Raw genomic sequence first — 72089 nt, 5'->3', positions numbered from 1 at the left:
GCGACGGTGACAACAGACCTTCGATGAACCATTGCTATAGCTCTTGAACATTGAGTTTTAACTAAATCAAAGGTTGGTGTTTTCACAATGCTGTCATTTTAATGGTTTCAGAAAAGTGGTGAGAACAAGAATTGCTTAGGTGTTGTGAGTTTACAGACTCCAAAGGTTGCTCTTAGTGAAGCCTACAAGAACAAGAGGTATTTACTCCTTGATTTGCGTCCAAAGAAAACCAAATCCATTCGTAGGCGTTTGGCCAAGTGTCAGGTAACCCCGTCAACGGATTTCATTTTTATGTTGATTTATGGCCTTATACTATTATGCGGTACATTACCAACTTGATAGATAGTCTTTAGAATTTAAGTTTTCTATAGTACAACTTGAGCTTTGATTGTATTCCCAGTCATTATTGTGGTACTGAGTTTGCCTAAGGACATCAACAAATTGTGTCTATATGGATAGGTATGAATATCACTAAAAAGAAACTAATACATGCAGTCTTTTTACAAACAATCTGGAGAATTTGGTCAAACTGGAATGAAAAAGTCTTTGAAGGCAAAACAACACCAGCAAGCAAAATGATTGAAGATATTAAGGAGTCCACGCATGAATGGATCCTACATAGGTCAAAACTCACGGGTGTAGCTTGAAACGACTGGCGAAGTTTTAATTTACCATATGGATATTGTTAGCATTTTTGGGTGTAATGTAGCTTTTATTATCAGTTGTATTGTGTGCCTCTATAGAAACTTGCTATGGAGGTGGTTTTTTATTCTAATAATAAGATGGATCCGTTTGGTCGTTCGAAAAAAAATGTAAATGACACATGCTTAGGTTTGGTCACTGTTTAAAGGTTGACCTGTTTCGTTAAACAGGTTGTGTTAGACAACCCAAAGCCTGTATTTTTTTCGTGTTGTGTTTGGCTTCAAAGATGTTTCACCTAAAAGAGGGAGAAACATAAACTGTTATATCTACTATTTCATTTCAAAGTTTGTGTGAACACTAATAAATTATATAATTTACTTTGGGTAACCCTGTAACACACGAGTACTTAAAGTATGCTCAATGTACTTTGTAGGCATTAGCTGTTTACTAAGTCTACATGTTTGTTTTCTTCTTTAAGTGAATAAAAGCATGCTTTGGCTGGCAAAAAAAAAAAAAAAATACTAATTGCGTTGGTTTTGTAACTTCGTTTGATACATTACATACCCGCGGGTAGAGGGATGGATTTCGTTACTTGAACGTTTATTTCTTTCAAAGGATTATTTCAACAATTTTAAGTTATATATTTGTGTGTTAGTCCACCCGCGAAACTCGCGGGATCTTAGACTAGTTTTTGTATTAAAAGGTGACAAATTTGTCATTATTTAAGGAAATTTTTATTAAACTAGTATTAAGTCCCCCACATTGCGGCGGAGGCATAAAACCGTAACAAATAGCATTAATGCCACACCACCACTAGTGACTACCAATACCGAAGTTGCGGCGTGTTAATGCAAAGAATTAGACCAAAACGTAAGACATAGAAAATAATAATTAAGTCGATTTAGGACCCGCACGTTACGACAAACTTGGCAAACGGAAAAAATAGACAATGTAAAACCGTTGAATTACACATGCACCGTTACACCATGTTAACTTGCAAAAGTTAGAGTGTAGCGTAAAACAAAACGTATAAACGTCAAACTATACACGTACATTGCGTCGTGTTAACTCGTAAGGTTTAGAGTGAAACGTAAAATGAAAGTTTTGAGAAGTATATAAAGTATAGGTGACAAAAGTTGAAAGTAAAAAGGTTGGGAGGTTAAAATGAAAAAGATGAAAACGTTTGGGTTGAAAGTAAAAAATCAAAGAGTTTTGGGTTAAAAGTGTAAAATCATTTTTTTTTAAATTCCCCAAAACATAGGGTACAACATCTCTATGCACTTATATGTTGATAATTTATAATATGTTAATATTATAGAAAGTGGTATAAAAACAATGATCTCGATATAGTTGTTATACATAATTTTGTTGAAGCTATTTAAGTGACTTCCTAACCTTTACATTAGGCTAGAGGGTATGGTGCCCATCCTCCTTTGAAGGATGATCCGCCACGTAGGCGCCACATCATAGTCTTCCTAAGGATGGTCCATCCCACAAAGCTAGTGGAAATGGGAGGATGATCCTAGATGATCCTATCGCACCACTTTTTTATTTTTTATTTTTTTAATCTTTCACTTTTTTTAACATTTAACAAATAAATTAATAAAAAAAACATAAACTTAATAACTAGTAGCCTTAATAACTCATTTGATGAAATATTTTTTAATAATTAATATATATTCTGTATTTAATTGTTTAACGTAAGCCTTAATAACTCATCGGTAACCACTCCACAACTTGATCACTTTTACCATTCAAATCCACCAAAATCCCCTTTCAATTCACCACTTTTCGATCAAATTCACCCCATTTTGTTCACCAATTTCACAAATTCAGCTGCTTTTCCATCTGGGTATCGATAAAATGGACGACATGAAGGATAAAATGAAAGGATTCATTAAAAAGTTCAACACTTCTTCATCTTCCAGTAAATTCAAAGGACAGGGTAGGGTTTTGGGCTCATCTTCTTCTTCAATTCCATCTAATCAGGTTGATTGAATTTTATTTTTTTTATTTAACGGTCAAATATAGCCTTGGTCCCCACAATTCTTTGTCTTCACATGGACCGGCTCCAACGTCTTTTGCTCGACGTTGAAGACGGGGACGGAGGGGGCGACATGGTGTACTGGGCGGCGCCGTTCCTGAACGCTCCGAGGACGGTCCCCATACCCAGTAGCCTTAATTATATTAACCTGAAACTAGTATTCACAATGATGACCCTAAAAAGAGTAAACTGCAATTTTACCCCCTGAGGTTAGGGGTCATTGGCATGTCTACCCCCCTAAGGAAATAATTGCATTTTTACCCCCCCCCCCCACTATTTGGGGTTATGTCGCATGTTTACCCCCCGTGCCAAGTTTCCGTTAGATGTTAGCGTTTTCTGTTAATGGTCAAAGGGCAAATAGGTAAATTCGCTTTCCTGTTGACCTGCAACCTCATTTAATCACCCTTTCATCACTTTGAAACCCTGAACTTAACCTAACTCGAAATTGAAGAGCTCCGCACCGACGATCAGGCATTCTTCAATAATTACAGCAGATTAGAAGTCTGTTACGAGCATGGATCTTCGATTGTGGAAGGTACGAGCTGAAGATCAGTATTTCGAACAGGCTGAAATGTACTGTAAGTGACATGCAAGCTCACAGGGTCTGAATTAGGTAAAAATTTAACTTTTTCTGTGTTAATTTGTTGTTGATGTGTGTTTACAGGAGAAACCCAATCTCAATTTACCATTAAATTTCACCATGGAGGTAATTTTGTAGAAAACCCAAATAGGAAATACTTTGGTGGGAAGATGAACTACATTGATCATGTAGATTTTAGATTGTTGAATACTGATGTTTTAGAGGAGATGGTTAAGAAATTAGGATACAATGATGGTTTGTTTTTCTACATTCATTACAAGGAACCGTACTGTTCGTTGGATTTTGGTCTTAGGACATTAAAATGTGATGTTGACTTAGAGCCTATCTTTGATCATGTGCGTCAAGGAGTCCACATGATAGACATGTATGTTGAACACCAGAGGTCAACAATATTGGAAAATACAAGTGTAGGTCCTGTAGGGGCATGTAAAGCAATTGTTCCAGCATCATTTACAATAAATAATCAGAATCATAGTATGAATGAAGATGAGGAAGAGAGTGAAGGAAGTGATCCTGATTATGAGTATGTTGAGGAAGATAATTTGGTTTATGAAATAGAGGTGGATATGCAGAGGTTCAGGGCTAATGTTGATTTTACTAGGGAAGAACTGGATAGTTCAAGTGATGGGGATCATGATGATGACAGAAGCGAAGAAGGTCATGAGCCTGTTAACCTGGAGGATTTTGAAAGTGGGTCTGATGACAATTCAAGCCTTAGAGATAAGGTTGCAAGGAAGATAAGGAGGAGAAACATGAGTGCTTTAAAAGGTCCAAATGATCTGCCATTCTATGTTAGTCAGCTTATTGATGACAAGAAAAAGATGAATCAGACGGTGAAAGATTATGCTCTTAAGACAAGGAGGGATGTGTTTATTCTAAAAAATGAATTGTTAAGGTATAGGGTAGTATGTTTTGGAAGCAATCCACCACTACTTGGTCCTGTAAATAAAAAGGGAGAAGAGGGGCAAAATAGTAAATGCACCAAAGTAGGGCAAAAATACAAGCACCTTAAAAGGCATACCAAGCCCACCTGTCCTTGGGCAGTTCACATCTCAAGGAACACAGACAAGGATAAGTGGTGTGTGAAGACCATTCATAATCAACACAATTGTTTGACAACAAGGGCCGTTTCTTTGTACACAATGAGTACGATTGCCAGAGAGATCCAACCTATGATTGAAAGCAATCCAGACATGCCAATTCAAGCAATCCAAAGTCAACTGCTTCGGAAGCATCAACTTGAAATATCACTACATAAGGTCTTCAGAGCCAAGAGGATAGCAACTACGAAGATCTATGGTGATTACCAAGAACAGTATGGTCTGCTAAGGTCATACTGTGATGAACTTCTAAAAGCCAACCCAGGTAGTACAATTAAAATTGATGTGGAGCCATGTGGGAACTCAGCTAGTCCTACAAGGCAGTTTCGAAGGGTTTATTTTTGTTTTGCCACTATGATAAGAGGATTTAAGATGATTGGAAGAGCATTGCTGGGTGTGGATGGTTGTTTCATGAAAGGTCCATTTCCTGGACAGATCTTGAGTGCTGTTGGTATTGATGGGAACAATAGCATATATCCAGTTTGTTATGCCCTTGTTGAGGCAGAAACAACACAAACCTGGAAATGGTTTTTGCAACTGTTGAGAGATGACCTAGGGTGTACGGCTAACTCTTGTTTCACCTTCATCAGTGACAGACAAAAGGTAATAAGTTCTTAAGTGTTAATTAAAACATTGCAAAAAACTTTCGTAGCAAAATATTGTGATTAATTGCATTTTGTATCACAGGGTCTGATTCCTGCTATGCTAGCTGTTTTTCCTAATGGTGAGCACAGATTTTGTTTGAGGCACATTCATGAGAACATGAAATCCAAGTGGCGTGGAGATCTTTACAAGAATTTGCTTTGGTCAGCCGGAAGGAAGACGTCTATTCCATACTTTAGCAAAGCTATGGAAGAAATTAAGATAACAGAACGAGCTATGTATGACTGGCTGAATGAGATCCCATTCACCGCTTGGTCAAGAGCATATTTTTCTGGAAGAGCTAAATGTGATATGTTGTTGAACAACGTATGTGAGGTTTTTAACAGACAAATCGTAGGAGCAAGGGACAAGCCGATTATCACATGCCTAGAATTCATTCGGGAGTACATGACCAAGAGGATAGTGAATGTCAAGAAATTGCAAGCAAAGTGTATGGGGCCACTGACACCTCATGCCACTGAGGTCTTCGATGAGATCAAGAAACAGGCTGCTGAAATGTCTGTTTTAATGGTTGATTCAGACAAGTATCAAGTAACAGGTCCGAGATCACAGTGTGTTGTGAATGTTAAACATAAAACTTGTGCATGCAGGAAGTGAGATTTGACAGGGATGCCTTGCAAACATGCAGTTGCAGCCATATGGGATATGTCAAGGAATAGCATTGATGCTGGCATACCAGAAGAGTGGGTGGATGAAGTGTATTGGCTGTCAACATGGAAGAAAGTTTATCACAATGTGATAGAGCCAATCAACGGGCCGGAGATGTGGACTCCTTCAGAGTGTCCAACAACACTCATCCCACCAAAGCATCATACACAAGTTGGAAGGCCAAAGAAGAAAAGAAAGAAGGCATATGGTGAAAAAGAGCTTGAGCAGGAGTTCGACAAAGGAGGTAAAATGACCCGAAAGGGTAGTAGGATCAAGTGTGGTAAATGTGGGAATATGGGTCACAATGTCAGGAGCTGCAAAGGACAAGGAGCTGAACAATCCACTGCTTCACAGGAATCACACACTGCCACTCAAGGTGCACCAGTTTACAATCTTGATGAGTGATGGATGGTTTGTAAGTTTAGACTATGTTTGTTTGTTTGTCAACTTCGTTCAAGACAATGTTTGGTTTGTAACTTTAGACTATGTTTATTTGTTTGTTTGTTCAAGACAATGTTAGGTTTGTCAACTTTGTTCAAGACAATGTTTGGTTTGTACCTTTATGTTTGGTTTGTCAAGTTTGTATTTTGGTTTACAACTGTTTGTTCAAGACAATATGGCTGCATTTTGGTTTATAATCTTTATGTTTGGTTTGTATATGGCTGCTTTAGTACAAATAATGTGTTCAAATACAATTTAGGCGGAAAGTGATTCGATTACATTGCAACATTTAGTACAAATAAGAGGTCCAACATACAAACTTACAACCAAACAAATCTAGTCTATTTCCAGTGACAATCATCCAAACAAGACATATCCGAATCAGAACCATGCTCCCCTTCATATGGGTCAAAGTACCAATCATCCTCTTCATCCCAATATGTGTAATCCCATGCATGTTCCAGCACTTCAGGGTCATAATCCTTTGTCGGATCTCCGAATATCTTTTCATAATCAGTTTCTTGCTCCATGTAAGGTCTGAGTATCTCAGACTCTTGATCCTCAAAGTAGACATAACTGTCTGGTTCTTCGGCTGCAACGATGTCTTCATCCTTACCAACATCTTTCTCATTCTCAACTTTATCATTCTTTTTGTCAGGCATACCTACAGAATTACAAGAAGGCTACCAAAACAAACATATAAGAACTTGAAAAGGACCGTTGCATAAAAAAGTATAATTACAAGCAGTCAAAATACACAACCGAATCCAATTTGTCCACATTAAACTACTTAACCAAAAATAGTAGAACAATCAAGACCCAAGTAATCACAAAGTACATCTTCAGTTTCAACACATCTCCATTCTTGTACCGAGCCAACTGTTCTTTGCACTTAGCCAACTCATCAATTAAACCAGGCATTACCTCTCGGCAAACCAGACATCCCTGTTCTTCACCTTTGTCAGCCCATCTGAGGAATCCACATCCTCCAACCTATTATCGGACATCATAAGCAAGACTTTCCAACAAAGTTAAGTTTCAATAAGCATAAAACAGAAGAAACTTACACATCGAAGATACCAACGACCAGGATTAGCTGTCGATTCTGATTGTTTCACCACTGTTTTCGCACCACATGGACAGATGATGTCTGAATGTTGAGTTTTGCCCTTCAATCGAAGCACAGACGACGAAAATGAAGACATGTTCAGGGCAATGATTAGAGGGCAGTGAATTGAGGGATTGAAGCTTGGATTGGGGGTCGACTGAAGAAGAATTCAGAATAGCGTTTAGGGCAGGGTTCAAGCTTTTAATGGGGAAGATGAAGGGTAGTTTCGACTTTTCCATACAGACTAACGGTAACAATAACGTTGAAATGGTCAGGGGGTAAACATGCGACATAACCCCAAACAGTGGGGGGGTAAATATGCAATTATTTCCTGGGGGGGGGGGTAAACATGCCAATGACCCCTAACCTCAGGGGGTAAAATTGCAGTTTACTCCCCTAAAAAATATGTGAGTGGGTTTAGTTATATTATAAGGAATGGTTTTTAGTGTTTTTGAGTAGTTGTGATTGGATGAGAGAAAAAATATATGGGAAAGTTACTGTTCATCTATAAATAAATGGAGGAAAAAATATGGAGAGAGAAAACCTTATAAATTTTTTAATATTTTAGGAAATTGGCCTGTAATAATCCCACCTAGACCTTATTGGCCATTAATAATCCCACCTCAGAATATTCCCCCCACCAGTCCCACCTTTCACCTATTTTTCCTACAATGGTCCCCCGTTAAAAAAACTTAACGGAGTTAAGCTTTTTTCCAAATTACAAACAGAATTTTTAGGGCTTTTGATTAGAACGACGATACGAGTCCATTGATGTAAAACTTGCCTCGAAACGATGCTCCAAACGATGAAAACGACGCTTTAATTCGGGTGTTTAAATTTCCAATTAACCAAAATCAAGTCACTTGGAGCACCGTTTCGAGGCAAGTTTTACATCAATGGACTCGTATCGTCGTTCTGATCAAAAGCTCTAAAAAATCTGTTTGTAATTTGGAAAAAAACTTAACTATGTTAAGTTTTTTTAACGGGGGACCATTGTAGGAAAAATAGGTGAAAGGTGGGACTGGTGGGGGGAATATTCTGATGTGGGATTATTAATGGCCAATAAGGTCTAGGTGGGATTATTAGAGGCCAATTCCCCTAATATTTTTAGAAAATGGTTGTGAGTGCAGGAGGGAGAAAATGTAATGATAAATGTATACAAATATTATTTAATTAAAAATGAGAGGAAAAAACTAGTTGTTTTTAGTGTAAATATATGGATATAGATAATGGATTCATTGTGAATGCTCTGATTTATTTTATTGACTTCCCAATTTTTTACATTAATTATATAATATTAGCTTGTTTCTTTCTAACGATTTAGATTTGTGGATAGGTGTTTTGCGGTTTAAAACTTATGGAGTTTGTAAAGATGTGTGTTTATTGTAATCAGTAAAACTCTTTATCAACCAAATAACTTGTAGTTTAACGGTAGCACAATACTAAAAGGTGTTGCAAAAGTGTTTCTTTTAAAACGGTAGATGATGAATATTTATGTAGATCTAAAAGTAAGTTTAACCAATGTGTAAGTTTCTCATTTAAAAAAAAGGTTAGTATATATCAATTGTTTGATTATATCATCAATTCTTAAATTGCATTAGTAACATATTATTATGATCGAGAAAACAACATAATGTTATTGATATATTATGTACTCGCCCACAGTCGTGTGGGTCCTTTGGTGAGATATGAAACATTAGTAGTGTTCATTTTTGTCAAACAAATCTTCTATTTTGGTTTTTATCATATAAATGTATTGTTTTTTTTTTCATTCTGATATAAAATTATTAGAAATTTAATATTATTAATGATTTAACACAAGAACGTTGTTTGATTTTGTTTTTGTTTTGATATAAAATTATTAGAAATTTTATATTACTAATAATACAACACAAGAATGTTGTTTGATTAAGAGGTTTTAAATAAAAGTTGTTAAATTCACAACTAGAAAACCAAATTTTGTTGTACTCAAAACCAAGTATAAAATAGGCCTTTTTAGTATAATTGTCGAGTCTTCAAGTCACGGATGACGGTCAAAGGGTCTCGTCAATGTTGTAAGAACCCTGCCTTGCTGTCCTACAAAAAAGAAAACTGTTAGCCTCGTCACGGAGGACCCCGGAGGGGGAATCCTTAACCAAGCTCCGGCGTGATAGTAAGTAAACTTGCCGGAGACAACGAGAAGCTTATTCCGACGAGGAGAATCGCTGGAATATTCTCCTTGGTGTGAATTCGGGATAATGTGGGAGTAAATGTGGTACGAGATTGTCGAAATTAATGTGGCAACAGTGTATTAAATGAGAGGCGTTTTCTGTGTGTATTTCAAGTAGCTTTTACCTTCCTTATATAAAGGGAGTGGCTTATCTTCTCGGGAACCCTTGCAGAGATCATCTAACGGTTTTATAAAGTCGTTGGGGAACTCAGACACGTGTCTGAGCCCCAACGGTAAGATCGTCATCTTCATTTAATGCGGCCAGCTGCGTGTACTTCTTTCCGGCGATCTTTCACTCTCTCTCCGTCATGCATTAATTGCATCACAGAGCTTTGGATCCCTCTCTCTTTCCCGCCTTTTTCATAGCTCCTTTTGTAAGAAAGAATTAGACATGGGCTCACTTATCGGCCCAAATGATGGAAGCCCAAGATGAGTTCACTGGGCTACCAGTGGGGCCCGTCGTTTGATTACTAATGATTCAACACAAGAACGTTGTTTGATTTTGTTTTTGTTCTGATATAAAATTATTAGAAATTTTATATTACTAATGATACAACACAAGAACGTTGTTTGATTAAGAGGTTTTAAATAAAAGTTGTTAAATTCACAACTAGAAAACTAAATTTTGTTGTAGTCAAAACCAAGTATAAAATAGGCCTTTTTAGTATAATCAGCTTTATTTATCAACTACTGAAAAAATGCAAACATTTTTTTTTCTTTTTTCGGAACGTATATTTCATTTACACAAATACCGCCGCGCGAAAAAAGCGCAAGGACGGCTCAAAGGAGCTACAACAAAAACTCAAACAAAATCGAAGCGACACCAACTATTCCAAGATATAGATTTATAAATAAATCTATTCTTGAAACACAGATAACCAAAGGATCTAACACTACTCTTAATATCTTCAATATTACACTCTTTATCCGTAAAGACTTTGTCGTTTTTTGATCTCCAAATCCACCAACACGATGCAAACATCTAATAATTACACACCAAGATTTTAACATTGAAACAATACACCTTGATTATAAATATCAGATTATTCAATTGAACAAATTTACAAACCCAAACCTAATGAAATAGATTGGACATTTGGAGTTAAGGTAATAGATCCAGATGGTACACTGGCTTCCCAATTATTTTGGAGGTTTAAAACATTTAATTTTGAAGTTTTTCTATGAAAAAAATAATTACTGGTGTATCAACCTTAATCTCCTAAGCGGTACAACTAATTCCTAATAATTAAATTGAATTAAAAAAAGCAATTAACCAACAAAAATTCTTATTTCAATCATTTTATCAGATACATTTACAATTCTTATTTCAATCATTTTATCAGTTATATCCGTACAAACTTTTGACAATTATGTTTTGATGCAACCAAACTTTGACAAACATATGTGAAGTCATTGCAACAAAGGCGAATTCTTCTTATCTTTGAGCTCACTAGCCACTGATTATCCATATTACCACTTATAAGTAGTTGTTACGGATAATAAGTTTTCATTTATTATAAGTCACGTACATATTTCATATAACTTTTCATCAATCAATCAATTTATAGTGTATAATCAAGCAAATCAATTTCCATTGGCCACAAATTTTCATGCAATTTTTCACAGATATAGACTTATTTCTAATGGTGTTAATTTTTTTTTGAAAGGTGTAGATTGATTGGAAACCCACTATCGACTGCGCTTCAACCCTTTTATCTTTATCGGAAGCACAACCATCTGGGTTCGAATGAGGGGGAGTGCAGTGCAGAGCCCTTTCTCGCACCTTGTGGAAACTTAATCCCGACTGCCAGACTCGAACCCGTGACCCCGGTCAGTAACCCCACCAAGGTGAGTAAACCCACCGCCTCACTTGCAGTTAATGGGAATCGAACCTGAGCCTCATTTGAGAACTCAAGCACTTTCCACTACTGGACCACAAGATCATTGGTTCTAATGGTGTTAAATGAATTTGTACTCCACACATCTATATACGTTCCAAATTTTTAACACATAGGGTGGTCCAAATAAATACAATATAACTTCATTAATGAGCAAGCAAAGCACCACACATGGCCTAGCTGGACCAAAAGTAACACACCACAAGTGTTACTGTAGCAAATTTAAAACAGATTAGGATTACAACTACTCCATTTGTTTAAACATATCATAATTACACACACCATGTTGTTTACCAAGATTCTCTCAGTTCAAGAAAATAATAATGAGTAGGTTACCCCAAAAGGACCCCACCTTTATAGTGTTTAACAAAACAGAAATAAAGGTCTTTGGGTAGAGAGATATTTGATTGTGTGTTTTTGCAGTAACCTTCCAACCACGTGCACACCTCATTGACCCCTTGATTTTTGCAGGTATTTTAGGGTTCATTTTTGGAATCTTGTGGTGGGTTTAATGTCAAGTGGGTGGTTCTTCTTTGTGTTTGTGGAGGGGTTGACCTAAATTTCAAAAATTTTCAAGTGGGTTAGGATCTTTTTGTTCACTTCTTCATTCTGTAATGTGGGTTTTCTTTGATTGATTGAAAGATTAGGGTTTTGAGGGCCCAATTTGTGTTTCTTGATTCTTTAAAGTTGAACATTGTGGTTTGAGGGTTTGATTTTGTTTTGAAAGTAGCAAAAATGGCTTGTATGAAATTGGGATCCAAAGCAGATGCGTTTCAGAAAAAAGGCCAAGCTTGGTATGTGCTTTAATCTTTGTCAAACTTGTTATTCTTTCTGATCTGTTGAGTACATATTGATATAACTAATTGTATATGTGTATGTGTGTGTAATGTGTATATGCAACATGATGGAGTATGATGCTGTGACTTTTGTGGTTATGAGTTTCTTGATGATATGTGGATTTTAGGTGGTTATCTTTATCCAATATAGTTTTTTTTTTTTTTTTTTTTTTTTTTTTTTTTTTTTTTTTTAAATCAAAGTTTAGCATCAAAGTTTTGTTCCTAAAAAGTTTGAAATCATGTGTTTTTCTGATGTGACATAGAGGATCCAGATCAATGTTGAGGGAAAAAGCAACGTGTTTGACTTCAAAAGTCAAATTTGGATTTTTTAAGTCAAACTGTCAAAGGGGACCTTAGTTGCATTGAGTGATTGAGGGTTGCTTTTCAAGTTACCATCTTGTTTTTGAAAATGGAAAGAAGTTGTGTTTGTGTTAAAGCTTAGAAGTAATTTGTTTGACCTAATAAGTCAAAGGGTAGGTCTGTTATCTCAACAGGAACTTGATTGCATTGAGGGTTGTTTTCTAAAGTTTACACCATAATCTTTCAGCTCTATGATTGTGCTTCCCAGAATTTAAAGAACCCATTTTATCAGTAGAATTTTAAAAGTAACGATTTTGACCTCAAAAGTCAAAGGGCATCTCTGTTCTTGTCTTTCCTATCAACAGAAATTCCATTGCATTAAAGTTTTATTTTCCAAGTTTGCGCATGGGGTGCTATATCATGTTTAACACGATATCTGTTCACATAAGATATGGCTATCGCGATGTTAGCCAAGAATTTAAGAAGTCATATCGAAGTTGAAGTTAAAGGTCAACACTGGACCTCAAAATAAAAAAAATGCATGGATGTTTTGACTTTTTGTACACCAATGAGTCAATGACTATAAAATTCATGACTTTTTCTTGTTGTTGTGGGGTTTATATAATCAAGACGCGTTTGTGGTTTTATATGTATTTTGGATGAATATATGGCTTTATTTCTCATGCAGTTATTTGAATGTTTGAATATGATTGTAATTGCAGGTTTTGCACAACCGGTCTTCCAAGCGATATTGTTGTTGAAGTGGAGGACATGTCTTTCCATCTTCATAAGGTAAACTCGACTGTTTCTACTGTTCTTTATTAGTCGTAAATCGTAATACTTTGAGCTTGACTTTGACTTTGGATGTCAAACGACCATCAGAAAGTTGACTAAGTGTATAAATCATGAAAAGAGTTTTTTTTTTTTTTTTTAATTGTGAAATCAGTTTAGAGAAATTAAAATTCTAGCCAATGAAAGTTTGATTTTCAATGTCAACAGGCTAAGAATAAAAGAAGATGCAAAACAAGAGTGTTCAGTTTTTTATTTATTTATTTATCTTTTTATATTTTTTGTTTTCAGTTTCCTTTGCTTTCAAGAAGTGGGGTTATGGAAAAATTGATAGCAGATGCATCCGAGAAAGGAGACGCAAATTGTACCATAAACCTCAAAGACATTCCGGGCGGGGCCAAAACATTTGAACTTGTTGCAAAATTCTGTTACGGAGTAAAACACGAAATCACCGCCTCAAATGTAGTACACCTCCGTTGTGCCGCCGAGCATCTAGAAATGACTGAACAGTATGGCGAGGACAACTTAATTTCACAAACCGAAATCTTTTTTAATCAAGTCGTTCTTAAAAATTGGAAAGATTCATTAAAATGCCTCCAAACATGTGGCGATGAAAATATTATCCCTCATGCTGAAGAGCTTAACATTACAAAACGGTGTATAGAGTCGTTGGCGGTCAAGGCGAGCACCGACCCGAATTTGTTCGGTTGGCCCATGATTGACCATGGTGGGCCCATGCAGAGCCCGGGCGGTAGTTTGTTGTGGAATGGTATAAGCACCGGGGCCCGTCCTGTAAATCTGAGCTCGGATTGGTGGTTTGATGACGTTTCGTCTTTGACTTTACCTCTTTACAAAAAGTTGACTTTGGCAATGGAAGCTCGCGGAATTAAACAAGAAATCATAGCAGGCTCGCTTGAGTATTATGCAAAGAAGTATTTACCAGGGTTAAGTCGCCGGAAAAGTTCTCAGATGGGCCCGACCGCAATCGATCCGCCACCGGAAGAAGACCAAAAGATTTTACTCGAGGAAATTGACTGTTTACTTCCGATGCAAAAAGGGCTCGTCTCAACGAAGTTTTTATTCGGGCTTTTACGAACCGCTTTGATTCTTCGGGCTAGCCCGTCTTGCATATCAAATTTGGAAAAAAGAATTGGGATGCAGCTTGATCAGGCAACCCTTGAAGATTTATTAATGCCGAATTTTTCTTATTCGATGGAAACGTTGTATAATTTTGAATGCGTGCTGAGGATGGTTCAACATTTTATGGCTATTGATCAAGCAACAGGTGGTGCGTCTCCTTGTTCTATCGAGGATGAACACTTGTTGGGTTCACCATCTCTGACACCTGTCACCATGGTGGCTAAGCTAATTGACGGTTACTTGGCGGAAGTTGCACCTGATGTTAATTTAAAGCTTACAAAATTCATGTCTCTTGCTGAGGCTGTTCCCGAGTATGCTAGACCGATGGATGATGGCTTGTATCGTGCAATTGACATATATTTGAAGGTAACAAACCGATTAGTTCAAATTTTATTTTTTAAAATAGTTATTGTGTCAAATACGACTAGAAAAATATTTTGATCCAAAAATAATCTAAATTTTTCAATAAATGATTTATAGGAGGGAAGTATCGACACGTGAGAAAACGGGTTGGGTTGACATGAAACACATATGAATGGACTAATTACGATTTTACCCCTAGACTACTTTTACCATCCTAGTTACCGCTTAAGGGTAAAATGGTCCATTCACATAAATTTTTTGTGTACTGATATAATTATTACGTACGAATTGCGAAAAATTAACTTCAGTTAAAAAAATTCCATAAAAAAGTGAATTTTACAATTCTCATAAGGGAAAGGTAGTGTGTAAAAGACTGGATTACCCCTCCGTTAACATTGCGAGACAGGTATTCCGAAGGGTATAATGGTCAATTCTGATTCTCATTTTACAAATGCAGTCTCATCCAATGCTAGCCGATTCGGACAGAGAAGAACTCTGCAGGCTCATGGATTGCCAAAAACTATCATTAGAAGCGTGCACACACGCAGCACAGAACGAAAGATTACCCTTAAGAATCATAGTCCAAGTTCTTTTCTTTGAGCAGTTGCAGCTCCGGACTTCCATAGCCGGTTGTTTCTTGGTCTCAGACAATCTCGCAGACGGGTCACGACAATTCAGAAGCGGGTTGGGTGCAGCGTCACAGGAAGGCGGTTGGAACACGGCTGTGAGAGAGAATCAAGTTCTGAAAGTGGGTATGGATAGCATGAGAATGAGGGTATCCGAGCTTGAAAAAGAGTGTTCGGACATGAAACAGGAGATTGAAAAACTGGGTCGGGTTAAGGGCGGCACTGGCGGCGGCAGTACTTGGAGTAACGTGTCGAAGAAGTTTGGGTTCAGACTCAAGTCTCAAATGTGTAGTGCACAAGAGGGAAGTGTTAGCAAGCAAGATAATGCAAGTGGGAAGGTTGAAAAGGGTAGAGGGAAGCAACATAAGCACAAGAAAAATTTGTCTTGGGATGAGTAGAATTGGAAAATAAAATATTAAATTTGAAAAATATTTGTATGTTTATTAGCTATTTTGACTTTAATGTTGTGTGGTCAAAGTCTGTTCTAGGAAGAGGTAAAAAATATATTTGGTTAGTTTTTGTGTTACTTTCATTTTGTTTTTTTTAACGGCAAATTTCTTTAATTTCATGTCATCTGTGGGACTTGAACCCAAGACTCCCCCTCTCTCATCAATAAGGTCTCTGGAATTTTTGATGTTAAACTAGTTGAGAATTTTGTGTAAAACGAGAGAGTCCGTTAAATTAGTTGAGATCTCCTTGAGGTTTCTAATCCGTGGATGAATGAATAATTGATACTCCCAAAACTCTTCATTGAGCTGCTTCTTGTTCAATCGATTGTGTGTGAAATTATGATGATGGTGACGAAAAAAGAGGGTTGCGATGAAGAGAGCGATGTTGAGACGAAGGATGGTAAAAAACACATAGAAGAGGGTTATGATGAGAATCGCCTTGTGGGTAAAACGAAAAAACACATAGAAGAGGGGTACGATGAGAATCACCTTACGGGTAAAACGAGAGGGGGGATTTAGTGGTTTATTTTATTTTTGTTTTCCATAATTTTTTATGTACATTAATACAAGTTACCAATCATGTTAGTAGTTGGCAAAAAGTGATGATCAAGCACGTAATTTTCAAAAAGTTAGACAGAAACCGTAATTTGACCTTACATAGTGATTATTAGTGATTATTCGTGTAACTAATTCTAATAATTATTTGATATTTGAGTTAAATTTTTAGGTTCTATTTCCCTTTGCTCAACCTAGTGTTTTGAAGCTTACAATGTTAGACATCTAGAGAGAGGTTGTGCTTCTTTGTGACGGACACAAGCCACATGACACTCGTAAAGGAAAATGTTTGTTCTTATGGAAACACAAGCCACATGACACTCGTAAAGGAAAATGTTTGTTCTTATGGAAAGTCGAATATGAATGAACGCATGTCATGTGGGATTGTGGGCCCAACCATAATTTTTTCTTTTAGAATTATGAATTTCTTTAATCCACCCGACCACATTTGTTAACTATTTTTTTTTTTGGATAGCAATCAAATATCTTTTAACACAAAAACAAGATAAACATCTCCCGACAAAGGTCTAGAAGACCTCCAAAATTACATTAGGAGTACGTCAAATAAAAATAAAGACAAAACACCAATACCACACACCACCGTTAGCAAAAACTTAGCAGTCAACTCACATATGGTTGTATTATGTAGCGCTTTTTTAAACGTTAAGGTTGTAAATAGCAAAAGGGTTCTTAAAGGGGCCTAAATTGATTTTGCCCCCAAACCTCAGGGTTGTAAATTGAGGTTTACTTAATAAATTAGCCGTTCAAAAAAAAAAAAATTAAATTCGGATAGAATACTTCTTTTTGTTCTGGATAGTTGATTCGAGTTTAGTTGAGGGTGTTTTTCAAGCACCCCTCAAATCCCCAATTAGAACTTTTACACAAATTTTATTCAACATTTCCATTTATAATAATATAAAATAGGTAGTTTGTATGTGTTGAACTCACTGTATTTAACTTTTAGAAATTTACTTATGAGCATTCTTTGATCGACTGTGACACTTTTATCATGAAATGAATGTCACTACTCACTATCATGTGTATCATTTGCTCTTGACTTTAGTTCGAAGCTAGTTCAATATTGGGTAGTCGTCGTTCACTCGTTTTGTATGTTGTTTTGTGTTATTTAACTGGCCATTTCTAAAAAAAGAAAACTCCTGGTCTAAAACAAACTCGTCTAATACACGGGTCATAAGCTAGTTTCTAAAAAAAGAAAACTCCCTCAAAATGGAAGGATATCTATCCCAAGAAACAAAGTGTGACAACTGAGCAAATAGTACATGTAGTTTTTAAAAGTTAAAAACAAAAGGTGAAATTTTACAATACAAGAAAGACGATATGTGTAGTTTACGGCTTAACTCATTAGGTAGTATTTGGGATGAGGCTGAGCAATTTACGGTTCCAAACCGCCTGAGGAACCGAACTGGAATCGTCAGATCCGAACCGTATTGTTATATTTCGGGTCCGGTTCTTAAATTTGGGAGAAAACGTTTTTTGGTTCAGTTCCGGTTATAACCGACGAGTCCGTCTAAAGAACCGCTAGAAGTAGTTTGGGTTTAAACTTTAAAATATATATATTCAAAAACCCTATTAATTTATTTGAACTTTAAATATTATATTTAAAAAATGTTTATAGGAATAAAGAATATAAAAATAGTTTTTACAAAACGTTTGTTTGAATAAAGTTTTTGTGATGGTTAACTAAAAGCTTTTTAGTTGACTTTTTTTTACATTGTATTTTACATAATGTTTTTTTGAATAAAGTTTTTGTGATGGTTAACTAAAAGCTTTTTAGTTAACTTTTTTTTTTACATTGTATATTCTCGTTTCATGGTTTAAAATTTTTATCTTTTTTACTTTTATTTTGAGTGGTTTAAACTTTGTATGTTTCAAAGAGTTTGATTATTTTTGTTGTTAGTTTTAGGATTTAATTGACAACTGGTTTTATCGAGAACCGTTTAGGGACTGTTTGGCTAAGCTTATTGGAATGACTTATTTACTTATTTGCTTATTTGAAAAGCAAATAAGTCATAATGGAATGACTTATTTACTTATTCCTCTCACATAATAAGCTAACCCAAACACCTTTTAACTTTTCAAAAAGTAAATAAGTAAATAAGTCACTAAAATAAGCTTAGCCAAACAGTCCCTTAGCCCGGTTCTGAACTGAACCGGAATCGTCAAAATGCAGTTCGATTCCGGTTCGGTCAGTTCTGACCAGTTGTGAAAAATAACAAAATTTAACCCCTACAACTCGTTGTTCCTGAACTGCTGAAGAACAGACATCTTCTTCCTGGCGTTTTCTCTCTTGGATCTGTTAATAATATCTACGATCTAGATCCGATTAACCATGGCGATGGCACCAGACGTGTTGTTCAATCTTCGAAACAACTTCTACTTAGGAGCATATCAAGCCGCCATTAACAACAGCGACATTCCAAACCTATCAGAAGACGATGCAATCGAACGCGATTGCCTCGTGTACAGATCCTACATCGCCCTAGGAAGCTATCAGGTATGTGATTTCGTTGTATTTTATTCACTCGTTCACTCAATTGTTGCTGATCTCATTTCGTATATAATTAATTGATTTGATCTTCGATAGCTTGTGATTAACGAAGTGGATTCGTCTGCGGCAACGCCTCTTCAGGCCGTGAAACTGCTCGCGTTGTATCTCTTCAGTCCTGATAATAAGGTGAGATTATTTATGATTGATCTTGTTAGATGTTTTGATAGAAGTTGTGAAATGTGCTTTTTGAGGTTTTATTATGGTTGTGACGTTTGTTGAAAGTTAGGTTATGAAATGAGGGAATGTATTGTATTACTGTGAAATGAAAGGAGAATTCATATTTAGAATGTCACTGAAATTGTGAAATGTAGTTCTGTCTCATGAAAATTGTAGCATATCTTTTGGTGAAAGTTTTATTTAGAAGTTACAATCTGTCATTATCGATTTAAGCCTAGATGGTTCCTTGGTTTTACTCTTAAAATGTGATGTGATGCATGGTATTTTATATGATATGTAATTTAAGATTTGCTTAACTATCTGAGAAATGGATTATTCTTTGTGTATAGTCAAGTAACAGTTCCAATTTTGTTGGGAGGAGTAACAATTTTGGGTTGCCTGTTGATTTTGTTGCAAAACCTCACCATTCACACTTGAAAACACTTGTGACTTCAAAATTGTGGTTGATAACTTGATATGCATTATGTTACAAACTTAAAACAGATTGTGTTCTATTTAGTTACTTTTATATGATTGGTATAGTCATTAATTTAATTCTAATAAATATATTGATTTTGAAAATGATTCTTCGTTCTTTAGAGCTTAAAACCAGTTTCATATTTGTGAATGGAGGAACTTATTTGTTTTGGTAATGGATACAATTGATATAGTCTATGCAGTTAATGCGGTAAAATATCGGATATCGGTCAAGGACCGATATTTGAAATATAGGTTATCTCGGTGAAATATCGCTGGGATATCGGTAATTTTAATATAATGCAGAATTTATATATATAGCAATTTAACACCAATAATTCAGTGATATATCAGTGATATATCGGTTATATCAGTTAAATATCGGTGATATATCGGTCAATATCGGTACCGATATTTTGACCGATATTTGACACCAATATTTTACTAAGGGACCGTTATGACCGATATAACCGGTATAACCGATATATCACCGATATTAACTGCATAGGATATAGTTCTTCGTTCTTTAGAGCTGGTACCACTAAGTGCCCTATACCACCTGCTTTGTTTTTTCTTGATTCCGTGCTTACTCATGAACTGTACTGCAGTAATTTTGGTTTGAGGAATCATTGTGTTAAGTTTGATGTCTATCAAATAGGTTATATTTTCATAAACTGCAACATTGATGATATAAAAACATTATATTTGAGATTTGGAGTTGATTATAAAGTTGAAGGTATCAGATGTATTGTTAATGAGGATGAGCATAGATGGTTTTAGTGTAAACGGATTATAAGTAGTATTATTATCTAGTTTTTATGTTTGACAGGAAAGCGCAATTTCAAGTATAAAGGAGTGGTTGGGTGATGCAGCCATTGGGAACAATCCAATACTCAGGCTTATTGCTGGGACAATATTCATGCATGAGCAGGACTACAATGAGGCTCTTAAATACACAAATGCTGGGGGGACTATGGAACTGTTGAGTTTTACTTTCCCTTTTACTAAAATTACACATTATAATTTAGTTTGTTGACATTCCCGTCATAAACGATACATTCTATATAGCAAATACCCTAGACCTCATGCATTATGTTCTTTCCAGATACGCCTTGAACGTCCACATTTTCCTAAAGATGAACAGATCAGATTATGCTGAGAAGCAGTTGAGAGTTATGCAACAGATTGATGAGGATCACACGCTGACTCAGCTTGCAACTGCATGGCTTAACTTAGCTGTGGTATATGTTCTTCTCTTTAGGTCATTTTATATGTAATTTAATCTATTATTAATTCTCGAATCTGTTTGGTGAATTAGGGTGGTTCGAAGATACAGGAAGCGTATCTCATATTCCAGGACTTCTCTGAGAAGTACCAGATGACTAGTCTGATACTTAATGGAAAAGCTGTATGCTGCATGCACATGGGCAATTTTGATGAAGCTGAGTCGTTTTTACTAGAAGCACTAAACAAGGTAAATATTTTTAACCAACTTTATATATTAGTCGTGGAAATTTCGATCCGTATACTTATGAATGAGTAGATTTTGGTTGTATTTTATCTCAAGAACAGTTCAAATGAAAAGAAATTAACTGAAAGGAGAACAAATAAAATGGGTAGACTGGGTTGAGGATTATCCGAACTCTATTGTTAATGCATACAATACAACCTCTTGAGTCGTCTAATTTAAATTTAGATAATTGTTCTTCAAATATTCTTTTGGTAATCTGGTATAACTACTTTTAAATTGTCGATGTGTCTACGGGTCAACCCGACCTGTCTCTTCCTCTTTTGACTGGTACTAAAAATGACATCTATCAAGCCGAACTTGTTTTGATCCGTTAGCCAACCTTAATATAATATTTTGATGCCTAAATATAGGATGCAAAGGACAGAGAAACACTGGCTAATCTGGTTGTATGCTGTCTTCATCTTGGGAAACCTTCTGCACGGTTTTTAAGGTATGAAAATCACACTACTTCACTGATATCAATACCATGCTGTGTTCAAAGATTGTTGCTATTTGATTGAAATGGACTTTCTTGTTTATTAGTAGAAAGTATACAATAGAAACTATCTGTCCTGCATCTTCAATTGTTATGAAATCGCTCCTAAACAGAAACAGAAATTTGAGAGAAAATTACAGAAATTATTATTATTGCTGAACCAAAAACAAGAACCGAACAGATGGAATTCTAACTGATTTAATTTGACCCTAGCATTCCACATTACTAACTATATCAGCATAACGATATTACTCTTCGAAATGTAAACTTGGATCCAAGTCGCATATTAATTTAAATGTGGGTAGTTTATTGGTCCCTAAATACACGAGGAACAATTTGAAACAAGATGGTGCAAGTTTGAGAAAAACAAGCTCTAGTTTTTTCGTCTTTCCCTTACGGTTTTATGAACAGACTGTTTCTATGACTTGAATTCTTGACTTGTAGATCAGAAATGAGGATAATGGATATATAGATTATAAAATCATTTAAAAAAAGGCTAAATTCTCTTGACTCGTCATTCTGATTCCAGCAAAGGCTTGTTAGTAAGAAAATAAATGGATTGATTTGGGTTTCTTTTTTAATCTCTAATGGGTTGAAAGATTATGCTGAAAAGAAAACAGATTGAGCAGGTGAAATGCATGAAACCTTCTAAGTCATTATGGAAAAAAAAGAAAATGTTTATTGTAATGATATATATTTTGTAATCATATGCAAATATTAATTATTTTGTTTTCTTTTTTCTAAATTTGACTGGACCTGACCTGTAAAATACCTGTTTGGTTCTGAACGTATGATAACCTGTTTGTTTTGCAGTCAACTGAAACTGTCAGACCCAGAACACATGCTGGTCAAACGGGGATTAACCGCAGAAGAAAATTTCGATAGAGCGATGCAAACAGTTGGTTGAGCAATGCAAATGACTAATGGTACTGTTCTTTCCAGCTTTTCGAGTCTTGATCATTGTTTTTAGTGTTAAGGGTATTAGTACTTGACTATTGAAACCCTCACATTTAGCAGATTATGTGTTCAGTCTATAATAGCGTTGTGCTTTCGACAATCAAGTTTCTACTCAATTTTTTTAATTTCGACAATCAAGTTTCTACTCAATTTTTTAATTAAAAACATTATAAGACTATAAGAGTTATTGTAAGAGTTGAGAATGTCACACCAGTTATACATGTTTAAATTTTTTGATTTTTTCCCTATGTAATGTTTAAAACTAAATTGGAGAATACCGTGTGAATATTGGGCTCAGTTGGGATTATATGGCCCAAATCAGATCCATTTTCTAACCTTGATTGGGCTTTGTCTGAAATCTGGCTAGGCTCGATTTATAGTGGGCTCTGGCTCAACCCAGATCGAGCCTTGTTCACGTCGCTTGTCATGTTTGGTTATCTTTCTTCCTGTTTTAAAGCTGTAAACTAGTCGAGCCGAGTTCTAGCTCAGACATGTCTTAACATTTTTGACTCTTAGCTCAGCTCAACCTGGCCACTCAACGACGCTCTGTGAAGCAATCACGAGCTCGAGTGGAAAAGCTCGAATATTAATAAGATAATAAACCAAACTTTTGTCAAAACATATATAGAAGCTAAATTCTATAACAAAAGCCAACAATTATATAAAAGATCACAACAAAAATTGACCAAAAGTTAAATATCTTTTTTAGATAAGTCTAACAATGAACAATGATTAATGCAACCATCATTGGCTATTTTTAGCGTCTTTATGAGAGCGCGTTTAGCTTGTTATATATTTGTAGATCGTTATTATGTTCAAGCATGAATTGGTCAAAAAGTCGATACTGACAAACTCGAGTTAGTTAATAAAAGTTCACCTTACATGTTTTAGCGATCTAACAATTGTATGAGTGATTTATACAAGTGAGTTGCATTTAACACAAACTTTTTGATGACCTTTTGCATCAACTGTTCCTCAAAACTTTCAGTCTCATCAACACCCCACTTACGTTATTCCCCTCAAACCGATATGTGGGAGTGGGGCTCCCTTATCTTTTCACTGTTTTTATGTCCCAAAATACACACACATAAAATATTTATGATTTTTATAAGTTTATATTCAAACATAGAAAGCTATTGCTTATATACTGTTTTTTTTTTAATCAAAGGTATTGTATTGTTTTTTAATGTTAATATAAATTATTTTTTTTTGATTTTTTTTGTTACTAATAAACATCAATATGTTAAATAAAAACAAGGATTAATAGTTAATATCATACAAAACCAAAGTAATTTGGTATATTAAAAATCCCAGACGTGTAAAAAAGGTACACGAAAAAAAAAAAAAAAATCCTCAACTCAATATTTGTATATCAGAGTCCCTAAATTTGTATATGTGTACTTGTGAATTTCGAAAATAAAAAAGATTTGTAAAAGAAAATCTTAGTCAAAATCTAATTAACTGACATTCAACATTCTTGCCAACACCAAAAGAAAATCTAGTAATTTGGACTTTAATGCATCTTAGCATGGCTCAGTATCATATAAAATAAAATTAAAAAATAAAATATTGTTTTTTTCAGTTAAATGAAAAACTAAGATCAGCCAATCAATTTAATAAAATAAAATAAAAAATATATTTTACTCAGATAATACAAACACCAAGCAAATAAATTATATTTCTTTTAGACAAATTAATCTTTAGTTGGATAACTAATTTTAACTGAAAGGATCCAAATCCTTGTTATAATTTTCTGCTTCTTCATCATCATCACCACCACCCAAGAAACCATGGTTCAACAACATGCTTATGGGATCAACTTCAATCTCTCCTAAACCCGAAAAAAAATCATCCGGTTGACCGCCAGAGCCGGGCAACTCTGGCCGGTAACCTTGAGGAAAACTTCCTTCCAATACTTGTAATTCATCTTTCACTTGGATCCCACCACCTCCTAGTAAGGCTGATCCTTCATCTTCTATGCTTTCTTTTTGCGGTTGTTGCTGTTGCTGCTGTTGTTGCTGTTCTGTGGTTTCGGTGGCGGTCTTTGGTGGTTGTGGGGCTCTAGTGGAGCCAGCAAGGGCATTTCTTTGTGTTGGCCATGGATGGTTGTGTTCAGAAGTGTAGGTGATCACCAACATGTTGGGGTCAGTTCGGCTTCTTTCCACTTGTTTTCTTGCTGAACAACCCTTTGAACTACTACATCTGTAGTACCCTCTGAAAAATTATCACAAAGAATGCTTATTTCACCATAAAAAATGTGGAAATTTGAATAAGAATTCCTATAATAAATTTGTATCTTATATGAATATGAATGTATAAATTTTAAAAGTTTAACATATGGAAAAAATTTAAGTAAGTGACCTATAACATGTAACACATGTATTATTTAAAAATGTAAATAATTTAACACACAACGAAAACATTATCTCTGTCATCATTATTTTCCTTTGATGTTTGTCATTGTCTTAGTCTCAAAGTCAATATGCATTTTAGGCATATGCATAGGAGTCATTTTCTGTTTTTCCATACCAACGCTCTACCCCTAACAAAATTAATACAATTATAGCTAATTTTATTTTTAATGTGTTATAAATCATAGAGTTAACTGTCATTTTCGTCCCCGTGGTTTGTTCACTTTTACCATTTCAAGCCAATTTTCAAAATTGCATCATTTTTCTCCCTGACATACTGGAACGTGCCATTTAGTCAAAAAAACTAACCCCAGTTAGAATAACTCAGCTAGCTCAGGGGTAAAATAGTCATTTTACAGAGTTTTTGTTTTCATTTTTTAGACTTCAGGTTTTAAAATAAACTTCATAGGTAGAATGAAAAAAATGAAAATAAAAAACTATGTAAAATGACCATTTTACCCCTGAGCTAACTGGGTTATTCTAACTAGGGTTAGTTTTTTTGGACTGAAATGACACGTTTCCAGTATGCCAGGGAGGAAAATGGTGCAATTTTGAAAATTAGTCTGAAATGTCTGAACAAATCACAGAGACGAAAATTACAGTTAACTCTAAATCATATAATTTTATAAAAAAGAAAACATTGATCCAAGTCACTAACAAGAATCTGCATTGTGTAAAGATAAGTAGCTTCTATATTTGAATTTGCTAAAAGTGAAATAACTTTTTGTTAAACTTAAGATCAAGAATTTTGTGATTTTTTTTAAAGATATGATGAGTAATATAACTTTTTTAACGATAGAAAATGCATCAAGTGATTATACTGTATTAAAAATATGGATATAAATTTGACTAAAGATATGAAAATAATTTTACTTTTTAATAACATTATACCACCTCTATCAAAATTGTACATGTAACAAGTTGCTATCTTTTTCAATATTTCTCGTATATTAGTTGTTAGGCAAAAAAAAAAAAAAAAAAAACAATGATAAAAAATCTATTCCTTTAAAAATATCTTAGATAATTACAAAAACTAGTAGTAATATTTTATATATATATTATTAGTTTTATATATATTATTAGGCCAGCTTTATGAACAGTTGTTGAATGAAATTGTGTCCTTTTGTTGTAACTTACCTTACTTTCATCACAAAGTTCAATTCTTGAAGATTACTTTTTTAAAATCTTTTAGATCTTACTAAAATTATATTCTATTAAAAATTTTTTAAAACACATACATATTCCTTTAAAAATTATTTATATTACATCTATGATTACTTTTTTTATCTTATTTTTTTTATCAACATTAAATCAGTGACTCAAGTTTTATGCTTAACATTTAGATCTTACTAAAATTATATTCTATTAAAAATCTTTTAAAACACATACATATTCCTTTAAAAATTATTTATATTACATCTATGTTATATATTTAATTGTTACAAAGCTTGTTACAACGTCTTTATTTTTTTTATCAAGTTTTGATAAAAGACTTTTTCAAACGAGTGGTTGAAATACAATTTTTTTTACTATAACGAATCAAAGCGATATTGTTCGAACAACATCATTACCTATATTAGTTCTTATGGTTTTCCCAACATCTCTACTGTTGTATAGGCTGACCCAATTCCAACCAAATAACATTGGAACTGATAGTATTATTCGTTTTTACCATTTTCACAAAATGTAAAACACGTGCTGATATCATTTTGGTCATATTATGATTTTTTTTTTGTTTTGTTGTTTGGTTGTTATACGAGTGCTGATACTGAACTGATACCGTAATAAATCAAACCGATTCCATTTAAATACCCGTCGCAACGCACGGGGGATTTGACTAGTTAACATTAGTTCACACATCGTGCATATACCGCTTTTCTACCTATCTATGCACATAGTCAGTGGCGCAGCTTAGTTATGTTCCGAGGGGGCGTCCGACTCTCCGAACTTTTTGATGCGTAGTGTTATGAATAGTACTTTCGTATAGAAATTTTTTAGGTATATACGTTTCCGCCCCCCGGTTTCGGAAAATTTAGGGGGAGGGGGGAGGGGGGGAAGCTTCGCCAATGCACATAGTATGTGTCACTACATGTAGTACAAATCTAAGTGTTTTATTATCGTTATTATAATTATAAAACTAATAGATTGAACAACTTACGTAATTCACTTTGTTTTTATTAAGGTTGTACATGTAATAAAATTATTATATACATCCCAACACTACTAAATAAATGTATTTCCAGCTAAAAAACTTACTGACGGATACTTCAAACCACACGTGTGTATATATATATATATGTGTATGTACATGCATATATATATATCGGTAATCCTCTGATGATCAATCACAAATAAGTCAAATTCCATCTCAACCATTAGACCATGATCAATGACTTTTATTAGCTGTGTTATAAATCTATACTATATAATAAAAGAAACTATATAAAAGGCACACGACACTATATGGGTTGATCTTAATTGTTTACCCTTTTGTTTTTTTTATATTTATTTTTGATAGAATATATATATATAGGGTTAGGATTGTATGAGAAGTACTAGGCTAATTGAGAAATTTGAGAAGCATTCTGAACCACACATTGTCCCTAAGCTTTTCGTAATATACACAAATGTATAGTTTAAAATTGACTATATACGTATATGTATATTGTCAAATCTTGAATTATACACATACGTATATAGTCAATTTTAAACTATACATATATGTATATTACGAAAAGCTTAGGAAAAATGTGTGGTCCAGAATGCTTCTCAAGTTTCTCAAATAGAGTGAACTTCTCTTAGGATCCCTACCGTATATATATATATATATATATATATATATATATATATATAAATTCAATACGTATAATAGTGGGTGGAGTTTGTATTTTTTTTTCATGTATTTGTATTTTTCAGTTGAATTTGTTTTTAGGGGATGTTTAATTGTTTTTTTTCTTGAATTTATGTATTTTTAATAAATATAAGTGAATAATAACTTATAACAAAATAATTTATGTTAATACTCTAATACTCTAATAATCTATAATCTATAATCTATAATATTTTATAATAAAAGGTTGAGTTCATTATGTAATTGCAAAACTTTCACAATCCAATGGTATTGATTCAAAAAAGAACAACCGTTTGGTTTGAAATTTTTATTTAACAATTGAACATAATAATAAATAAAAAAAAAACCAAATTAAATGTTCTAATAAGTAAAAGTACATCAAAGTTCATTTTTTAAATACATATCTTGACGACTATATGTGTTAACCGATTATGTTATATTTAACCCGTGCAACACGCATGCTTTTAAAGATATAATTATTTTCTTATTAATATATAAAATTATACGTGTTCAAAATTATATGGTATGCATTCAATTTATAACATTTATGTACAAATAATTATATGGTAGTTATAATAAAATTTTCAATGGGGTAAGTTCAAAATATATTCATTTTATTATCACATGTGACATATTTTATATAATGGAAGTCACGTGTTAGCTTTGTAAGCCATCTAAAATTTGACTTTACCGTCTCTTTCGGATATTAAATATTCGATTTCACGTGTTAATTTCTAATGAACAATAAATTTTAAGAATTATATGAAATGTTATTAAAAATTAATATTATTAAATAAAAATTGTTTAACATGTGTGATACCCTAATCTATTCTAATTATATGAAAATTTATAAACTAATTAAATGAGATAAGAATGCAATGCGTATTTAATCTCAATTATTTTATAACGTTGTTTATTTTAAACCTAATTTTCTCTCATATCTCTCTCAAATTTTCTCTTTTTTTTTTTCTTTTCTAAAATTGTTCTCTCTTCATCTCCACTACATCTTCTCTAAATTTAAAATTTTGTGATTGAAATAAATGAGCGATTCAGAATGCAACTATGTAGGATTAAATCGTTCAAATTGAAGATGTGTAGAAAAATATTGCAATGTGTATGATTATATCATTAAAACTAAAGATGTGTAGGATTTTTTTTTTCATTCAAATTGAAGATGTGTAGGAATAAACTGCAAATGTGTATATGATTATATCATTCAAATTGAAAATGTGTAAGGAAGAAATTGAAGATGTGTAGGATTAAATCATTCTAATTGAAGTTGTGTATGAATAGATTCCTAATCTATAGGAAGAAAATGGAAATGTGTAGGATGGTTCATTAGCATTAATTGCATGGAAAATATAATGCTAAGACATGGGTATGGTGAGGCGGGGATTGGAGGCATGAGTTGACATGTGGAGTTCGAGTCCCCCTACCGGTGAGTGATGTCTCCGTGGGGTATGGCGGGGCGTGGGTGAACCGCGTGGCTTGGCAGTTTATTAAAAAAAATACACACAACATTAAACAAAAAGGCCTAAAATTTTATTATATTCTTAAAAATCACATAATTCCTAAAAATTACAAAAAAAACCTAAAAACGATTACAAAATAAAAAAACTAGAGCGTTAGGTAAATTTCAAAAAGCGCGAGCTTGTCGAACGGCTTTCGCTCCTTGCTCCGAAACTCAATGTTCGCCACCGCCACCCGGTTCTCGTGGCTTAACTCACCGCTCGGAACGGCTTCGTAGTAGGCTTTGAAACGATCAAACTTCGGCCGTAGCTCGCGCCATTTATGTTGGCACGCGTTTAAGTTGTGCCGGTCGTGTCTGACGTTATGTCAATAGCTTGCAAAGGCTTCCGGCCAATATCGCGTTTGACCGGGTTGTCGCCCCTTCATTGCGTCAACGACGCTCGTGACGAGAGCTAGCTCTTCTTCGTGTGTCCAAGAGGCCATCGATCAAGTGGTTGGGGTAGCGGGTTCGATCAAGTGGGTTTTGGTTGGAGTAGCGGTGGACAGCCAACAAGATTGTTTGGGTTGGGGTAGCCGGTGGGGTTGGGGGTTATATTTATAGTGATGTTGACTGTTGGGTTGGGGTGACCGCTTGGCTTGGCCAAACGGTTACATTTTAAATTTTAAATGCCCCGCTATGACATGGCCAACAAGCAATAGGAGTCGGCCACATAGGATCGCTAGCCCGCCCCACGCCCGACTTTAAACTCCCGCCCCTTGGGCCACGCCCCAACCCAAGCCCACTCGGGGTGGTGGCTTGGGCGTTTTCAGCCAACCCACGCCCCAACCCAAGCCCCATACCCCACAGTCTAAGGGGTGTAGGAAGGGGGAAAGGCCGGGGAGCCGACGTGGCCTTCGCCCCCGATGAACCCCCCGGTTTCTTCGGCGTCGATGGTAGATTCTCTCTGTCTGCCCCGATGTGTTGTTTGTTGAGTGTGGTGATTGGAAGGTGTTGATTGAAGGGGAAGGTGATGAGGTGAAGGTGGTGGAAGGGGATCCACACCCCTTAACCTAACTAATGCAACTCTAATACCCTTTTCATTTAAACTCTAATACCCTTTACACTTATTGAACCAGAGGTTGAAAGTGTGGGAAGTGTAGGAAGGTTTCTCAGCTAAATGTGTTATAAGAACTAATATAGGAAGGTTTCTCAGCCAAATGTATTATAAGAAGAACTTGTAAATCCACTTCCCCTACAGTTTTTAAACACTCATAACTTTTTCATATGTTAATATTTTAAAATAATTATACCATTTAAAACGAACATCTTATTCCCTTTAATTTGAGTAAGCTATTACTATAGTTTTTTTATTTTTTACAAGCTATGTGATTACGTGTTTTTTGTATAATGTTATGTGTCTGGTATAATGTCACCAGATTATGGTACATGTATGTAATATACATTTTATTCATATACATAGTATAGCATTACACAATTTTGTAACGTTACGTGATTAAGTACGAATATGCAACTACCCCAAAGCCGGCTCAACCATTTTGGAGGTCCAAAGCGATACAAAAAATTTGGGACCTTTTTGAGTTTTATTTTTTTGGATTCAAACTTTTGGTTTTTATTTAACGTGGAAATTACTAAGAATAAACATATATATAAAATGGAATAGGATCAGGAGAGAACGTCTCAAAGTGTGAGGACGGTGAGAACAATTCTCAGTCACAAGATCTTAGTGGTTTGTGGCTGAGATTGATGCGGTGACATTTTTGTAAATAATAGGGGCCTTGGAACTACCAGGAGGGGTAAAATAGGAAGCTCCAAACAAAGGTGCACATGCTAATCACATGCCATTTTCCCCCATCATATTTAAACGACAATAAATTTTTTATACGTGATTATTTTTCGAAAAAAATTACACCATAAAACTCAACGTTTTTTTATCTTTCCAACGAGTATACTATTGATATACTTTTCGAAAAAAATTAACTGGGTTTTATGGCGTTTTTCTGAACTAAGTGTTTTATGGCGTTTTAGACTAGGTATTTTCATGGCGTTTTTCTGAACTAGGTGTTTTTATGGCGTTTTAACTAGGTATTTTCATGGCGTTTTTCTAAACTGAGTGTTTTATGGCGTTTTCAACTGAGTTTTTCATGACGTTTTTCTGAACTGGGTGTTTTAGGGCGTTTTTACACTAGTCCAAATTATGATTTTTCTGAGCTCAAAAAACATTAATTTAGGCGGTTAGACACATAAACCGCCCAAAAATCAGCACAAATAAACTTACACGCACATTTTTTGAGCTATATGGCTAAAAAAAAGGTTTTTTGCGCTGTTGTAAATTATAGCTCAAAAAATAGCTTTTTTGTGCGTGCATAACAATAGCTTTTTTGAGTTTTTATGGCGTTTTAATTGAGTATTTTCATTGCGTTTTTCTGAATTGGGTGTTTTTTTGGCGTTTTATTTGAACACCCAGTTCATGTGAGTGAGTTTTTTGACAATATTACCCCTTAGTGTAATTTAACATCAATGCCACATGTCACCACCAAAATCGTTCTCACCGTTCTCTCTAAATCATGAAACTATATAGAACTTATATAACATCTAATGAATTTATAAGCCAAGTGTTTTTTTCTTTCAAATAAAAATACTATAGTAGCAAACTTGTAGCAAAAGAAAAGCACGAAAAAGTAGGGTATATCTTTGTTCAGTATTACTAAATATGAAGAAGCTTAGAGGTATTTAGAGACTTTTAAATTTACTTTATTCAAATCACTTAACCTAAATATGTTATAGGTTTCGAGGATTATAGGTTTAATCGACTACATATATACATTCTCTAATATTTGATACATTTTAATACATTTTTTAATTATTTTTCTTTAAAATCAAAAACCACAAAACTGTATGTCAATACTAAGGATATTAGTATTTGTCAAAATAATGAATGCACTGGTATAATAGTAGCCAACATGGGACTAAATATTCAAGAATTTGTTAGTGAAACTAAATAGATGACAAAACAAAAGCTTTTAGCTAAAATATAATGAATTTTGATATGATCTTCAAAGTTTTAGTAGATGGGTTTTGAAGAAAGGGGTTTTAAGAAGTTAGGGCCGCTTTAAATGCAAATGACTAATAATTCAAAAAACTAGAGAAAAAACTTGCGACTGCTTAGATTCGAATCGAAATCTAAACAGGAAAACCATAAAATTTTACCAGATGACTAGAATCATATTACCTGCCATGCTAATCAAAACTATTATAACATAAACATTTTACCTATTTTTTCCCCAAACGAGGCCCTAAAAATTTGGTGCCCCAAAGCCCTAGCTTGTTTTTGCTTATGCTAGTGCCGGCGCTGGCAATTACGTAATCACTTAGTAGGTATGCACATGATATTATAAATGAAAATCACGTAATTACATAGTGGGTATTCAGTATCACGTAATCATGTAATAATAAATGTCACGTAGTCTTATCCAATTACGTACTGGTACATAATCACGTAACGTTCTACTTGTTACTAAATATAGTGCATACTACGGATTACGTAACGTTATGTAATAACATATATTCATGTAGCTTGTAATTTTCTTAAATTAAAGACAAAACTATGGCAGTAGCCTATTCAAACAAAAGAGAATAAAATACTCGTTAATATTGTGTATTTAAAAAAAATATTATCGTATGAAAAAAGTTATAGCCATTTAAAAATTGTGAGGTAGTGGGTTAAAAAGTCAACAATAGTTGATATTACTACATTTTGTCTTTTCCCCACTTGTTTCACTTGTTTGTGTTGTGGGATTTCTAGATTTACGCTCTGTTCCCGAGTTAACTTAACGAGGGATAAGAAAAGAAAGCAAAAGTGAGAAAGGAAAGGACGAGAAAGGAAAATAAAAGATGACTTTCCCACCGTTTCCTCCTAAATCGGAAGGAAAGAAAAATTAAAGAATTTAGCCTAGCTTTCCCGTCATTTCCTTTCTTTTCCTTCCTTAAATGAAACTCTGGAACACAAAATATTTTTACTTTCTTTTTGTTTCCTTTCCTTTCCTTCCGTTAGTAAACTCTGGAACACAGTGTTAGGGACCATCTAATCTCCAACTATTGGATTGATTGATCAATGGTCCATATCTTCTCCTACACTTGGCACGATAACCATTCTTGTAATGAACCTTCCCATATACACATGTCGGTAGTAACTTGATGATATTGCCACGGTTATCTAACCTTGACTAGTGTTGGTCGGTGATCCCTAGGTAAAGTCTGTTAGCGATCGCTTACCCACTCCCTATTTACCTATGTACCTTTACCACCAACGACTTTTTCGTCGATGAAGGTCCTCTAGTTTGTAGTGTAAAACATGTGAAATGGCAAACATAATTTTAATTACTATGCTTGATGAAGAGTCAATTAACATTTTATGTTAAAAATAACTTAAAAAGCTAATTAAAGAGAGCTTTGATAGTTATACATGTTTTTTTTTTATATTTAACTCTCGCTAAAATTAAAAAAGTTTAATCAACACATACTTTGGTTCACAATAATTTAAATAGAAGAGTGGATTAGAGAATATACCTTGGATAAGGGGAACCTTTGATAGGCTTTTGACCATATTTTCTCCATGCCCAAAGATCCGACGGAACTACTTCACCCGTGGGTCTACTATTTACTGGTGTTGGTGCCGGTATGCACACCACTTTCTTTGCCTGACTCTTCCTGCTCATTTAACCATGGTAAGATTTAGCGACATCCCTCAAATTGGATCTACCGAGTTATCATATATACTAACGCACATGTGTTATTAACAGATTAGGCTCTCAACAATGTAACCTTCGTAAGGTTCAAAAACAAAATCTTGAGGGTCAATTAGACACTACTTTAGATCAAATCAAATGTCTAATCCATATTTGAGGGTCAATTAGACACTACTATAAATCAAATCAAATGTCTAATCGTATATTTACATAGTTAAATATAAAAGGAAATTAAAAGTCCCTAAAAATAAATTCATCATTGAAAATATAATGATAATAATAATGAAAATGTAACAAAAAAAGGTTACTAAATCTGCAAAATTCCATTTTATGTGGGAGTCCTGTTTGGAGACAGTTATCTCATGTTCAATCATGATATGACATATTAACAACTATTCAACTTCAAATCACATTGTTTCAAATTAACATTTAACGTTTATAAAGCATAATAAAACGATTTGAGAAGACTATGATCGAGAAAAAGTATGAATACATGTCATTTTACTTTTATTTTAAGTTGCTAATACTAGTATATAACATTTATAAAGCATGATAAAATAATTTGAGAACACTATGATGGAGAAAAAGTATGAATACATGTCATTATACTTTTAAATTAAGTTTCTAATAGTAAAAACATTTAAACGAAGTTACTGACATTAACTTTGATTCATAACTATTTTATATTGTTAAATGTGGTTTTCAAGCAATTAATTATACCATAACAATAATCTATTGAACTCACACACAAGTAGATATATATGATTTCACTTTGTATATATATCATATATATTAAATTTATATATCATTATAGAATCAGAATAATATTGGATAACTATTATAAAGTATAAGTATTCTGTACAAGTGAAACTAATATAATTAGACAGAGAAAATGAAATGGGGAATTTGAGCTAACACCCTATGTTTTAACCATTGTTTGAGCCTCTCGGGTTTAATTTCAAACTAAAAGATATACAAATAGTTTTTATAACAAAACAGTTATTGATGTTTTATTATAAAATAACATAAAGAACTAAAGGATCTTATTTTTAGTTAAATATATAGAAGGTCCTTGATAAGTCTATATTAGGGTTTTGGTGCCAATTAGTCTTCGGTCTTTAATTAACTAGTTTGATATTTGATCGATTTCGATCAAAATCGACAAGCATGCTATGCTAGTCTTAGTTTGTGCCAAAAAGAATTTGGTTTAGATTCATCAAACATCAGAATGACACTTAAGTTCCTTACTTATATTTAATATAATAGTAAAAAGACAAAACAGATGAAAAATAATCAAATAGATGAAAGTCAACAATTTCTAACCAACGGATCAAACCGAAATGTTAATAATGTACTTTAATAAACTCCTGTCTAGAGATGAAATATATAAATAAACTCCTGTCTAGAGATGAAATATATAAATAAACTCCTGTCTAGAGATGAAATATATAAGGGCAAATGTCATCAAATAACAACTTATGCAAACCTAAAGTAAATACACACATATATCTTTCACAATACAACATTCTTGACTTTTTCCGTGGTTTAGGACATGGGTTGGGTTAAATATAAACATTTTCTTTAGTTAATACTGTAAAAATTAAATGAGTCCGATGATTAAATAGTTAAGATCATATATGTTATTTTTCTAAGTTAAGATTAAATGTTAAATTTTGATTTGTTACAAACTTCATATCCATGTCATTTACTCTAAAAAATAATTTTAAATGATACAACTCTATGATATAGAGTAAATGTCTACCTATCAAATATATAGATCCACATGGATTTGTCTCTTGTGCATCTATAACTCTAGTCTAAACTAAACAAATAAAATAAAATAATGACACTTGTAATTAAGAATAACTTAAAAGAGTATCATCCCCACGATCTGTTTTTTAGTCATTAATGATGAAATGACAAAGTTATATTGTAAATAATTTAATGAAATTAGGAAGATTAATGATGAAATGCCAAAGTTATATTATAAATAATTTAATGAAATGAAGAAGATTAAACAAAAAAAATATTAGGCAGAAAATAAACTCACTGAAATAAAATATCAAATCAATATAATATTGTCATAAAATAACACAATACATAAAATGTACTGCACAGAATCTTTTGAAATTTTATTTAAACCTATTAGAAAATAAAATCATAATACAATTTCGTTTTAAAAAGCTTCAATCAATATCAAATAAATATGATTATGCTCAAAACAATATCAAATAAATATGATTATGCTCAAAATGATTTTAAATAATTAATATGATTATGTCAAAATAATATCATCAAATAAATACGATTATGCTCGAAAACACGGTAATTAAATTAACACTTCTACAATATTATGTCAAATAAATACGATTATATGTGCTGAAAACTCGGTAAATTAACACTTCTACTCGGTAATTAAATTAGCACTTCTACAATAGGATTAAGTCAAGGTAATATCATCAAATAAATACGATGATATATGCTCGAAAACTCGGTAAATTAACACTTCTACTCGGTAATAAAATTAGCAGTTCTGCAATAGGATTATGTCAAAGTAATATCATCAATTAAATACGATTATATATGCTCAAAACTCGTCAAATTAACACTTCTACACTACGTATTTATTCGATCTGATGCGTTTAATGCGTAAATCATGTATTATGGGTGTGTTAATTAATTAATTTCACTTAATTAGACTTCCATCCAAAGCAAAATGTATATATATTGTATATAATTCATGTATAATATGCTAGACTTGTACATAGAGACACGTTCAATACAAAGAATATCGATTAATTAGTATCTATAGATTTAAAAAATATCACAGAGGTTGTAAAAACGAGGTAATTGTATTTATGAAGCAATATGCATATATATTAATATTATTATACTATTTATATATATAGAAGCAGTTTCCAATAAGAAATAATTAAGTAATATATGTGCAAGGTGTCCAGGTTGATAAATATTTACCTTCTCTTGATGGCCGGATTTCTCGGTGATGAGATCTGTAAGGAGGTGGTGGAAGCTTCCAGCAAACTTCGTTTAGATGAAGAAGAAGAATTATTAGAAGAAGATGTGATGATTTCACTCTTTGATGAAATCTGCAGCATCTTTGAGAACATATTATGATTATGATTATTATTATTGTTATTATTATCATCAAACCCTAATTGTATTCTTCCTGCTGCTGGAGATTGTTTATGATTTTCATTCAAACTTGTTGTTCCAAAGAAGCATGGAGGAGTTGATGATGTTGGTTGATCAAGAATGAGTGGATCTGCAAGAAGACTAGTAAAGGGTTGACCAAAACCCTGATGATGATCCATAATAACATCATGGTTTCTTGTTGACTTTTGGATCATTTGTGTTTCTTGATCAGATTGATCAAAGTATTGCCATTCCGAAACACCCGGTGGATCGCCCGAGTTGACGCTTCCTGGCCGGAATATATCTGCTAAATCACCATGAAAATTGCTCTCCATAGTCTAAAGATCAAGAACAACTTCAAGAAAGACTTGGGTTGACTACCGGATATTTTTTCACTTTTTCTGCACCAACAATAACTGAATTTTGAGGATGAACTTGATGGGTTGGTTTATATGTGGAGATGAGGTGTTGGAGGGTGGTGAAAATGACAGATTTTTTAGGGTTTGTAAGAAATGGATGAAAGTAGAAAGAGAGAAAGTCGCTGACTTTTCATACATATGACAGTTCTATTCCATACGCAAAGAGAAGGAAGATTAAAAAGGGTTTGTATATTAGATTGATGATTAGTTAATGGGAATTTTTAAATGGGAAAATGATCTGACTGAGATATGTGATGCTATTATTTTATACTTTTGTAATATACATCAAAGATTATGTTCACTTTAATGAGCGAAGCTTTTAAAGGGCGAGAGGAGACGGCTGATCCCTCGAACTTTTCGCTCATAGTAAAGTGTATGTAGTTTTCGTATAGAAACTTTTGGGTATATATATTTTCGACCCTTGAAGGGGTATGGTCCCAAAAAGTCGCGCAAACCTCATAACAGGTTGCACGTGAGACCATACTCCTTAACATAACAACTTGATAACACAACCTCGCGCAACTCACGCCACATTATAACTTACCCCGCGCGAGGAAGAGCACATAATAAACTCAGATAGCAACACTTAGCATAAAAACAATGGTATAAGTGAGCACACTAGCCCCGCGCGGGTTAGTTGCCATCAAACAAAATCCTCTCCATAGGAAGACGCGCTGTTACCTACAGAGGTACACAGGGTACAAGTGGCAGCAAAAAGAGCCAATGAGCGTCCAGCAGGCTCTGTTCAATCGTGCGCCACGATCTTCTGACGATAAGTACACAAGGACGCCTACATGGCACCAATCAAGAGACGGGGACAACTGTCCCACGATCTCCACTTGTCTGCTGATGACAGAAGGACAACAAGGCCGACAACAATGACACGTGGCTCCAATCAAGGTGCGCCAGCGCCGACGAGCATCTAGAAGCCACTAAGCAGTCGAGGCCAGCGAGGCAAAGAGCATATTCGTTGTTGTCTGTTTCTGGCCCAAGGCCCATCAGCCCACAACCTCTTACACCTCTCCGGCTATAAATAGAGACCTTCATTCCTCAGGTTATGGATTCTATTCTCTCGGCTCTTACTCTTAACTACTTAATTACTCTTAAAGCAGTCGCTTATTCTCACGCCGGAGCCCGGTTAAGAGGGAAACCCCCACATTCCCCTCTTAACGAGTAACGGTGTTCTGTTTTGCAGGTTGATTAACCAGTCGGAGCTCAAATATCTAAAAGAAGATTAACCTCTATGATAGGAACATAAACCCACCTAATTAATACCTTAATTAGATCACTGTTTCTTCAACCCTCCAGTTTTACAGAAATTTTAGGTCCGGTAACTTCCGCCTCCTGTGGTCGAAAATCTCAAGATTCGCCACTGTTCACTTTCTTTATTATTTCTTTATTCATCTTTTGGTGCTAATAAATAGTTAATTTACAATTTAATATAAAGTTTAAAGGATAATTAATTACATGTCTTGGTAAATTTAAATTGACTATTACACTCAATTAAGGTTTAAATCTAGTTTCGAATGGTTTTCAGTCTTTGAAGGTCCCATGTCTAGTACAAATTGTGTTTTACGTGAAAGAGTTTAACGGATTTTTACGATTGTCAAGTTTTATTTATCCAAGTGGCCTTTGCCTTGGAAAATGAACATTGAGTTCAAAAGGAAATACCTTTTTTTTCTTAGACTGTCCGTAGTGGGGTATTTTTTTAAAAAAAAAAATTCAAAAAAAAAAAAACGCTCGATAACGCTCAACCTACTATTACGGTAGGCGTTTAAGGTAGGCGTTTTGGGGCGTTTTTTTCGAAAAAAATGTCTCCGGCGTTTTAATTAAAACGCTTGCACATTGTTTGACCAACTAATCACAACACATCAACGGCTAGTTAACGGCTAGTTGTTTTTTTTTTTGTTTTTTTTAAACCTTTTACCTATATATATATATATATATATATATAAACACAACCAAAACTCATTCATTTTCAACCAAAACTCTTAAAAACTCTCTAAAAAATACAACCATTATTTCATATATAAATAACTAACTTTTTTGTGCATTAGCATTTGTAACTTGTGCTTGGGGGATTTTTCAAAAAAAAAAAAAACTTGATTTTTTAGTTTTAACCCAAAAGGTTTTTACCTTTTACAATTTTAACCCTACAAAATTTGTTTTTTTTTTAACTTTAACTCAAAACTTTTCATTATTTGCAATTTAACTTCACAATTTTTGTTAATTATACTTTTCGTCTTTGATTTAACGTTTTTACGTTTCGTTACGTATAGTTCTAAATTTTTCGAGTTAATACGATGCAACGTACGAGTGTGGTTCAATTTTTTTATGTTTTGTTTCAAATTTTGCAAGTTAACAGGGCGCAACGTGCATGTGTGGTTCAACGTTTTTATCTCTATTTTTTCATGTTTGACAGGTTCGTCGCAACACACAGATCCTAGGTCAAGTCAGTGTTGGTGGTCGATCACGGTTGTGTGACATTAGTACCATTTGACACTGTTTTACGCCCCGCCGCAACGCGGGGTGTGCTTTGGGGGTTCTCCAAATAAAAAATGGTTATGCATATGGTTGTTGTAACCTTGTCTTTAGGGGTTTTCCAAAAAAAATTGATTTTTTTATTTTCACCCAAAAGTATTTCATAAATTACTTTTAAATCAAAACTATTTGTTTTTTTTCTTACTTTTAACCCAAAACTTTTTATCTTTTGCAATCTACCCTCACAACTTTTTTTACTTTCAACTTTGATCCTTTATAGTTTTCATTTTCCGCAAATTTTCCCTTTATGTTTGGTTCTAAATTTTGTGACTTAACACATCGCAATGTGTGTCTTTGGTTTAACGTTTTTTCGTTTCGTTCTAAATTTTGCGAGTTAACACGACGCAACGTGCGTGTATGGGTGAACGTTTTTTACATCGTCTATTTTTTTCCGTTTGACAGGTTTAACATAACGTGCGGGTCCTAAGTCGACTTAGTTATAACTAAAGAATCCCCGCCGCAAGTGCGGCGGGTCTCAATTCTAGTTTTATAAAAAAACTTGATGGATTCTCCTATTTCTTCATCCATGGTAAATTTTTACTACAACGAGTATTTTGCGGATGGCGATGGTTCCACCGATGAGGAGCTTGAGCAAGAGGCGGTTACGGGTGCTTGTCAACTAGCGGTGAGATATGTCAAACATTGTCGTCGCCCCCAAGCAAAAAAAAATAAAAGAGGTTATATTGAACGAGACCGACGCGCGGCACACGATCGTTTGATGAAAGATTATTTTGATGAGGCGCCGACATTTTCGAACGAATTTTTTAGGCGTTGTTTCCGAATGAGTAAGCGGTTGTTTCTACGCATAGTCGGCGACTTGGAAGCCAACTACGATTATTTTAAACAAAACGCGGATGCGAGAGGGGCACTTGGATTTAACGGTATCCAAAAGTGTACGTCGGCGTTACGAATCCTTGCTTATGGTAACACTACCGACATCAACAACGAGTATCTAAAAATGGCGGAGAAAACAACACGAGACAGCTTGGAGCATTTTTGTCGCGGTACAATTCCTATACTTTACTTTTTTTTTTTAAAACGACGAGTATGTTTACAATTTTTTTTGAAGCTTATGTTTGTCTATATTTTTTTATAAAGGTATAATTGATGTGTACGGTGCGCATTATCTTAGAACGCCCACATGGGACGACCTTCAAAAGATCTACGAGGTATATAATGCTGAGCATGGTTTGCCTAGTATGATCGGGAGCATAGATTGCATGCATTGGCGTTGGGATAATTGCCCGACTGCATGGCGAGGCGAACACACGTGGTGACCAAAAAGGACCCACTATTATTCTTCAGGCGGTTGCTTCACAGGACCTTTGGTTTTGGTCGGCTTACTTTGGCGTTGTCGGGTCATGCAATGATATCAATGTTTTTGAACAATCTCCGTTGTTAGAGGAGTGGATTTCTGGCAAAGCTCCAAAAGCGTCGTTTTACGCAAATGGAAACTACTACCCTCATGGATATTATTTGAGCGACGGAATTTATCCTAGGTATTCGATTTTCGTGAAGACGTATAGTGATCCTATTGATGAAAAAAGAGCATACTTTAAAAAGGTTCAAGAGTCTTCACGAAAAGACATTGAGAGATGCTTTGGGGTTCTTAAACAACGCTGGCAATATTTGAGAAATCATTGTCGTGCATGGAGCAAGCAAAAAATGAGAGATGCTATGTACGCTTGTATAATCATGCACAACATGATTTTGGAAGACGAAGGAAATGCGATATGCCAGAATTATGTGCCAGAAGCCGTTGAAGAGGAGCATCCACAGGCGGCAATGGAAGAAAGAGTGAATAATGCGCGAGAGTTGCGTTACGAACCGTACCATTCCCAGTTAATGGTTGATTTGGTACACCACGCATGGTCGGTTCGGTATGTACCACCTGAGGGAGAGGAAGAAACGGAGGACGAGGAAGACGAAGTTGGCGAGGGTAAAGAAAGCGAAGACGAAAACTAGTTTTTTTTTTGTTTTTTTTTAAATTTAATCAGATATTTTTTTTATTTCTAGTATTGTATTTTTTTTAATTTAATGAAGTATTTAAAGTTAAAAAAAAATAATTGTGAAATGATTGCATGGGGGTTATTGGAATAATGCCTCACTACACCACTTTATGCTATAATACCCTATACTGACTGGGATGACACGTGTCAGATAATGCCCCATGATAGGGACATTATTTTTCTTCACTACTACACATGATCTTAGAACGATAAATTTTATTAACACAACACTAGGCTAACAACTAGCAAACCAAACATACATCAAAAAGAGATGAAAAACCCAGATGCTACAAATTGCAAAGGTTAAATGTGCATCTAGGGATTAAAGAAAACCTAAATTCGACATACCCGAAATTCAAAGCATTCGAGACGGGTATATCTACTGATATATAGGACTGAATTAGCTAGGTATATACTAGAAAAGATAAAAAGATACTATTATGAGTAAAAGATATTACCAGTTACCATATGGAATATTGGAATGGACAAGTGTTGCACCTAATTTTCCCCATCGATAATAATTCACTAGCTAGACGCATGAATAACTATCAACTAAACTTCTATTTTGGCAACCACACAGATATAATAAAAAAACTAAAAGATCAAAATAAAAAAATTAGAATATAAGATTTTTCGAAGGTGGGTTGAGTGTTTGGGCTAACTTAAAATCAAAATAAAAAATAAGATATTTCGAAGATTGATGAGTATCATCTGAAATATATTATATACGACTTAATTGGTCATGATAATTAAAGTAGATGGAAATAATCAAATTAAAAAACATCAACAACTGCATTCTAAGCAGTGACGGAGCTTGAACGAAAGCTCAATGGGTGTCGGACTTTCAAAATCTAGATCGGTGGGGCCAGACTCTTAAAAATCCAATACTTTACACTACAAAAAAATTCCAAAAATTTTCGGTAAAATTAACACTGCGTTTGATCGATTCTAAGTAATTACACTTTTAGTGTTCGTTTCACATAATGGAATGGAATCTTGATGGAACTGGAATGTTGATTTCACTCCTTATTTTGTTGGTTTCAACAAGAAAATGAATTGAAATTGAATAACACCATAAGGGAGGGAATCTACATTCGAATTCCATCCAAATTTTATTCCATTTTGCAAAACAAACACACCTAAATTACAAATCAAATTTCAATTTCTGCGTGAATTCTCATTCCAATTCCATTACAATCCATGAAACGAACACTACCTAATGTAAGTCATCGTCTAGTCTCTCTAAAAATATTACAGGCTGTTTGGTAGCCTCTGAATGATCATTAAGAGGCTACCTCTTAATGGAAACATCAAGAATTTTACCAATGAGAAAGTAGAAAAATGTGGTATGTAATGATTTACCATTCAGAGGTTACCTCTTAACCATTCAGACTTGAGGTTACCTCTTATTCATTCAGAGGTTTTAAACCATTAAGAGGTAGCATCTGAATGGTCATTAAGAGGCTACCAAACAACCCCTTAGTGTAAGTCATCGTCTAGTCTCTGATCGTGCATAACCTTCATCATATGATTTGATCAAGCCGATCTCAGAATCTCAAAAAATATTTGAACTATAAAGCCTTGTATGTCTGCGGGGTGGTACCATTGATATCAAAGCAAAAATAGTTACTAGGATGGTAAAACATTAATAATTCAAAACACTATTACACTAAATATTAAATACGACACTGCCTTATTGATTGTATTCCTTAATTTTAATTTCCGTAGATCCTAGACCGTCCGGTGTGGTAACCATGCATAACGACATGGTTCGATTTGGAATCTCTTTACGGCGTGGCTCACGCCTGAGACTTGCCTGTTGGAGAAGATTGTTTTCTCTTTTAAATATGTTTTAATCCAATAATTGAGTAAACACCAAAGTTGATTTTCGGTAACAACTTGTGCTCGTAAACTTATTTTAAGAATCTAATTACACAATGTTATATATCTTTTTTACGAATATTTCTATATAACTTACATTGAAAACTGCGTTCATTTCAAAATAAAGTTCTTTTTTGGTCTCGCATACGGCTTTAGCACGTTTAGATACAAACGTTTTAATATAAAGTACGTTCAATGCCCAACGATGATGAATAATAGATATTTAACTTCCTTTTATATTTTAAAGAATCGGGTTGTATTTAACTTTCTTTTGTAATTTTTATTATACTAATGTAATGTATTTTTAAATCTTTATGTAATATTTTAGAGTAAAGTACGTCCCTATGGTTTATATGCAGAATACTGTTTGTGTCCCCTTTTTAGTTCTTACATTTTGAGTCCCTGTGTTTTACCTATTTTTTTCTTTGTTCAGTTACTTTCATTGACAAACTTCATTTTTTCAATTTAAATCTTAGTGAAAAGACAAACTTGCCTTTATGTTTACTTGCGGTATAGGTCCCTATATTTTCATTATTTTTCCAACCTTTGATTTTATTTTTCCCTCCAAAAATTAAACATGCATGTCATCCAACACACTAGAATTAAGAAAACAAAGAACAACCTAATCAGATGTGGCTTGATTTGTAACGTTCCGTGTTTTCATACTTTCTATTTTTAGGAAACTTGTATTCGTATTCCATTTAAATCCTTATAACCCCGAGACTTTGATCATAATAGAAATACATTTTATATCATAATTGTTTATTCATGCTTACACGATACGCAAACAATCTCGAATACGCGCATTTTATACAACACCGAGACACACATTATGTTTATACCATGTTCGGATTATAATCATACTTATTTCACACTACAACATACTTCTATACACCTCAAAATGCCTAAAACATGCCTAACTATGTAATTATAACATAAAATGACACACAACCGGGGGCTAAATTAACACTTTTGATTATTTGTAAGGGTGTCTGACGGGCAACAACTTTGACAGCTCACTAATTTTGCATTAAAACTCACCTTCCAACCACTCTAACTCACAACTAACCTCATTAAACACTAAACCCTTATACCACATTATAAATATCCCTCCTCCACACCTCCTAAACACTATCCACACTCTATATCTATTCCCAAATACTTAAACACTCTACCCTCATATACTTAAGATCTTGCAACTTTGGCAGATTATACACAAGTCCAAAACAATGACATTTAGACCTTCTTCTCCATCATTTCTTCTTGTTTTTTGTCTTCCACTTACTTGGATAACCTTTAGGAGTGTTACCACAAGTTTACCATGGTAAACTAAGTTGGAACATCACCATTTTGAGCCCCAAAGTTGGATTTAAAATTATGTTTTTATCAAACTTTTCAAAACCTTGTTCATCCTACTTCATTTCTTGAATATGTTCAAGTTGCCACAAATCCCATAGTTTGGATAGGTTTAATTGATTATTGTTATAGAAATGATAGGTGTTTTAGCTCACTCTAAGTCACTAAGTAACTTCCAAGTAACAAAGTGAAACAACTACACCTCGTCTCTAACATTTGCCATGTTGGGTATGCACACGTCTTAGTTGTTCTCATTTGGTTACTTAGTTATTTATATACTTTTATTTACATTCTTGTACTTATGTTTCATGACCACCCGAATCATCCATGTGATGATTTGTGCATTGGTGAACTATAGGGTTAATGGATTTATCCAACCCATGCATGACCATACTGATAATTTATGACTTAGACTTAAGTTATAACTATATACATACAAAAATATATATAATAATCAATCCGAAGCTGAACCATGATAGCAACCAATCCATGGTTGAAGTCTTGAAACTTTTTACTTTGGACTTCCAATGAGTGTAAAACTCATGAAGAACATCAACTACTATGGTATCCAAATGAGTGTTCTAGCAAGATAGATTTTTGTGTAATTTCATATAAATAAAATTCCCGAATCCATTTTGTCCTCAATACCATGAACTCACACAACTCGTTTCCCATTTTAGGGTAACCTCGGTGTTCCATCCCTCAAGCCATTCAAGTTCACTTTGTGGAAAGCATTTCGGAAACCGTGAGTACACTTGACCCATTTTACTTTTAATTCACTTTGGGTTGCAACACGTATAAATTATTAAACTCATAAATGCATTGTTGGTGCATACGTCTGTCGACTTCGTCTTGTATCGAGTCTTGTATTGTATTAGATAGATCAGGGCACGTTTTATGAGAAAGATGTCAAATATAGGTGTGAAGGGTATTTCGCACGAAATCAAATCTTGGTATTTCGCACGAAATCACTATTTCGCATGAAACTGATTTCGTTTCAACCATTTCGTGCGAAACCACTAGCCTATAAATACTTGTCCTGAGATGTCATTTGTAATTTTCCGGTTTCAGTGTCGAACTGCTGCTGAAGTGTCGACTTGCTGTAAATCATTGTCAAATCAATCAAAAGATAGTTTAAAGTGAACATCTAGCTGAATCACCTTGATACGTCTGTTTCCGCCTTTCGTATTGAGCAAAAACTCTTTTGAACGACTCGTTCGGGTCAGCAAACGATCCTACAAGTGGTATCAGAGCTCAGGAGGAAGAGTTCATACCGATTCAGCTGCAATTTCTGATTTCTACACCTTCTTTTCAAAATTTATTACATCCGCATTTAAGTCTAATAAAAATGGCGAGAATAGATACTAACATTTTGACTTTCTAACTCGCCTAATCTTTTCACAAATTAAGGTAACGATACTAATATCATTAGTGCACAATTTTAACAAAATTTGGGCATGACCCGTCCATAAGACGAGCATATCCCTGTTTTAACCATCATCAAAACAAATAAGTCTACGACCCGTTCAACTAGACACGACTAAAAACCATGACATCAAGTGTTAAAAAGTGCAACGACTAACAAGGTTACACAAAACAAGAATTTTGACCCAAAACATTAATACGAAATAACGGAAGTGCTTGATGGTCATAATGTGTGTATGTGCTCGCTCCAAATTGCCAAGTCACCTAAAGTGAGGATTTACTACATTCAACATAAACAAATAATTCAGTATTTCGTCACTAGCACATCTAAACGATAAATTGATTCGTCTCTTTCACGGTATTACATCATTCAAATACTTACTAACCGTTAAACGGTTCATTACATGCTTGCCTCAAAGTAGAGACTAAGCATACTTTTCTTAACATACCCGTTAAAAACGGATACTAGTAACATTACATAACTTCCCTTCGGTTCGTTCATGACGAACAACATATTCTTTACATTCATACATCATACTCCAATCCGAGAAAACGGATCGAGTAGACTTTCATACATTACATACTTAACTTCCCATACCCAGTTCAACTAAAAGAACCAGATATGATGCATTATCTTTCATAACTCATTCATTCCTCACAATCCGTTATGACAGATCTTACTTTTACTTTCGAAGAATCATAGATTTCAAATCTCACCATTTTAACATAATAACACAATTTGATTGAGATTATTATACATATAACAACATAATAGAAATAGGGTGTACACTAACGTACCTCGATCATGTGAGTCTCCCGTTTTCTTAGTGTTTGAGCCTTCTTCTTTCACGCCTACATTAAACGCATTCATTCATTTAGCCCAAACTATATCATTCCATCGTTCATATAATTCCTCATATGAGAACATTATCATAAATGAACAAATTTCACATATTTGTTCTCTTAGACATTTCATCGAACACTTGGTGGCTTTCGCATTAATAGGACACTAAACACATTATTCTAAGATATAATTTAACTAGTTCTTCTAGCAATTCATCAACAACCAAACAAGCCATATGGTCCCTTTTACTCTACTTAAATTCATTTAGTGTTCATACATCACAAACAAGATCAACCCTTAAGATTTCAAGCTCATACATGGTTACTACTATTATTTTGATCATCCTACAATCATGAAGATTTCATACAAAACGGGTGTATGCATCTAGTCTTTAAAATCATCACAATCAACATAAACCTTATTCTATCGTGCAAATCCTACTTTCAATTACACATATCATATCATAAACGCATGATTTAGGTTAAAACCCAGTTCCTACAATTCATCAAATCAAGAAATTCGACTTACCACTTCACTATGTATGTTTGGATGATCGAAAATTAGAGTCATGCAACTGATTTTAGCAAGAACAAGGGTTTCCCTTGTTTTCCCCTGCTCTGATCGAACCCAGCACACCCAAAGTGTGAGATTTTGGGTTATGATTTTATTAATCATCTCATTTTAATATTTTTCACAATTGCCCCCTTCTAGTTTCTTTATTTATATAACTTAGACACTTCTCATTATATTAATAGTATTTATAACATTTCCTTTAACTAAGTTATATCTTTAATTTATTTAACTCATATGTCTAACAAATCTTTTTGGGGTGTTACAAAATTGAACTAGTTTTTACGGTTAAAATGACTTGAATTTCACACATTATATGCGAAACAACGTTTTAACAAACCCTTGAAAGTTTCAGACCTAAAATCGGACTAAAAATTGATCAATTTGACAAAATTCTGATCGACATGATGATGTCAGCAATATTTCGCGCGAAATAAGCATTTGATTTCGCACGAAATCACTTTTCTGACATCTATTTCGCACGAAATAGCACTAGTTTGTCATTTCGTTTGAAAGGCTACTTCATTTCGTACGAAATCACCTATTTCGTACGAAATCTCTTCATTTCGCTTGAAAATCTTTTATTTCGCACGAAATACCTCATTTCGTGTGAAAGTTTTGTGAACTATTTCGTTTGAAGTTGTATTGCAGGTGATTTCGCACCAAAGTGTTATTTCGCATAAGTGTATTTTGTTTGAAAGTGTTGATTTCGTTTGAGAGTGTCTGATTTTGTGAAACTTGTTACCGAATCATGGAAGAAGAATTTTATAACGCATTTGCTACTGCCCCAAGTACTCCGGCTGCCATTGCTCAAAGCATGAACATGGAAAATGAACCTGGAACTTTACAAAACCCCCCCGAAGCTTATGGGTATTGAGGAGTATTATGGTTGGAAAGATAGGTTTGAGAATTGGGTTCAAGCTAATCATTTGAGATCTTGGGAATGTATTGAGAAGAAGTATGTTAGACCTCGTACTGATTTGGAAGTTATCAAAGCAATTTCTGAGTTGTCGGATAAAGAACGAGACATGTACAAAGCAGAAAAAATGATGATTAGGCTGCTACAGCAAGCTGTGAAAGAAGACATTTTCATATTACTTCAACATGATAACACTTCACGTTCGATTTGGGATGCACTTCGTGTTAAGTTTGAGGGAAGTGAGAAGATGATCAGGAATAAGAAAGCATTATTAAAGAAAGAATTTGATCTGTTTATGAGTTTACCGGGTGAGGGTACAAAGAAACTGATTGAAAGATATTGTCACTTAGTTCGTTCAATGACTTTGTTAGATATAAATAAAGAACGAGAAGAATAGGTTGATAAATTGGCTGATGCCTTACCTCAGAAAGAATGGGGTACATTTCTGATGACATTGAAGAACACTGGAGAATATGATGGTTTGACAATTTCTCAGTTCATTGAAAAAATTGAAGGACAAGATCTTGAGCAGCAAAAGATTGCTAGGATGAATAATCCAAGTGGTCAACAAGACATCAAGATGTATTACAAAGGAAGTGTTCAAGATGCTGAATTAAGTCCGAAAGTTCAAATTGCTTTTAGTGCAGAAAATTCGTCTGGATCAGTCAATCAAAGTCCAAGTAGCAGTGGATTTTCTTCATACTCGAAAGTTAATCTAAATGTTTCAACCTCAAGTTATTAGTCTCAAAGCTCAAAAAGTGGTAATGGTTATGTGATACAATGCAACATTGCATTGAATCTTTCGAATGGTCAAAGTTTTTCTGATGAAGTTGCTAAAGATCACATGGCATTACTTGCTACAATGCTAGAATCTTATGAGGGATTGGTTGCAGGAAGGATCGGAAATCCTATGTTGACAAAAGAGGATTACGATCAGATTGATGCTGAGGAAATGGAGCTTATGGATATCAAATGGTGCTTAGCGAGTGTGTTAAGAAGAGCTGAAAAGTTTAAAATGATTACAGGAAGAGATGATTTTAGAGATGCAAATGTTTCTACTTTGGGTTTTGATAAATCTAAAGTTACTTGTTTTCGATGCAGGGAAAAAGGACATTTCAAGAGAGAATGTACCAGTCGAGAAGCAAGTGGAGCTAAAAATCCGTTTGGCAACAATGATTATTATCAGAAAGCAATTTATCTCCAAGTTGCTCAACAGCCATTTCAGCAACAACCCTCATCATCAAATGCAAAACAGTTTGAAGACGGAAAGAAGAAGATGATCGAAGAGGCAAATAAGAAAGCTTATTATGGTATCATAGATCAAGATGATGAGAAAGTAGCTGAAGGTTTTAGCTGGGACAAATACGTTCCACCTAATACATGAATGAATGGATGAAAGTGTTTGATGATAAGAAGAATCAAGATGAAGAGTTTGTTTCTTCAGATGATAGTTCAGAAAAGACAACAGTCTTTGATCATTCATCATCTGATAGCAGTGATGATGAAGAAGAAAAACAAATAAATATTGGAAAATCTGTCTTATCTCCTGAAAGTTTTCAATTTTATTTTGCAGATAGATTGGAGAAGCTGAAGAAGAGACGAGCAGCGAAAGAACAGAAAAAGGTAAAACACGAGAATGTGACTCAGGAAGAGAAGCATGTACAGAGTGAAGAGGTTCAAGTTGCTGAAAAAGTGATTGAAGTTGTGAAGGAACTTGAAAAAGTAGTTGAAGTCGAAAAGATTGTTGAAGTCATTAAACCTTGTTTAAAGTGTTTGGAATCATGCAAGCAGTGTGCAGAGAAAGATGAGAAGTTGAGTGAGCAAGATAAGATGAAAGAAAAATTATTGTTCGATCTCAATTACGTGAAAGAGTCGTATGATGTGTTAAACAGGGAAGTGAACAGTCTGCAAAAGACTAACTCTGAAAGAGAAGATGCATTAACAATGATGAATGCAGTGATGATGTCCAAGCAGAAGGCTATCAATCATTACATTGAAGAATGTGCAAAATTGAAGCAAGAGTTGGAAACTGAGAGGATTGAAAATGAAAGAATCAGAAGGTTCCTTCAAAGTTATTATAGTTCTGATTATTTGATTGATCGAATTTATCCAACTGTTGCAGGTTTGGAAGCATTTCAAGATGAAAAGCCAAAGGAGAAGAAGGATACTGGTAAGAAACAAAGGGTCACTTATAACAAGTGTCCGCCTCCGATCTGGGGAGGTTATTCTCCCAGAAAACCGAATGAGGAGCAAGTCAAAAAGGCAGTCAATATAAAGTTAAAATCCGAAACAACTGATGTAACACCACGTAAAAACATGTCCAATTATATATAGACACATGTCCTGAACTTGAAATAAGTGTATTTTCGTGAAGGACTTAAAATGTCAACATGCCATCTTGGGCCGCTGATTGACACTAGGTGGATAAAATATTCTTAATCGAAAGATTAATTGAATATAAGAAGCCATTTGTGTACATCTATAAAAGGTGATAAGGCTACGGGAATTAAACGTGTCAACATGTTAAGTTTACCTCTGAATGACCTTTTTGAATATTTCCCGAAAGCTTTATAAATTATATTGACACGTTGATAAATGGCTATTAGGGAAGTTAAACCACGGCTATTAGTAATAGTCTACACTCCAAGTTCCAGAAATCTAATTGCATGTGCAATATCGACAAATTTTCACATACGACAAATTTCTCAACTTCAAGGAAGACATATATGCATGGCATAGTAAAGTGGGCATGGCAGGACTGATCAATTGGACTATTATACTGAATTATGGGTCAAGATTTGGTCAAGTGAATTGCATGGTGAAGTATATAAAAGTTGGAAATTTTTTTGTCTTCTGGTCATCGGTTACGGACAGTATGGCCCTAAGCTTATGGTCCGTAAAGTGGTAACTGGGCGTTGTAAATCAGGTTCGGTTACGGACCGCATGCATTATATCTTACGGTCCGTAAGATCCGGATACGGTCCGTAAGACTGTTAGCTTACGGTCCGTAAGCCCGTCGCTGGGCAGAAGTTATGGACAGATGTGTGTTAAGCTGTTAAACCGACTTAAACTCAAAACTTCGAAACCATGGATTGTTGGACGTTAAAAATAAACCACTAGGACACCTGGGGTTCCTAGGGCCTTCCATAACAGCTGGGCATGATCCAAGAGTTCATGATCAAGTATATAAAGGTCTTGAAGTTGAGTTTCAAAGCTCACATTTGCAACAATCAAAGATAACTGGTCTCTGGAGCTTGCAAGGACTTGGAGAAGACTATCAAATGTAGAAAAGATTGCTTGGACCTTTAGTAAGCCTTTATTTTACCTGATTAGTCTTTGTAATTAGTCTAATTATCTAAAAGTCAAACTTAACGTAATTTAAGTTTGACTTTCGTTTTATTTTCATATGGTTCAACTTCTGATCAAATTGAAAGTGGTTATGAGACCACATTAGTATAGGTGATTAACCCTTAAAAGGGAATCTCCTAATTATCTCGTTTGACCAGTTAATTGTCGGGTCAAAGTAGTTTGACAAAAAGTCAAACTGGACAGAAATTACAAATTTGATTAAAATTAATAAACCAAAGGTTCTAAATTATATTTTATCATTCTAATGATTTGGTAACTAATATTTAATCATGTTTTATCAGTTCTAATCCGACAGTTAATAGTCTAAGGTCAGTTTATAATCGAAAGTCGCAAAAGCTTGACTTTTGCTTTGACTTTCAGTTCTGACCCGTTCAAGCTTAATTCTTCCATGTATTAAGCTTCCATTAGGACCACATTACTTAGTAGTATAACCCTCTGGAGTTATATTGTATGGTGCCTAATAATTTGGATTATATGCTCTTGATCGTAATTATGCTTAATAATGCCTAAAACGCCCTTTTTGTATAAAACCGAGATTCTTAGCAATATGAATGGACTAACACCTTCGCTACTGATATTTAGACATGTCCCGAAAATTTGATATCAGTTTGAGGTCTAGAATGGGAGTTATGCTCAATAGCGTAATTAAGGAGCTTCTTAGTAATTAAAAGGCGTAATTAACATAAAGCCTGTCTAAACCCGATTTTTGACACCAAACCTTTTACCTACTGATGTTAAATAATATTTTGAGATTTTTAAAGATTTTTATTTATTTTTAGGCTGAGCATAACATAGGATTATAGCCTAATTTCGGTTATTGTCGGTTTTACCCTTTTCATACATAAAATGAGTTTTACATAACATTTTAATGCCAAACTTCTTGCTACTGATTTTATATGATAAATATAATATTTTAAACCTTATAAACTGATCAAAAACTCAGATTTCCTGTTTTTACCCAAATAGCCCTTTAAATCGGTTTTAAGCGTTTTTAGCGCCTAGTATAGGTCAAAACTATATTTGGCTTATAAAACCCATTACCTACTGATGTTTTAAACTAATATATGTAATATTACAGTAAGCTAAAGTTTTTAAACTCAGAAGTCTATTTTGACCTTTAAAAGATTATGTAAAATTACCAAAATGCCCTTTCGGTGCATAGTTGGTTATAAAAGTTATATTCCTCATATGTTAAGCATCCTACTGATGTAACCTATTAAAATACATGTTTTTACTAATTTAATCAGACCTGGACTCAGTTTTATAAATAAACTCTTTTATAAGCATTAAAATTTCCAAAATGCCCTTATGGGACTTATTTTGGTTTAAATTACTTTTTGGGCATACATATTAATATGTTACTGATATATTAACATATTTTGAGCATAATTATGATTAAGACTTATATATAATTTATTTGGTTACCCGTTACGCATTTACGCGTTCGGATCGGTCTACGTGACTAGTTTACGTGAAATAACCGAAACGGGCTTAACCTTATCATTTGTTTCTCATTTTTCCAGAATGTGTTTCGTTTACCCATATTATACAAGTATCCAAGCTTGTCGGGTCTAAATCACATTCTATCCCGGTCTCCGCTTAATCTAGCGTTTAGAACCGTAAGGTTTCCTTCTAGCTAGCCGGTCTAAGTCCTTGACTTATTAAAGACCCGTTAGCATCCTTATAGGCTAATTAAACCTTCTATACAGATTAATAGCTTCCGGTAAAAAGTGCCTTTCAAGAACCTTAGGAATTTACTGCTATCACCAGGTAAATACTTTTAACTTATTTTCCCTATACGGGCTTGGGATACGGTATAATAATACCGCTTGGTCGGGTATGGGATTATTTTGTCAGATTGTGGTCTAATAAATCCATATAACCTGTTTTAATCTGTATTGTTTGATAACATAAACATTTGGGGGTTAACGACCGTGTCCTGGATATCCTCGGCTCATTTAAGTTAATAATGGCCACGACCTATGCACGGGGTGCAGGCATGCACCCGACAGATGCAAATGCTAAATATTTAATTACCCACAAGTTGGGGATAACTCCTTTGTGGGTTCTATAAGTGGTGAGTCAGTTAATCATGTCCGGCTTACAAACCGGCCCCACATGTATGACAAGCATGTAAAACTGTATACAAGATTTTATTAAAATTGTCCCAAGTTATAAATGATTTGTGCCTTGTGCACCTAAATCAATTTTCTTAAATGTTTTCAAATCGAGTCAGTTAAATCGTATTTACCAGTGTAAACTGACGTATTTTCCTAAAAGATTGATTGACAGGTACGTCCCGAAATAGACTGGAGCTATAGGGTGTTATAGAGGATCTTGCAAATCCAATAGATACCCGGAGTCTGTAGTTTTTGTTTCTTTGTACGTTATGATCCGCCTGTGGATCTTATTACATTCCTGTCTGTACATTCATAAACTCGAACGCTCAGACGTTATGGTTTGTAATAGTTTATTTTACCCAGCCTTCCGCTGTGCTATATTATTGTGTGTTTTGACTATGATGATATCAACTACGTCACGATACTCCCCACCGGTCCCACTGGTAATACGTGGAAATATTGGGGTGTGACAACTGATGATTTACCAGACAATATTGATGTCACATTCACATCGTCTGACACTGATCATGAATCCGTGTTAATAAAGAAAGTGGTCGATCAGGTGTTGGAAAAAGATGAGGAGTCGGAGTCAAAATCTGAGTCTGGAAGTTCGAGTTCATTGGTCAACAGTCCAAAGTCGTCGGTTAAACGGGTTTATAGCAAAGAATTTTTATTATCAAAATCAAATTTGAATGACGAAACATTCGAAATTGCATATACTTTGAATGATTCTGACAAATTATATTCTGATAAAGAATTTCCAATAAGAGGTGTTAAAACTGAATTGATCAAAAAGGTTTTCAAACTAACAGAAATTAATATTCAGGGCCGGCTCTTGGGCCGGCCAACCCGTGCCGACGCCCGAGGCCCAAATTTTCAAAGGGCCCAAAAAATCTTTATAAGCTTTTAAATATTTATTAAATTATATATTTAGTATATTCATCCATTTATTTTCCCAAAAGTATTGGTGGTGTAGTGGGAAAAACCATCTCAAAATAATATAAAGGTTTCAAGTTCAAGTATTGGCTCCATCACTAAGGTTTTGTTTTTTTTAATTCAATTCCCCTTAACCATAATTTTGGGCCCAATTCTTTTTATCGCCCAAGGCCTAAATTTTTTAGAGAGTATTCGGGGACGGCTCTGTTAATATTTCTGAAATAAAAGATGAAAATCTTTCTGAAAAATCCAAACCTTACACCTCAAGAGTTCAACAAAGGTTAAACAAGAAAAATGGTTACAGTTCTGATTAGGGTTTTCAAAAGAAACCAAGTCATAACGGTAATTTCAAAAAGAAAGGACTTGGTTTTGATGTAGAAAATCATAAAAATATGAAAAATTTTAAACTAAAAACAAAATTTGTTTCAGGGACAAGTTCGGAAGAAGAAGAAAAAAGCTCATTCTGGAAGCAATCGAACAAAGAATTCCTTGCAAAGAAGCAAGAAGGAATGAAGAATGGAGCTTATCAGAGGAAGGAAACAAGAACCTGTTTTCGATGTCAGGAAATTGGTCACATAGCCTGGAACTGTCCATTGGCTACCAAAACCAAACAGGAAGTTGTTTCTAAACTTAAAGAGAAAGTTGTTGAATGTTCAACAACTTTCTCTTTAAGTTTAGAAACAGGTTTTATAAGAGAAGGGTGAATCTTGACAACCAAAAGTGGGTTGTTAAGAAATCTGATGTGAAATCTGGCAATGAATCTGATTCCACAAAGTCAGAGGAGCCACAAGTTGTTCAAAAAGAAGAAAATTCAGTTCCGCCAATGGATGATAAGAACTTTCCACCATTGCGGGCTGAGAATTTTAAACAAAAAATTGGTAAGGTTGAAATTTCAAATCAATTCTATTCTGAAAAGAAAGAATTTGATGTTGAAAAAGTTTTTAATGGAAATGTAAAAAGGATATTTGGAAAGATGATCGATGGGAAGGCAAAAGGGGTAAAAGATTTTTATGAAGAAAAAAGAATTATTGGAATCCCTAGTGAAGCTGAAAAGGTCACATCCAAGTTTGGTCAGGCTTGGATGTCTGTTTTTCATACGTAAAAATCCTGACTTGCCGAAACTCCCAGGTTGGTAATTGGGGAGTAGGAATCGGCATCTTTCTTGAGAAATTCACAGGTTGGTAATTGTGATATTTTGATCTACAAGTGGTTAATCAGGGACATTAAGTTGTACTTGATTTTCTACAAGTGGTATTTGTTGGTAGATCCTAAAATTGTTAAATGTTTCAAAAGATTGAAAATGGAAAAACAAGGTGATGAATTGATCCCCATTCCCTACAAGTGGTAAAATCAACAAAATTAATTTTCCGGAAAAACCATTTTGATTAAAACAAACTTAAGTGTTTTGAAATCATAATGGGAAAATAGTTTGTTGAAAGGGGGAGTTCTGATTGTTTATGCCAAGTGAATGGCGAATTGAAGCAATTCACAATAGTTGTCATTTTATTTTGTATAGTTTGTTTTCAAAATTTTCTTTACATGGTTTTGAATTTTAGGGGGAGTAAGAAATTTTAGAAAATCCAAAAACATTAGAAAATTTGAAAAAGCCAAAAGCATGATAAAATTCATAAAGAGTTTTATTGTGAAAAGAGGAAATGATAGTACATCAGTGGACTATCACAGCACGCTAAAGAATTGGAAAGTCAAATGTGATAAACGATCTCACTGAGGATATGCCAGTAGGTTTTTACACATTTAGTAGATTGTTTTCGAGATATAAACCTAAATTCAAACTTACTTATCTCGTGGGGAACATCTCTCGGATATATGGGTAACCCCCAAAATCTTGTTTGAAGGGCTTTCTGTTTCTGACATACTAGGTCTTTGTGCGTGGTGATATCTGGGGTATTATACCACTACTTCTGATTTTGCGGGAGCAATAGCCTAGTCCTCGTATAATACTTTGCATAAGCTTTAATCTTTAAAGCCAGCCCTCAGTACAAAAAATGATGAAACATTGAAAAATGCTAATCATGTGTTGTTGAAGGAAATATCCCCAAACGGGACACACCTAAAGACGAGCCATCATCTCTCTGATTGAACGGAAGTTCTAGCCTGAGCTCTCATGGTCTCGCATTACCCGTTTACAGATATCATTAGTGTACACTGATGTGTGCAAGGTGTTATATATTTTAGATGTATATATTAAGCCCTTTTTACACTTTTAGCCAAGTTTTAAATTTATAAAACACGATATTTACTAACACTAAACACACATATGGGCAAGTGCACCCATCGTGGACGTAGTATAGTGTTGGTAAGATACCGAGGTCGTCCAAGGACACAAGAGCTTTTAGTACCGGTTTATCCTCAACGTCTAATCAAACCAAAATGTTAGAAAAAGATTTTTAAACTAAGAAAATAAAACTAACTAAAATACTGAAAATAAAAATAAAAATAAAAACAGATAGACAAGATGAATCATTTGGATCCGACTCTTGTGTTAGTGTAACCTTTGATTATTTTCGCACTTTTCCACTTGTTTAAGAGATTATCTTAGTTATTGTAGTAGGCCCCTCTTTTGAAGGCGACGTTACCCTCAACCCAGTAGTTTGAGTCAGCAAGGATACAATCCTAAGACCATATGTAATGGGGCTTTATAAGGGCATGAAAGATTTTGATAATGCCCTTACACCATTACTCATGGGCATTATAGGGGCATGAAGAGTGAGGGGCATTTCTATAATAATGCCCAAAGAGAAGAAAAATAATGGAAAGTAATAAATGAAATGGGCATTAACCATTACACCTTTTTTAAAAGGGCATTATGATGATGATGTGGTGAAAAATACCCCTTAATGGGCATTAACCATTACCTATGGTCTAAAGGGTCGGACTATTGAAAGATAATTAATTAAGTTATTAATGCATAATGTGGTAGGCCCCTCTTTTGAAGGTGACGTTACCCTCAGCTAAGTAGTCTGAGTCAGCAGGGATACAGTCCTAAATAGCTGGGTTAAAGTTTTAATAGTAATTAACTTATGAGGGGATCAAAGAGTTTGGACCCCCGCCATCCAATACCTTTGGGTATTGAAGGAGGTCCTACTAAATTTGACCCAGGTCCCTTGCAGGATCTCTAAACGCTGAACAACGGCAAGACTCTTACCAAACCGTTCCCTTAACCCCCGACCAGGTAGCCAACATACCTCCATATAGACCGTGGAGATATGAATGGTGAAAATCTTTTATTTTTATATAGACAGTAAAATAATGCCAAGACACCACGGACAAACGATAAGGAAGAATCACCTTCAACATAAGAAACTAGTAATTAAAGTCATTAATACAAAACCAATTAAAAAGTGCAAAAGATTAAAAATAAAAAGTATTACACTAAACACTTGTCTTCACCAAGTGATGTAAGAGACTTAGGCAAACATGGCCTTTGATTGTCAAGAACTCTTACGATCAATCTTGGATCCCGAGACGACTCACACACTCTATGATGGACAATGGATGATGGTGGTGGATGATGGTGTTATGGTGGTGGTGGGTGGTGGGTGAAGTGTGAGAGAGGTGGTGTGCCAAGGGATGAGTTGAAATATCTCCAAGCACTCCTATTTATAGGCTGAACAGAAGCTCGGGCACGGCCCCGTGTCCATCCTTGTCTTTCTCCTCATTAATTGTAATTCGCAATTACAATAAATGCGCCTGCAGGAGTCTGACCACACCCCCGTGTCCGCTGGGCACGGCCCCGTGGTGGGCAATAGAAGCTTCTAAAGGTTTGTCTTTTCAGCTGCTTCTTGGGCACGGCCCCGTGCTCAGCGTGTTCAGTCTTCTGTGTCCTTGGTTTTGCTTTGGAAGATGCTGTTGAGGGGTCGGGCATTCCACTTTTGTTCCTTTTCTTGTATTTATGTTAGATTTTGCTGTCTTTTTGCTTCTTTTGTTAATTTGAGCTCATTTAATCCTGAAAATACAAAAGGAAGACAAAAACACACTTTTTCCAACATTAGTACTAAAAAAGGGTTAGTTTTATACCATATTTGATATAATTTATATGTTGCATTTTGCACATATCAAATACCCCCACACTTGAATCTTTGCTTGTCCTCAAGCAAAACTCTTTATAATGTGGCTTTATTCACTCCCAAATGGAATGGGTAGAAGAGAAGGTTTTTGGGCTTGTCATAGAGTGTCGGAATTTCCAAGATTCTTTATTGGGGTTTTATTTTTACTTATTTACAATCCTATTCGGCATGATTTATTAAGAACATTCTTTAAGATAAATTACTTATTTGGGCATAACATACATTTTCTTTAAAATCTCATATATATATATATACAAGTTCACATACCTCACGGGAGATCACTCAACACTCGACCGAAGGTGTATTTTTAGTGAATCACTCGAGAGCGGCATGGAACTTACTTCTACCATAAGCTTGCCAAGCAATCAATCCTCCTCCTTTTTAACTATATACCTTTGTAAATATCAAGAGGACTTTATGGGTTTTTTGGCTTGGGCTAAAGGTGGGTGGTTGGGTTAGTGGTTAGTAAAAAGGGCGAAAGGCGTAACAAACGTTGGTTTGAAAGACTTTTTATTTTTCCCATTTTTATTTTATTTCGATGGGTTGTTCAAATAAAGATATTTGATAAACTTTGTTTTTTGTTTGGAAGTCATAAGAGAACCCAACGTTGTTACTAAAAAAAATAAAAATAAAAAAGGTTTAGGTGGGTAAAAAGGGTTGTTTTGGGTTAAGAAATGAAAAGATTTAGGCTCAAAGGGGTTAACTAGGGGGATTTTGGGTAGGTGGTAAAAAAAATAATGGTGTAGAATGAAAAAGGGTTAGTCCTAATGCCTCCATCATTTACTTACTCGGGTTTAAGTTGGTAAGGACCGGGAATGTATTGTTGTGGCAAGTTCTAGAGTCGTATGAACCAAGCGGCTATTCACACAAGAAACGAAAAATGAGCATTTAGTGTAAAGATATATATATTTGTATGCTCGTTAAAGGCTCAAAACTCACTTTTGTGGGAAAAGGGTTTTTTATGTGATCAAGTATATATAATCGTATTTTAACTAAGTTTGTCATGCCTATTCATAATTTTCTTATGTTGGTTCTTTTTATCACAACGCTATCGGTTGTAAATTTGTAAAAATATAACCTTACTAAGACTTGAATTCCCAACTTAAACTTAGACAAGTAAAAAAAAAATGAAAATTTTGGAAAAAAATTTGGGGTGATTAGCGGTTCCAATAGAGTTTTGTTTAAGGCTTGTTATTAGAACTTGCAAAATTCAAGGTTTTAGCATCCCCCCCACACTTAAATTACACATTGTCCTCAATGTGTCCCAAAAATAAGTTTTTAGGTTGATTGAATGTGTAAAATGGTGTTAAAAGCATAATTTTATGTTACTGGCAGTCTGGACACGGCCCCGTGGGGACCGGGCACAGCCCCGTGTTCAGGTGCCAGTGACAAAAATTTAAGAAAAGAAACAGAAGCCTGGGCACGGGGGCGTGTTCAGTGAACACGGCCCCATGTCCAGTTACCTGAACTGGGCGATTTGCTGCAGATTGTGTAGCACGGGGCCGTGTCAGGTGGACACGGCCCATGCTGAGCCTTCTGTAATGGGAGATTGTTGTCGGATTGCTCTGTTTTAGTGCATGGGGCTATGTTTCTCGTTTCCCTTGTTATCCTTCACCATCCAGAGTGTGTTTTATTTCTTATAACACCACCCAAACCTTAAAACCATCCATTCATTCATAGAGAGAATTACATAGTCCTAAATATTACTAAGTTAGATAAGTAAGCACAAGAAGCATAAACCATGGAGTTCTAGCCTACAAATTATTTTAATTAGCAAAATTTCCAAGAAGCTAATAGTCTTGGTTGGCTGAGGCTTCATAGAACTCCTTCTTCCGGGCATGGACTCCTCATATGTCGGTGAGCCACTCCTCTATCTCCCTTGGGAGGAGAAAAGAGGGCTCATTAGCGTCGGTTTGAGGAGGTGCAACTTCCACCGGGACTTCTTGTAGATCTTCAAGGGGAGGTTCCACTGGAATGTCATCCCATCCGGTCGGGTTGTTGACTCCAAGTGCTAGGTTCCAATCCTCTTGAGGGAGGACGGGTTCCATAGGAGGTGTTACAAGAATGTTTAACCTTTGGTGCAATAGGTTAATTTCTTGAAAACTATTTTCCAGCCCCACCGTAAGATAATTGATACGGTCAATTAGGATTTCCTCAACCGAAGTCATCTCATCGAGAGCTTCCCAAAGTGCCATGACGTAGTGTACAAGGGTAGCTTCAATGGAAGGCCTCCTTCCTCTTCTACTGTTTGTTGAATGCACGGAAGATGTTCCACTGTTTTCACTTGACATTCTACGAAAATAAACCGAAAACAGCTTATTTTACAAAATAGTATATTGGACACGGCCCCGTGCTCATTGAGCACGGCCCCGTGTTCATCTTTCTGCAGAATTTTGTAACAAGAAATTTTGAAGTTTTAAGTTATTCCTCTAACTTATGAGCAATATTAACTTAAAACCGAGTTGTTTAACTTGTTTTAACAAGATTTCTTGAACAAAACTCAATAATCCCTTCATCAAAGCTTGAAACTTTAAGCTTTAATGGAGGTTTATGGAGAAAGATGAAGAAGAAGGAAATGGATAAAAGAGGAAAGGACAAGATGGTTGTTGGAACCTTCTTTTAGAACATACCTAGGATGGTAGGAGAGAAGATCCCTTCAAATCTTTGTCCCTAGATGGTCCAAATGTGCAGAATTCTTGGCTGCATTTATAGAAAACGACAGCGCGCTGGACACGGCCCCGTGTTGGCTGGACACGGCCCCGTGTGCAGATAGGATCCTGACACAGTTTGTCCGTATTCTGACGTAAAAGTCAGAAGGGAATCTTTTGGTGGACACGGGGGCGTGTTGGCTAGACACGGCCCCGTGTCGAAGGGCTGTTTATGAAGTTTGTCTATTTCTAAGGAACTTATCCGGATCGGGTGGTTCCTTACTGGATGGAACAACCCCAAAGTGCCTAAGATACCTTAATTGACCTAGGTTAAGACGAGAACGCAAGAGGTTGTCGGTGAGGGTGATTCCTATGCTATATGTAGGTGGACAAGTCCAACCCTTTTCCGGGCTCTCGTTAAAGAAGGTATATGCCGAATCGCTCAGGTCTATGTATGCATCAAACGAAGTCGATGGAGAGTCCTTCACGGCACAATCGACACAGGGACGACTATCGCCCAAGTCTTTGCTAGAGTCGAAGGTATTATCGGGAGCAACGAGGTTGTTTGAATGCGATCCCAACACTTCTTCTTGGTTATTGTCTTGAGATGAATTTAGAAAATCCATCCTAAGTTCTTTTAACCAATTAAGAATCAGATCTTCTAGTTGAAATAGTTCATCAAGAAGCATTTCTCCTAAAATATCTGGTTGGGCGCTTTCGAGGGAGAGATAAGGATTATTTTTACTTTCGCCTCTCTTAAGGATACAGGGAAACGATGGGTCTATGTAGTGGAGCCTGTAGTTTAGAAAATAACATTCTAATTCTTTATGTCCGCCTCCACATAATTGACACCATGTACCATAAGAGTGCCGAAAGAAAAAAAAATCGTCATCACTCATTTTTGTGTCAGAATTTACCAACCGTCGGGATCTTACGGTTCTGTTTTCAGCAACTGAATCTTGGGCACGGGGGCGTGTTGAATGGATACGGCCCCGTGTTCAACTTACTGTCTGACTTAAAACAGGATTGCCAGTTCCAAAGATTGGGCACAGGGCGTGTTCAGCGGGCACGGCCCGTGCTGAGTTCTGCAGAAGCTGAAAATTTAAAAAAATCTTAACAATTAAAAAGAAAATAAAAAAAAAATGATTAGGCTGTTGATTCCTAACTTTCTTAAAATCCTTGTGTCACCGGAAACGGCGCCAAAAACTTGATGTGTGCAAGGTGTTATATATTTTAGATGTATATTTTAAGCCCTTTTTACACTTTTAGCCAAGTTTTAAATTTATAAAACACAATATTTACTAAGACTAAACACACATATGGGCAAGTGCACCCATCGTGGACGTAGTATAGTGTTGGTAAGATACCGAGGTCGTCCAAGGACACAAGAGCTTTTAGTACCGGTTTATCCTCAACGTCTAATCAAACCAAAATGTTAGAAAAAGATTTTTAAACTAAGAAAATAAAACAAACTAAAATGCTAAAAATAAAAATAAAAACAGATAGACAATATGAGTCACTTGGATCCGACTCGTGTGTTAGTGTAACCTTTGATTATTTTCGCACTTTTCCACTTGTTTAAGAGATTATCTTAGTTATTGTAGTAGGTCCCTCTTTTGAAGGCGACGTTACCCTCAACCCAGTAGTTTGAGTCAGCAAGGATACAATCCTAAAGGGTCGGACTATTGAAAGATAATTAATTAAGTTATTAATGCATAATGTGGTAGGGCTCCTCTTTTGAAGGTGACGTTACCCTCAGCTAAGTAGTCTGAGTCAGCAGGGATACAGTCCTAAATAGCTGGGTTAAAGTTTTAATAGTAGTTAACTTATGAGGGGATCAAAGAGTTTGGACCCCCGCCATCCAATACCTTTGGGTATTGAAGGAGGTCCTACTAAATTTGACGGTGTTAGTGATTTGTCTCATAAACTGATATGATCCTCTTACACAAGCTCACAAAAATATTTACAGACAATATTATCCTAGAGTGTAAATATTTCTTTACAGTATTTCTTTAAATTCAAAAATCCAAAAAGATTTTAGTGTGTTTTAGCATAAAAGTTTGAAAATCCAAAAAGATTTTATTTCATCTTATTTTTGACAACTAATGTTGAAAAGTTGATTTTCAAAATTCCAAGTGCTAAACATGATGAACAAACGGTTTGGGAGAGTTTGTTTGAAAAGAAAAATTGTTTGAAAAGAAAATTTGTTTGAAAAGAAGAATGATTATCCCTACAAGTGGTCATCATAATTGCAAATGTCAAATCATGTTTTGAATTTTTTTTACAAAGTGGTTCATCAGAGATTAACATTGTAAAATCATTTAATTAATGTCTACCTGCAAGTGTTGTATAAATTTGTCAAATTTTTAAATTTGTGAAATTTATTTTGAGGTAGAGAATGTGCAGGTTAGCTAGGTTTTTGATCCTGAGCAGGATGTGAGCCAGGTCATGATTCTGATCCTGTGAAAGCCAGACCACGATCCCGAGCACAAGTCAAGGGGGAGTCTGTTAACAAAGGGGAGTTTGAAGATTGTAGAGCCAAGTTCAGATCCTGACGTTCACGCAAGCTGATGATGCTGATGAACTTAAGGAATCAAGAGATCTGATCAAGAGAATTAGAGTGAGATAAGAGTCAGGTCGATACCCTGGAGAGGAAGAGAAGAAAGAAGATTGAGGATGCTTTACATTGTTAGATACTTTGGAAGAGTTCGAGAAGACTGATAAAGACTGAAGATTGAAGACTCGACACCGAAGACTTCGTCAACATCCGAGGGGGAGTCTGTTGGTGCATACGTCTGTCGACTTCGTCTTGTATCGAGTCTTGTATAGTATTAGATATATCAGGGCACGTTTTACGAGAAAAATGTCAAATATAGGTGTGAAGGGTATTTCGCACGAAATCAAATCTTGGTATTTCGCATGAAATCACTATTTCGCATGAAACTGATTTCGTTTCAACCATTTCGTGCGAAACCACTAGCCTATAAATACTTGTCCTGAGATGTCATTTGTAATTTTCCGGTTTCAGTGCCGAACTACTGCCGAAGTGTCGACTTGCTGTAAATCGTTGTCAAATCAATCAAAAGACAGTTTAAAGTGAACATCTAGCTGAATCACCTCGATACGTCTGTTTCCGCCTGTCGTATTGAGCAAAAACTTTTCTGAACGACTCGTTCGGGTCAACAAACGATCCTACATGCACAAAATCAATTTTATGCCAAACTCAATCCACTAAACATGCTACTTATCATACTATATGTTTATACATGCTATAATACATAATACTTTTATGCACACTATTTGTCATTAACTTTGCAAGTCTACCTTAACATGTATAACGCTATAGGAGTAGTACACCGCCTGTTGTGGGTCATTGTTAAGTATTCAATCATTACGGCCTTATCTTGCGATAATAAGATTACGCTAGTGGACACTTTGGCTTGATTTATAGTTCATGCAAGCTAGTATGACTCATATAACTTAGTATACAATTGTCATGTGGATTTAAGACATTTTCTGGACTTATGCTATGTAAACCAAACTTGTATGCTCACTGGCTTTTTTGTGTTGACGGATACTTTATATACATGATTGCAGAAAATTGATGATGATGATACGACAAGAAAAACACTTAGGGTGGACTATAAACTCGTCCAAAATTTCATTTTATGTTTTCTCATTATGTTGTTATGTTATTTCTTAATATGTTGTACTTTCCTTTTAAGACGTTGTAACTTTATGTGATGGTATGAAATTGAATTATTAAATTATTGTCACAATCATAGTGTTATTCTGTCTTTGAACAATCTCGTTCGTCTCACTCTGATGTTTCCGACATTGGTTGGGGTGTGACATGATTCCCAACCAACATGGAACCATTAAGCAGATGACTTGACTCTAAAACAACCAAATAAAATATTGAAATTCGGGTGTGGCTTACGGAACCAACCAGAAATCAAAATCAGATGACCCTAAACCAATCAAATCAAATGCATATTAAATGGTGCATATAAATGGTCCGCCTCATCCGGCCATGACCCTAATTTAACCAGATCAAAACTATTTGAATGGTGTATATAAACATGAGGATTGGACCTTTGACACATAACCAATATCAAGTTACCCTATCACACCCTCAAATTCCACACGCGGAGTACTACCGCGAGGCGTGTGACTGACCAGGATCTTAACCATTAATCATGTTGAACCGTTTACTTAGATTATAAAATTTTCCAAATAAAACGATTAGTCTACATATTTAAATGTTTGAAAACACAGTTCATTTTAGCAATGGAAGTATAAAGAAAACTCATTTTTTTTAAAACCACAAGTTCGTTAATTATACGTAAATCAAGTAACTTACAAACCACGCACTCCAGCCGATTGCAATGTCCGTCCAAAGCTGTAATGAGCAACCTGCAAAGCATGCAGTAGGGTGTCAACATAAAGTTGGCGAGTTCACAGTTGTTTAGTGTTGTTCCAAAAAAACATACGTTTGTTAAATTACTCTGTTCTTTATAAAACATGTCATGGGGAGCTACCCCACTGTTTTAAACTACTAGACCCGTTACCTTACCGACTACTAACTGCAGTTATATTGAGTGCCACGAGTCAATGTCTAGCATCATTGACTAAGTGCCCAAGTATATTAGGCCACTCCCATCCTCTGCGGCACGGTGTGGGGCTTGTCAAACCTAATAGTTCTATTTAACTAATAACCCGTTCGCCATTGGCTCGGCGATTAATCGGTATAAAAATGAGTGGAGACTTTCAGATAGAGTTCCGTCTAGTCCGCTTAAGACATGTAATATAAATAACGGTTTCCGTCTCTCACCAGGGGGATGAGGTTGTACGTATTCTACCCAAGGAGAATACGCAGGTTGTATCCCACCCAATGGGGATAGTGTAGGAATTAGGTTTACCTTTTGTAAAATATAATTACAAAATATATAATAACGAGACTCTCGTTATTCGTAGGAAATATCATAGTACAATACCGGTTGCAATAACTAAATAAAAGAATATAAAATATAATTATATATACCAATCTTGATTCAAGCCGCATCTTCGGTGGGTCCTTCACGCGCACTTGATAGCATCCGAGACTCGAGTATTCATCATCTTGAGTCTTGAAAATACTCCTTGACTACAACAAAGAGCACACTAAAACGTTGATGATTTTGGTTGAGGCACGTGTTCAACACGCTTCCCTTAAAACAGATTTCGCGCCTCTACTAAAGACAACTTGTCTGTCTCCCAGGGTACAACAACCGAAACAATCCGTACTGCCAGAGATGGCTCACGGGCCCAAAGTTACATCCGGTAATTGTAGTGTTTGAACTCATGTGGTGGAAAACAAGTAGAGAGTACTCATCTCTCTAGTTGTTCGTGTTCATCCCCCTTCTAGTATTCTTCATGTATCAAGCAATACCATATTCTTGTTGTAACAAAGAAGCACATAGCCTACTATTTGTACAAGACTTAAGGATTAGTGAAAGGTTTCACTTAATTTGTCACTTAATTAGTCACTTAATTAGAGACTTTAAAACTCTAATAAAACTAATTAAATGTCATCCAGAAGTTCTACTCAAGAGTTTCTCTTTTATTTACCACATGAAGATTCTAATTAATATTTATAATTTCATTAAATTATAAATATATTAAATATCCATTCACCAAATTTCCAACAATCCCCCACATGAATGGAGATAGTTCAAAACACTTAAAATTTCCAATGTAACCTTGACAGTTGAGTTTTGCATACGATAGGTAGGTGTTACCCTTTGAACCTTCGCTCATGAAATGCACTTAGCCCACTAGCTCTGAGTAGATCTCGATGTCTTTGAACTCGTCTGCCGTTTGTGTAGACGACAATACACTTCACACAAGACTCTCCCTAGCCGGGTTATCTCCTCATAGGCATGTCCAATAATGGCTGTGGAACACTTTCCTAGTTCTGCGAGAGCTCTAGGAATTGTGCCCTCAATTCCATTCGAAGCGACCCCACTTCTCTCTAACATAGGTGATTCTCCTTAGATCATTAAAAGAATTGTGGTTATCGTGATTTATCCAAACCATTTACCACATATTATGCTTAGCTTCACTCTTTGTCACTGAATATCATAAGAATAGACTAAGACGTATTTAAACACCCTTTTATACTTTGAGGGTATGTATAACCATATATACTAGTTTATGCATATCATTATGCCCCCACAGTGACCACATTTAGGCATATGAGTTAGTTGTCCTATTGAACTTAGATCTTGGAATCTCCAGTCAACTAAGTTAGGTGTCCTTCAAATACCCTTTTTCCATGGGCTGCAGTCTCATTCCACAACTTGATCTCTAATAAACCCTCAGGTTGTTGGATCCATAACATTAACAAATAACTTTGTGTATTTGAGATCAGTTGTCATGATGTGTTCTTAACTCGTAAGTTAATTTTGCCTATTGTCAACTTCTAAGACTATAACCTCAGTGGCCATCTGAATCTGGTTATAATATATGTCTTTGTAAGATACGCTTATCATTTAAGGTAAACACATCTCCATTATGCACTACGACCTTTGTGTCCTCCAGATAGTCGTCTGTTTGCAATGTTAGATTGGATTACAAAATCCTTATTGCCAAACTTTTATGATACAAATGCAAGACACCCCCACATTTAAGTGTTATAGGCTATCATCCAGATGGGGTAATGAAAACCATTTCTACATACACTTATAGGGTTGTTTCTAAATGGATCTTCCCCCACATTTCTTGCCGTTTGATCAACATTTATGTAACTTCACTTATGACGACATTTATACACATATGATTGAACAAGATCAACCTCATTGTATCAGTGAATTCAACTCATATTGCATTAGCTTACATAAGCTTCCGAGCTGACCAAAGCAACACATGTCATTGTCATAAGTTTGTCACCAACTTAGAATAATTCTAATTTAACATCTAGAATAAGCCTAGACAATAAGTTCTCCTCATTAGCTTTTCGAACAAACTCTTCAAAAGTTACATGTCGTTTCCTTATAATGAATGAAAAATTCTCCCTTAATTTTGTCTGTACACAAATTCTTTTTGTGTTCATACACATTTGAATGTTTAGAGTTAATTAGTGTCCGTCAAGACCCATAATTAACCAAGTACTAGTCTAGCATGCTTTAGACTACAATACTTTAGCATATGAACAGAAGATGCATCATTCTGATTCTTCACAGCCATAAGGATATCATAATATCACTTTGCAACATTCATCCCTTGTTAAGACAAAATAATGAGACTTAATCATAATCCTCAAACATCAATATTTAGGAAGGTCTCACAAATTTCATCATTTATTTAAGGAACATAACTTGTTTACCTTTGATCTCCAACAATCTACCATTGACTCATAAGTACTTAAACATAAGTCTTAATCCAAGTCACTTGGTGAACACATTCATCACCAACAAGATGAATGTTTCTCGTCTACAATCACTATTATGTGTGAGATAGAGTCAACTAGATCGACACTCAACAACATGCATTCATAATTTTGCCATAAGTTATTTGCACACATCTATTGTTATTCATTATGAGATATGTATATTTAGGATGCTCTCCCAAATGAAGGTAAAATCTCCATATAGATCTAACAATAATCAAGTGGTAGACGCATCTACTTATAAATCTCGCAAGATTTATTAAAGGTATACAATAACATATAGTACTTTTACTTTCATATGTTAGAATTCACACTTGTGAATTTTCCAATGACTTCTAATGAAGTATGTCGACATGAATGTCATTAGTGTATTTCATCTCAATATACTCATTACGTTCATTCATTACTCACTCATGATGTGGTTATACATTTGATGTTTCGTCTTTGACTTTTAGTCAATGTAACAACTCTCAAGTTGTTTATGTCCAAGTATTTTCATGTACTATCCGTTTAAAACCATATTCTTTTAAGCAATGTATAACCGACGTTATAATTATTTCCCACAAAAATAATTTATACGTCACAACCATTAGTGATTTATTTCTTTGTAAAAAAATTGAATGTGTTATCCGAAGATATTAAACACAAAACAATAAAATACATTGGAAACTAAATCATAAGTGCCAATCACTTTTGAAATTTAAACAGAAGCATAGACAATATATAGACATCAAATAGCAAAGTGCTTTTATCTTCAACACTTTATAATCTGACCGAAATCTTCTCAACCATATTATCCCATGGCATGTCTTGAGGTACTCCCTCAATAAGACTCCATGCACTTGTAAGTACAAGTTCCCCATTTCATCTTGAAACTTTAAACTTGGACAATTATGCTCAAAACAACACCAAGTTGTTACAAATACTACATTTAAGTAGTAAACTTGAACAATTAAATTTGTTCACAACAACACCAAGTTGTTTTTTCACCAAATAACATCCACCGGACTGCTACTTTGTTCACCATATGCTACTTCTAGTAAGAGTAGCAAACCATTTGAATTATTATTGTTATGCAAAACTTTGTTTTAAAAATAATTCAAAACAGTTTCTTAGTTTTGCAATATACAATATTAATAATATCAATTAGGGTTATGAAAACATAGATAAAACCCAATATCAAATGGTTTTATATTGTTTAGTCTTACTACACATGTACTAAACATTTTCTAACACGCATGTTAGAAAAAAAATGTTATAACAAGCACATTATAGAATCGAACGTTTACATAAAACGTTTTCCAAAGATATAGTTTATAAAATAAACCATGTCTCATCATTTTTAATGCAAACAGAGGCAATTAAAGGTTTACATAAGACATTTATGTTCATTATGAACAATCTTTAACCTGGTATTCGTGATACACATTTTCTAACACGCGTGTTAGAAAATTTAAGTCATTTTATATATACAAAACATGACCAAATTAAAGCATTAATGTCATCATTAAAACTCATCAAATGTCATCAATAAAACTCTACTCAAGAGTTTCACCATATGAAGAGTTAAGAGTCTCAATAATTATAGACTTAAACTCTAATAAAACTCATCAAATGTCATCATTAAAACTCTACTCAAGAGTTTCACCATATGAAGAGTTTAATTAGTAATTAAAATTTCACTCAAATGGATTTAGAAATCACAAATTAAAGTTGGTGATAAATCCCACACAACTACACCATCACTTTTTGGTGATTTAATTGTTGGAGCCAATCAAACATCAACTTCAATGTATGACCTTTTATTTCTAAATCATACAAAGCATTAAAATCAATGCTACAACAAATTACTTGTATAAAATGTTTACATAAAACATTTCAAACCATTTGTATTTTAACCATTTTTAACAATCATGTTAAATTGAAAGAAATTCTAACGCGCACGTTAGAAATATTAACATTTTCACAAAATGTTAATTCGACTTGCTAAAAGCACATATATGGTTCAAATAAATAAGTCATTTCTAATATACACGTTAGAGACTAAACAATTAAAATTGCTTCCAAACTAACGCGTTTCATGAACGTTTCTAACACGCATGTTAGAAGACAAATGATTACAAAAATCATTATAAAACTTATTTGTTCATATCAATCCATAGGTGGCTGAAAAGTCTACTTTAAATAGAGAGTTAATTAGAGACATAAAACTCTAATCAAGTAACATAAAACTCTTATTTAAAGACAAAAAAATCTCTACTTAAGAGAATTTAATGTTTACAAAAATGTATGGTTTACACCAATAATTCCGGTCTAACACACATGTT

The 72089-nt window shown here is 34.7% G+C and overlaps 4 protein-coding genes across 6 annotated transcripts; 3 read left to right on the top strand and 1 right to left on the bottom strand.

Annotated features, from left to right (window-relative positions):
• The first annotated feature begins 11521 nt into the window (after positions 1-11521).
• LOC110937458 (BTB/POZ domain-containing protein At1g30440) lies at positions 11522-15934 on the top strand. Of its 3 annotated transcripts, XM_035988636.1 has the most exons (5): positions 11633-11825; positions 12085-12148; positions 13213-13282; positions 13571-14785; positions 15240-15934. In XM_035988636.1, exons 2-5 carry the CDS (start codon positions 12090-12092, stop codon positions 15804-15806), a joined length of 1911 nt encoding a protein of 636 aa, XP_035844529.1. In that variant the 5' UTR covers positions 11633-11825; positions 12085-12089; the 3' UTR covers positions 15807-15934. The 3 variants fall into 3 exon arrangements, with proteins under 3 accessions (XP_022035571.1, XP_035844529.1, XP_035844530.1); XM_022179879.2 differs by having other exon boundaries at positions 11522-12148; XM_035988637.1 differs by lacking the exons at positions 11633-11825; positions 13213-13282 and having other exon boundaries at positions 11924-12148.
• Positions 15935-18661: 2727 nt separating this feature from the next.
• LOC110937457 (coatomer subunit epsilon-1) lies at positions 18662-22755 on the top strand. The gene is made up of 7 exons (XM_022179878.2): positions 18662-18927; positions 19018-19107; positions 20444-20595; positions 20720-20855; positions 20933-21088; positions 21496-21575; positions 22434-22755. Exons 1-7 carry the CDS (start codon positions 18763-18765, stop codon positions 22525-22527), a joined length of 873 nt encoding a protein of 290 aa, XP_022035570.1. The 5' UTR covers positions 18662-18762; the 3' UTR covers positions 22528-22755.
• A 1420-nt stretch (positions 22756-24175) lies between these two features.
• LOC110937455 (probable WRKY transcription factor 14) lies at positions 24176-37833 on the bottom strand. The gene is made up of 3 exons (XM_022179877.2): positions 37032-37833; positions 33877-34017; positions 24176-24791 (listed from the first exon to the last, which is right to left on the bottom strand). Exons 1-3 carry the CDS (start codon positions 37541-37543, stop codon positions 24296-24298), a joined length of 1149 nt encoding a protein of 382 aa, XP_022035569.1. The 5' UTR covers positions 37544-37833; the 3' UTR covers positions 24176-24295.
• A 2861-nt stretch (positions 37834-40694) lies between these two features.
• Positions 40695-41445, top strand: LOC110933984. Its single transcript, XM_022177180.1, has 2 exons — positions 40695-41172; positions 41267-41445. Exons 1-2 carry the CDS (start codon positions 40695-40697, stop codon positions 41443-41445), a joined length of 657 nt encoding a protein of 218 aa, XP_022032872.1.
• The last annotated feature ends 30644 nt before the right edge of the window (positions 41446-72089 follow it).

Source organism: Helianthus annuus, chromosome 4, assembly GCF_002127325.2.
Source record: "Helianthus annuus cultivar XRQ/B chromosome 4, HanXRQr2.0-SUNRISE, whole genome shotgun sequence".
Classification (NCBI taxonomy): domain Eukaryota; kingdom Viridiplantae; phylum Streptophyta; class Magnoliopsida; order Asterales; family Asteraceae; genus Helianthus; species Helianthus annuus.
Note: the sequence above shows the minus strand (reverse complement) of the source record. Positions and strands in the feature narration are given on the sequence as shown.

Bases quoted from the DNA above. Each gene is read 5' to 3' on its own strand.
- LOC110937458 (XM_022179879.2), top strand. From the start codon at position 12,090: ATGGCTTGTATGAAATTGGGATCCAAAGCAGATGCGTTTCAGAAAAAA. The intron at 12,149-13,212 runs GTATGTGCTTTA...TTGTAATTGCAG, and splicing joins CAGAAAAAAGGCCAAGCTTG to GTTTTGCACAACCGGTCTTC. The intron at 13,283-13,570 runs GTAAACTCGACT...TTTTGTTTTCAG, and splicing joins TGTCTTTCCATCTTCATAAG to TTTCCTTTGCTTTCAAGAAG.
- LOC110937457 (XM_022179878.2), top strand. From the start codon at position 18,763: ATGGCGATGGCACCAGACGTGTTGTTCAATCTTCGAAACAACTTCTAC. The intron at 18,928-19,017 runs GTATGTGATTTC...GATCTTCGATAG, and splicing joins TCGCCCTAGGAAGCTATCAG to CTTGTGATTAACGAAGTGGA. The intron at 19,108-20,443 runs GTGAGATTATTT...TATGTTTGACAG, and splicing joins TCTTCAGTCCTGATAATAAG to GAAAGCGCAATTTCAAGTAT.
- LOC110937455 (XM_022179877.2), bottom strand. From the start codon at position 37,543: ATGGAGAGCAATTTTCATGGTGATTTAGCAGATATATTCCGGCCAGGA. The intron at 34,018-37,031 runs GTAAATATTTAT...TTAAATGAGCAG, and splicing joins AATCCGGCCATCAAGAGAAG to GAAGAGTCAGGCAAAGAAAG. The intron at 24,792-33,876 runs GTATATTCTCTA...ATAATTTTTCAG, and splicing joins AAAGGTTCCCCTTATCCAAG to AGGGTACTACAGATGTAGTA.
- LOC110933984 (XM_022177180.1), top strand. From the start codon at position 40,695: ATGGTAAATTTTTACTACAACGAGTATTTTGCGGATGGCGATGGTTCC. The intron at 41,173-41,266 runs GTACAATTCCTA...TTTTTTATAAAG, and splicing joins CTTGGAGCATTTTTGTCGCG to GTATAATTGATGTGTACGGT.